This window comes from Microtus pennsylvanicus, chromosome 13 (genome assembly GCF_037038515.1).
Source record: "Microtus pennsylvanicus isolate mMicPen1 chromosome 13, mMicPen1.hap1, whole genome shotgun sequence".
Taxonomy (NCBI): domain Eukaryota; kingdom Metazoa; phylum Chordata; class Mammalia; order Rodentia; family Cricetidae; genus Microtus; species Microtus pennsylvanicus.
The window spans coordinates 74,493,089-74,551,708 of NC_134591.1; the positions used below are offsets into that span (position 1 = coordinate 74,493,089).

A 58,620-nucleotide genomic window follows, 5' to 3' on the forward strand; every position below is an offset into this window, starting at 1 on the left:
GCTTACATCTTCTGGTGACTTCTCACCCCAATACCATGTATCTGATCCAGGGTTGGTTAAGGCTTACGTGCATGCAGAACTCAATAGATGCTTGGTTCTCGCACACACACAATTAGCTCACTGGCTGCATCGATTTCTTTCTTTGAATGGTCTTTGGTTTTTTTGCTCTCATTCACCTTCCCTTCTGCCATCTCTCTTTCCTTCATTCAAACTCAGCAGCACCTCATCTTGCTGGGACAGAGAGAACAAGGGTGGTCTGAGTTTAGGGAGAGAGCAAAGCTTGGTTTAGCTCGGTCTTCTTGCTAACGTTTGGCTAGAGTTTGTACCCCCACGGGTTCTTGGGCTGGAAGCTGGGTGTCCAGTGTGGCAGTGCTGGATTGGTAGGAACTTTAAGACGAGACCTGTTGGTAGGTAATTAGGTCGCCAGGGGCTCCATTCTTAAAGGGCAATGAATGCTTGCCTCCGGTTTAAGTCTCTTGTTTCCTTGCTTACACACGGTGATGATTCGCTAGAATTGTCAACTTGACACAAGTTATAACCACCTGGGAACTCACTCTCCGTGAGGGACTATCTACATCAGGTTGGCCTGTGGGTATGACTGGCAGATTTTTCAGTCAATTGATGTGGAAAAACCCAGCCTACTGTGGGCACCATCATTCTCTAGACAGGGAGTCCTCAACTCTGTAAGATGAGAGAAACTGAGCTGACCACAGCAGTGGCTGTACACTCACCTCTCTCTCTCCTCTCCTCTCCTCTCCTCTCCTCTCCTCTCCTCTCCTCTCCTCTCCTCTCCTCTCCTCTCCTCTCCTCTCCTCTCCTCTCCTCTCCTCTCCTCTTCTCTCTCTCTCTCTCTCCCTCTCCCTCTCCCTCTCCCTCTCCTGTGGAAGTGACGTGACTAGCTGTTTGAAGTTCTTGCTTTGATTTCTGCACACAGACAGACTGTACTCCCAGAACTGTAAGTTATAAGCAACCCCTTCTCTTCTAATTTGCAATTTGTCAGGCTATTTTATCGGGGCAACAGTAATACAGCGAGGACACGCAAACCATGGCAACGTTTCTGTTTGCTTCTCTCCGTGTTGTGTCACCGCCAGACAGTGGCATGCTGCTAAAATGATCACCCGGTTATCATTGGGAATTACGATTCCTATTGTTTTCTGAGTTAACACTGCTTTGTGAATTTTACTGTAGCAACACGGACCAAAGCCAGTATCATTAGTGCCTCTTTGAGGAATATCCTGTCCCCTTTGTACCCTTAGGAGGCTGCTTTTGCCCAGGTCACATGACTGGGAGGTCTATGGAGAAGAGGAAGCAGAAGTGGAGGTGCCTCCTGGGCCATCCTTGAATTCGATTTCCAGCATCACAGGCAGAGGGTGAACTCTTGTTCCTTCCCCCACTTCTCCACTCGCTTGATTTTACTCTGAATTGGAAGTTAACGAGGGGGAGGATTGTAATGAGCCCTTTTCTCTAGCCCTTGTCTTTTTTTTTTCCACCACCAGCTGGGTGCCTAATTCCATGACTTTACCTGGGAGTGGAGTCAAATCCCACAGGTGAAGGACTTAGTCTCAAACGCCAGGTGTGACTCTCAGGCCACTTGTACTTCTGATCCCCTGGCTATAAATCTGGGGTTCCTGTTTCCTCATGAGACGCTGTGACAAGAAGGCCCTCACCAGATGCGGGTCCTTCAACTATGGGTTTCCCAGCCTTCAGCAGAGTAAGGGAAAAAAACCTCTCCACCTTTTTTTTTTTATCTTGGCTTTTTTAAAAAACTATTTATTTATTATGTTTACAATATTCTGTCTACATGTATGCCTGCCGGCCACAAGAGGGCACCAGACCCCACTACAGATGGTTGTGAGTCACCATGTGGTTGCTGGGAATTGAACTCAGTACCTTTGGAAGAGCAGGCGAAGCTCTTAACCTCTGAGCCATCTCTCCAGCCCTTATCTTGGTTTTTTGAGACAGGGTTTCTCTGTGCAACAACCTTAGCTGTCCTGGAATTATATCTGTAGGCCAGGCTGACCTCAAACTCACAGAGATCCGCCTGCCTCTGCCTCTGCCTCCTGAGTGCTGGGATTAAAGGTGTGTGCCACCACAGCCCGTATTCAAACCTCTGTTCTTCATAAATTACCCAGTCTCAGGTATTCTGTTAGAGTAACACAGTACACTAGCTAGCATCAAGAGTTGACGTGTGTTGGTCCATCTGTTGGCCCAGCACTATCTGGCACTGTTTCCAGGGGATCTGACACCCCTTTCTGGTTTCTGTGGCATGCAAATGGCCCATAGATATAAATGTAGGCAGAACACCCGTACAGTCAAGTGGTGGTGGTGCACGCCTTTGATCCAAGCACTTGGGAGGCAGAGATAGGAGGACTCTGTAAGTTTGAGGCCCACCTGGTCTAAACAGTAAGTCCCAGGACAGCCAGAGCTGTTACACAGAGAATCCCTGTCTCAAAAACCCAAAAACAAAGCAGTCAAAGAAACAGAAAAACTCATACATATAAAATAAAATTTAAAATAAATAAAAATTAAAAATTTGCCATATGGATGGTACTTGAGTACTGATTTTGTTAAGACAAGGCTGAATAGCAGCTGTAGGTTGTTCCCTGGTCATGACTTCAGCAAAAAATTAAATAAATGCATTCTTTGAGGGATAGTTCAGAATATTCAGAATGTACAATAAGGAACATTATGCAAGTTACAGTTATATTCAAACCATGTTATATATCTTATCAGAAAAGCCAAATCTTATTTATGTATATGTACATATCATAGTCCCCACCTCCCCCTAAAAAGTCAAGAAACACTTATCTGCCCACTGCTGGTTCTGACCAGGGTTCAACCTAGTGGGTGACATGCTTCCAAAATGCCGCCCTAATATGACAATGTCACTAGAACAGCCATAAATCAACATAGGAACGGAATCAGGGTGCTGCAGTATTAAGAGGCAAGAGGAGCTGGCAGCTCATGGGAAAAGTAGGTCCCGCTTATTTCCATCTGCCGGTGGAAATGGATTCATTTTCCCCGCTCAGAGGCCCAGCCCGCCATGGAGTCCTTCTTAGATCTCCTTGCCTCTCAGAGATCAGTCTGGGAGCCCAGATGTTGGAGGTTTAAATGAATAAACAAAATAACCGCTGTTTCTCGGTCAGAACAGGTTGCTATTAATTCAAAGTAAAATAACTCGATCCCCAAAATAGTCCACCAGTCATTTCTCAGAGCAGTACTTCATCTCCGAGGTAAGCAATCTTACTGCAATGTCATAAAAGCATTAGTGTAGTGTCCTCTCCTGATCCCACAAAGCAAATTCCCCTTAGAATAGTTTGTCATGGTGGTGGTGGTGGTGGCGCACACCTTTAATCCCAACACTTGGGAGGCAGAAGCAGGAAGATCTCTGTGGGTGGATTTTTCTGTCCTGCTAGCTGCTCCCCCAAATAACCCAGAGACTTAATATTAATTATAAATGCTCAGCCAACAGCTTAGGCGTAATTTTAGCTAGCTCTTATAACTTAACTTGACCCTGTCTATTAAGCTATGTGCTGCCTGAGGCTCACTTACCTCATGTCCATATTTCCCATTCTGCTCGCTCATGGCGTCTCTCAACGTCTCCCCTCAGAGTCCTCCTCCTTCTTCCCAGTATTCTCTTAGTCTGATCCTCCCACCTAACCTTTCCTGCCCAGCTATCGGTCTATCAGCTTTTTGTTAGCAATGAGAGCAACGCAGCTTACAGGGTACAGAAGCATGATTCCACAGCGGAGCTCTGTGAGTTCAAGGCCAGCCTGGTCTACAGAGTGAGTTCCAGTACAGCCGGGTCTGCACAGAGAAACCCTCTCTCAAGAACCAGAAGAATTGTTTTCATATTCACTTATTTATTGTGAATGTGTGTATGTAGTCACGGGTACGTGTGCCATGTGTACGTGTGGAGGTCCGAGCACAACTCACTGGGGTTGGTTGGTTCTCTCCTACCATGTGAGTTCCAGGTATCAGAGTTAGGTTTCCAATCGTAGTAACGAGTACCTTTACTCGCTGCGCCATCTCACTGGGCCTGGATTTTTAAAAAGGTTTATTTATTTAATGTGTGCATTTGCATGCTCTGTGGCATGAGCGTGGGGGTCAGAGGACAAGTTGTGGGAATGGGCTCTTGCCTTCTACCATGTGGGTTCTGGAGATCAAATACAGATAGTCCGGGTTGGAGGCATGTGCCTTTAACCACTGAGTCATCTCACTGGCCAATCACCTATTCTTTCTGAGGCAGAATCTTTCCTGGATGTCTCCATCTCCTTCAGAGCTGAGGTTACAGGCATTTGCAGGAATACCTGGCTTGTTACATGCTGGGCATTCAGGAGGCAGAGGCAGGCAGATCCCTGTGAGTTCAGTTCAGCCTGGTCCACATAGTGAATTCTAGAGTAGTCAGGGCTACACAGTGAGGCTGTAACTGAAAAACAACAAGCTCTTATGGAATAGAGAAGAGGGCCTGCGTGGGACAAACTCAGTTTTTCCAAGTTGCTCTTCTTTCTTTTGGAGAAGTAGATTGAAAGGTTATAGGCAGCCTCTCCATGTGGCAGGAAAAGTCCCAAGAACCCAAACAGCTGCTTTTGGCAGGTGTGTCCAGCTGTGGCCATGACCCTGGCTGCTGTTGCATGTGTCTGACTTAGGATATAAGGAATCTTCTGGAACTGGACCCAGAGAGAAAAAGTGCCCTTTCACGACCACAGCCTGGAGGCTCTAGTGTGATTAAGTCTTCACCAGCCCAGCTGAGCTGTCTCTTTCGCCTTTGAAGGAGAGCTCTGCTTTTTGTAGCCTGAATTCTGGCCTTGGGAGAGATCAAACTGGGACAATGAGAAGCCAGGGAACAGGTCAGGGAAGGACAGAGAAGGTGAGAGAGCTGATGTTTTGGAGAGTGTCGGAGGTGGGACCTGGAATCACTAGCAGATGCGGGGAGCCTACAGGGATGGGTGATGGGGACCGGTTACTTGGGTCTAATGTTATTCAAGTGTTAGTGAAAAATTGAATATATTTTAATGAATTTTAAGCTACAGGAGGCTATTTCTGGAGTTTGACACTATAACGACTCCCTGCCTGTATTCCTGGCTTCTGATCATGAGTTCTCTGATTCTAAGACAAGGGTCTTCACTGAGCATGTGTAGGGTACCTTACTGGGCTCATGGCTTGGGGCTGGGGATGGACATGGGAGCAAACACGCAACTCTGTGAGGCCAGAACACCAAGCCTTTGGAGAAGGATGGTGAGGAGCCGAGCAGGCAGGAGGAGGAACTAAGATGGGAACAGTACACACACACACACACACACACACACACACACACACACACGTACCCAAGGAAGCCAGAAGAACCCACCTGATGTGAGTGATGGAACCAAACTTGAGTCTCCTCAGAGAATAGCAAACGCTTTCAGCTGTGACCCCATGACCATGATCTGAAGGTTGTGCTGAAGCACAAACAAACGGAGAATCTGTTCCCGACAGAGCTATGCTAAGAGGCCCAGCAACACGACACAAATCTACCTGAGTGCTTCAGTAACCTATCAAATCAGGTTAACGAGAAATGGCCCAGGCCCCCCCTCCCCCGCCCCATTTCACTTCTGTGGATTTATAGGGACGAGTGCCATGGAGAGAAAGAGCTCTCCCAATAATAAATTGCTGTAAAAGAACAAACCTGATTCCTGACCCCCTCTGGCTCTACTCTGTCATCGCTCCCTGTTACCCGTGATCCTGATATGACGCCATTTGCCATAGGTACAGCCAAGGGGACCCTGTCACCAGTAGCTGAACCACTGGGGCTGCCCAGCTCCACTGAGAAGTAGATATGGCCACAGAGAACTTGGGGAAAGGAGAGAAATGGCAGGGTGGGCTTTGACGCATGCTGCAGCCCCTTCAATTGCTCCCGTCTCTTCTTACCACTGAGCCATTGCTCCAGCCCGAAGCTGCCTTTCCCCTGGTCCCCACCCCACAGAAGCTCAGTAAATCGTATCTTTTTTTTTCTTGGTAGACCAAGCTGGCCTTGAACTGGATGATCTGCCTGCCTCTGCCTCCCAAGTGCTGGGTTTAACGGCGTGTGCCACCACTGCCTGGCTAAATTCTGTCTTCTAATTAGACCAGATATTTTCAGCTCTTGAATCCTTTTCTCAACAAAAGGAAATGACAGGGCCTGGAGGACTCACGTTTGATTCACAGCACCTCATGGCATCTTAGAACTTTACTCTGCTCCATTTCCAGGATATCCACTGCCCTCTTCTGGCCTCTGTGAACATTGCATGAATGTGTTCCACAGATATACCTGCAGGCAAAACATGCATACACATAAAATAAAAATGAATAAATCTCACTGGGTGGTGGTGGTGCATGCCTTTAATCCCAGCATTTGGGAGGCAGAGGCAGGCAGATCTCAGTGAGTTTGAGGTCAGCCTGGTTTACAAAATAGTTCTGGGACAGCAAGGGGTGTTACACAGAGAACCCCTGTCTCAAAGATAAACCACCACCACCAACAACAAAACAAAACAAAAACAAAGAATAAATCTCAAGAAAAAATTGAAAATAAGATGATAATGATTTAACTAGGTACCTTAAAGTATTTTAAAAATAAAAACAAAAACAGAACTTGGTGGCACATGCCTTTAGGCCTAGCCCTCAGAGGCAGAGGCAGGTGGATCTCTTCCAGTTAGTTGGGGGCCAGCCTGGTTACACGATGAGTTCCAGGCCAATCAGAGCTACATAGTGAGACCCTGAGTCAAAAATAAGATAAAACAATAAACTAAAACAAAACAAAAGGATGGATATACAATCTATCACTAAAAGGCTGTAGAGGCTCAGTCAGGGCCAGGAAAGCCTTGTTTGGACAGATCACCTGCTGCTTGGCTGGATGTAAGGTGACCTCACTGAGTTCAGGAAGTGCAGACACTCTCTTAAGCCTTGGGCATCTTCACAGTATATATGAATGTGACCAGGTCACGTAAGGACAGTGACAAGAGCTGAGGACTTTGTCTACAAATTTGACCCCATGTCATCTCCAGTCCTTCCCTGTTCCTTTTCCTCACTGTGTGGTTCGCCCTGGACGCCATTCCTTGAACATTATCCACTCACCTCAAACCTGTCATCTCTGTCATCTGCCCACCCAAATCCACGATGCCTCCCTTGTCAGACCCTCGGCATGATCCTTTCCCCCTAGTTCCCTTAACGTTAGATATGGCCACAGGACACTTGGAAAAAGGGTAGAGATGGCGGACTACTGGGCTTTGGTGCCCTGGGTGTGACCTCTTCCTCTCTCGGCTCTTCTCCCCGTTCTATCAGGAGGTGCGGCCCAGCCTCATGCAGCAGATGGAGACAGCATCTGAGGGCTTCGCAGAGATGAGGTGGGGTGCTCCTGAGTGTTCTGTGTGCCTGTGTGGAAGAGGCGAGGTTGCCCAAGTCTGGAACTTACATCCAGGAACCTCTTAAGAGCAATCAGTTTCTGAGTTTGCTGTTTCTCTGGCTCTGTGTGTGTGAGAGAGAAAGGGAGACAGACAGACAGACAGACAGACAGACAGACAGACACACACACACACACACACACAGAGAGAGAGAGAGAGAGAGAGAGAGAGAGAGAGAGAGAGAGAGAGAGAGAGAGAGACAGAGACTGAGATCAGAGAACAAGCTCAGCTGGCTTTCTTCAGGAGTTTTCCAGCAGGCCAGAAAGCTTCAGACACCCCCCCCCCCCCCGCCGTCTCTACTCCCCATCACGGAGACTGAAAGTGTTTCCACCATGTTTGACTTCCCCTCCCTCACGTGAGCCAGGGTCCCTCTGTGTAGGTAGCCCTGGTTGGCCTGCAACTCAATATGTAGACCATGCTGGCTTCAAACTGAGAGATCGACTTGCCTTTGCCTTCTGGGGTCTGGGATTAAAATCATGCGCACGCACACCCCCATGCCCAGCCGAGGCTTGTTATCCTTTTTAAACACGTGTTTGGCAATCAAACCTTATCATCACCGAGTAAGACATCTCCCCAGCCTCCGTTCCTGACTTCTCTAATCAACCTGGGCTCTCTTTGTTATAGCAGCCCAGTGCTCAGTGACAATCCTGGCTTTGTCTTCTTTATCCACTGCAGCGTACCCAGCCCCTGAGGGAATAGATGATCCCTGGCCTGTGCTCAGACAGTAATACCCACTGTGCCAATGAACGGAGTCAGGATTCCTTTATTTGGACAACATGACAAGCTGTGCAGCCTTGACCACAAGGCTCTCGGTTTCTTCACCTGTAAAGTGGGGAGAACAACTGAGCTGTTTTGAGATGGCTGCACGTAAAGTATTATATATTGAAAACTCAGAGCCACACCTAACGCTTAAAAAGTGCTTCGTTAAGCGATGGATGATTTCCTGATCACGATGACTGTTTTCTTTAAGTTGCATCTTTATTTCATGTGTATGGGTGTTTTGCCTGCATGTATGTTTACCATGTGTGTGCAGTGCCAGCAGAGGTCAGAAGAGGGCATCCGAACCCCTGGAATTGAAGTTACAGCTACTTGTGAGCATCATGTGGGTGCTGGGTATTGAACCTGGGTCCTCCGGAGGAGCAGCCAGTGCTCTTAATGGCTGAACCATCTCTCTAGTTGCACGATGACTATTTTTACCAAGGAAGCATTGTGTTTTCTGCACCCTCTGGGGTCTTCACGGATGCAGAGAGGGTGTCATATGAATCAAAGCTTCGGTGAAGGTGTCCTTTGCCGGATAATTTTCTGTTCTGTGAACGCAGTGGGATGGCTGTGGGGAAAACATGCAAATGTATGCAAATCACATGCAGATTCACCTAAAGTAAGTCTGTGGGTACCACCTCCGCGTTTACTAGAAAGAAGTCTGGTGGCTTTGTTCCGTGCCACTCCGTCCTGTCAGGTTTCTAATCTGTCCTCTCTGAAAGGCACACCTGGTGGGGAGAGGCATGCACGTGGATGCGCATGTGTCTGAGCGTGGGTCTCTGGGGAGAGGGGTCGGTGGTGGCAACTTCAGAACTGCTCAGCCGCGAGAAAGGAGTGGCAGGTCCAAGACGGTGAACTTCAGTATGAGTGCCGGCAAGAGGGCTCCGCGGGGTAAGGTGCCTGAAGACTTGAGTTCAGGAAGACTTGAGTTTCAGTCTTTGGGATCCAATGGTAGAAGGAGAGGACCGACTGCCCCAGACTTTCTTCTGACAGTGTGTCCACGTGCTGGCACATACACACGTTCATGCCAGATAAATACATGAACTGCAATTTTTTAAAAAAATCCCTTGGGATGTGAGAGTGGTCTTTTAAACTCCAGGATTGGCTTGGCTGATCTGGGTGACTAGGTGAGCATCAGGGCTCCATGCAAGTCCACCCCACCCCACCCCCAGCCCTCCTCAGTAAAGGTGGCTTGCTGGCATATAGGTAGCCATGCTCCCCAGCTACAGCCTACATACAAGCTCTCAAGAGCCAATATTTGAAACTTTCAGCCAGACAGGATGGCACATGCTTTTAATCCCAACACTCAAGAGGCAGAATCTGGTGGATCTCTGTGAGTTCGAGGACGGCCTAGTCTATAGAGACAAACCCTGTCTTGAAAAACCAAAAAAAGAAAGAAAGAAAGAAAATGAAAAAAATTATAACTAATTATTGTATGTTAATGTGCATCTCAAATATGTGTCTGTGTGTACCTTCATATGTGTGTTGCAAGCATGTATGGAAGCCAGAGGTCAGCAGCAAGTGCCTTCCTCTGTGTTTTTACCACCTTATTTTCTAAAATGTAATTTATTTTTATTTTATTTGCATTGGTGTTTTGCTACATGTATGTCCGTGTGAGGATGTCAGATTTTGGAGTTACAGACAGCTATCAGCTGCCATGTGGGTGCTAGGACTTGAACCCAGGTCCTCTAGGAAGAGCAGTCAGGGCTCTTAACCCCTGAGCCATTTCTCCAGCCCCATATCACCTTATTTTTTTGAGGCAGGGTCTCTCACTGAACCTGAAGCTCACCAATTGGCTAGGCCAGTGAACTCCAAGGACCTGTCTGTCTCTTCACCTCCATTACAGTTACAAGCACCTGCCGCCATGCCTGACTTTGAAGTGGGTGCTAAGGATTCGAACTCAGGTCTTCCTGCTTGCATGGGCAGGCACTTTACCCACTGGAACATTTTCTCAGCCCCGACTGGACAGTATTAAACAAGGTGACGGGAGGCAGTGAGGAAGGAGGGTTAGCACAAGGCCGTGCAGCAGTCCGGGCGGTAGGAGCTTTCCAAAGTAATTCAGTCTTCGAGTCCTCTGTCCAATTATTATTCTGGACAGCAGGCTCGTTTGTCCCTACAAGCAAGCACCCGTTCATTCATTTGACAAAAATGCAGAGAGCACGGGCTCTGGGATCAGCTCTCCGCAGGGTTCCAGGACGTAAGGACAGAGAGGACACTGTCGCTTTTGTTCACAGAAAAAGAAATCGTTTCTCGCTGTCCTTGCTCACAGGGACCTCTTTTCTTCTCCAGAGCTCTGCAACCACCCAGAACAGGAGACAAATGTATCACCTAGAAACACCACGCATGGGACAGGCCTGGCAGGAGATAGAGGGGAGGAAAGGTCTGGCTGTACCTGGGAAGGTCAAAGTCACACAGGAACGCACCGTGTCTCAAGAATAGGCAGGAGCCTGCCAGGTGGACTGACAGAAGGGTTGCTGTGGGCCAGGGCACAGAAGCATGAAGCCACACAACGGTGCGTTCCAATTGGGAAATACGGTCAACGGTGTCAAGATGTACCTTTCCCTGGCACCCCTGGCTCCTGAAAATGCCGGTGACATTTTTGGGCCTCAGGTGCTTGCTCCTCAATTAAGGTAAACAGCGAGTCTGTGTGGTTTGTCCTCTGCTGTTGCCTGGGCTTTGTCCCTTCCAGGAGACTGAGTCACTGAGAAATGGGGCTATGTCTGCCTCTTTGTTTTCCCTAGGAATCCTGCTTCAGCGCCTTGCTCTGAACTCTCAAGCAGGTAAGAAACTGAGTTCCCTGAAATTGTGGGAATGGCTGGAAATGTTCCCACCTGCATGATGCCCCTCTTCACCCAGCACCAAATGGCTGGAGATGTTTCTGCCTTTGTGAGACCCTCTTCACTGAGCAGCCCCTCCAGTGACCAGCGTGGGTCCCTCCTTTACAGATGAATCTACTAGGGTCTGGAGGTGTGACCTTTCTTGTAGAATGGAAGCAGCCCAGAAATGCTGACTTTGGTACTGAAAAGATGGCTCAGTGGAAAGCGCTTGCTCTGCAAACACCGGTACCCAAATTTGTGTTTAAGGCACTTACATCAAACCAGATATGGCGAGCATCCCTGTAACCCCAGCACTGGGACATAGAGGGAGACATGGAGAGAGAAGGATCCCAGGGTCTTAGTGGTTAGCTAGTCTAGCCAAATGATGAGCTTCAGCTTCAGTAGGAGACCGTGTCTCAACCCGATGGAGGCATGCATGGGTGAAAGTATATTTATACACAGGGAGCACAGATGCAGAGAAATGCTGGCTTTGAATGCAGACAAACAGGTACGACAGTCAAAGCTTTGCGCTCCAACTTAATCCATGCTTACCATTCCCATTTCGCTACGCCTGGTAAACCAGTGCGGAGCCGGGCGATGGTGGCGCACGCCTTTAATCCCAGCACTCGGGAGGCAGAGGCAGGCGGATCTCTGTGAGTTCGAGACCAGCCTGGTCTACAGAGCTAGTTCCAGGACAGGCTCCAAAGCCACAGAGAAACCCTGTCTCGAAAAACCAAAAACCAAAAAACAAAAAAAAAAAAAAACAGTGCGGACTTGATTTACTTTGTTTGACTTTGTTTGATGTGTGTGGTGTTTTGCCTGCATGTGTACCTATGCACCATGTGCATTTAGTGTCTGTGGAGTCATGTGTGGGTATTGGATTTCCTGGAACCAGAGTTAGAGGGGATTGTGAGCCACCACGTGGGTGCTGGGAATTGAACCCGGGTCCTGTGCTAGAGTAGTCAAAGTTCTTAACTGCTGAGCCATCCCTCCAGCCTCTGGACTTGAGTTTTGCAGATGAATGTGAAAGTCCTGAGTTCCAGCAAAAATTCTGTTAGCTTTTGTGGCTCCTTCTGAAGCCTGGGACCCCTGTAGGATGGGGTTGTGCCAACTCCATCTTTGATTCCCACTCCTAATACAACACTTATTCGCCCGAGAAGGAGAACCAAAGGGGTCTGGGTAAATTTGGAAAGTCAAGTTCCCTTAAATAAGTGTGAATCTCAGTGGGAGACAACTAGGGAGGAGGGTTTGATGAAGGCTTTTTGGGGGGGGAGTAGAATAAAGCAGTGGGGTGCTGCCTGCTTTTGATAGTCTAGAGGGATTATAAGTAATGTTTGGAGGGACCCTGCATTCCAAGGTTGCTGCAAGGGTACAACTGGAGTGTTCTGTGATTCCCACACACTCCTGACTTCTCATAGGACCAGAGCTGAGGCTGTCTTGGAGGGACAAGTGAGCATCTGTCTCCACATGGGACACTAGGGAAGTAACTGTGAACCTTGACTGAGAAGCATCATTTGCAGATGACAATTAGTTCATTATTTAAACATTCCTTGAGAGCCTACTGCATGCTGAGGTGGATTCTGGGAACTAGAACAAAGCACCCGTGATGGTTAATAGCAATAGTTAACTGATGGGATTTGGAGTCAACATAGAGGCACCCCCTTTCTGGGTGTGTTCTTGAGGACATTTCCAGAAGGGTTAACTGAAAGGAGGAGCCCCGCCCCAAGAGTGGGCAGCCCTTTCTAGTGGCCAAGATATAAAAATGTCCCAGGAGAAAGCAATGCTTGGCACTTGACTTGGCTTCTTGCTAGTTGGTGAGTGAGTCTGTACCCTTGTGGCTGCCACCACCACCCTCCGCGGCCATCAGAATCCGGCTTCTTTGGCTTTCTGACCTGGACTGATGCCAGTGGCTCTCCAGGAATCCTCCAGACTTTCAGCACCAGCCTGGGGATGCTAAGGCATCCAGCCACCAAAGTTAGCCATCAGCTACCACGAGCGCAGTCTTTCCCGTGAGCAGACAGCCACTATTGGACTACCCAGGCTGTGTTATGTAAGGCAGCCCAGTAAATCCCCTTTGTAACACACATCCGTTCCAGTGGTTCTGTTCCTCTAGAGAACCCTGACTAATACAGCGTCCCATTTCCATTTTAATGAGGGACAATAGAGTGGGCAAGTAAAGAAATAGGCAAGTGAGGCCTCGTCTGGTGATACTGAACATCTTGACTAGGGTGATGGGGAAGCTGGGAAGTTGAGGCAGGCCTCAGAGGAGATGATGTTTGGACTGAGAAAACTCAAAGGATAGAATGGCACCAATCACGCCAGAACCTGGTGTGTGGGGGGTGGGGGGTGGGGGGATGGGGGGTGTCTATACAGAGGATATAACTAGAACAATGACTTTGCAGTAGAAATCAATAAAAAGAAAAAAGAACAAGACCAGAGGTTGTGACCTATAGGCAAAGAAAGGGTCACAAGCCTTGTGGAAAAGACACATAGAGCTAGGCAGGGTAGGTTTTATTCCAAGTGACTGTACTCATTAGTTACTGCTGTACGACAAATTTCACCCCTATTCCCATTTAATTGCTCAAAACTAAACGTGGTTTTATGTCAGTTTCTCTGGGTGAGAAACTGTTTTGGGTTGGCCCGCAGACAGCTTCAAGTTCAACTGGGAAGGCTTCACTTAAAGTTCCTGTGGATGTTGACCAGGCTCCGTTCCTCATGGGCTCTTGTTCTGAGGTCACCCTCCAATCCTTGCCATGTGGGCCACTCTATGCTGGCAGCTTGCTCCATCAAACCGTGCAAGCCAAGAAGGTGACAGTCTGCTGGCAACGTGGAAGGAAGCAGCTCTTTGTCACCCAATCTCAGATGCGACATCTTTCACCGTTGCCTTAATGTGTTTTGAGGAAGTAAGCCACAGACTTCACCCTCACTCAAAGGAACGCCTGGAGGTTGGCGCCTGAGATGATCTTAGGAATCTTACAGTCACACACAGGGTCCCATCAGTAGCATCTGAGCACAGGGTGACATAATCGGATACATATTTTCATTGGCCACTTTGGCTTTCTTGAGTACTGGAAGCATGAGTTGGGAGTTGGGCAGGAGTAGACGACAGATGGCAATTGGAGCGTTACATGGCTTGGGTAAGGATCTTGCGGGTGGATAGAAGATGAAGATGGATGGAAAGGAAGTGAGGATGGGTGGCACCAGGGCTGGCTGGACTATATCTTGCCTATGGGACGAGGATGCCTGGGACTCTTGCTTTTCCCTGGAACAGATAGGATGCCCATAACTCCATTCTTCTCCAGCCCTGCCTGTGGCCACACATTAGATGGATGGTTGGCTGGCATTAGGGGCACTAGCCCCAAGTGGAGAACACACATCTCCTTGTGCCAGGCCAATGGACTGCCCCCATGTCCTGAGTCTCGCTAACTTGCTCATAGTCAGAATAACCAAGCTACTGAGCAAAGTGGGGGAATACTGCACACCGACTTCACAAGCCAGCCAGAGCTGGAAAAGTGGCGTGTGTGTGTGTGTGTGTGTGTGTGTGTGTGTGTGTGTGTGTGTGTGACATAGCACCCCCTGGTGGTGGTGGTGCAGAAGAGTGGGGAGTTGAGATCAGCCCTTTAGTAGGGGACACAGACACAGAGTAGAGTATGTTCCGCATCCACCTGCTTCAGGGAAAGGGTTAGAGTATGTTCTCATCCCTGGGGGACAAGGGGATGTCCTCCTGCCTCCTGCCGAGGCAGCCAGGCACTGATTAAAAAGCAATTCACACCACTAATCCAGATGACATCACCAAATGCCGGCCACATTTTTTATGATTCCAACATAGCCTTTGACATATTGGCATCATCTTGCTTAGGGAGTCAAGGCCTGGGACTTTGGCTAATTAAGACATCAGTGTGGCAACAAAAGGGGAAAGCCTGGATGCTGGATTGGTTTTGCTCTCAGGACCCTGGCCCTACTTAGGGCCTTTCCAGGGGACTTCCATGTATACAGCCCTCCGAGGCCTCGCCTCCTGGATAATTGACAAGGATGGGAAAAGGACCAGACAGGAAGATCTCTGAATGAAGATCGGAAAGCACGGGGAGTCCTGAGGATTTTCGAAGTGGAGCAAGGGAGGATGGGCAGGCAGAATAGGACCTTAAAATTCATATTTATTTGGAGCTGGAGAGATGACTCGGGAGTTAAGAGCACTGGCTGCTCTTCTGGAGGACCTACGTTCGATCCCTAGCACCCACATGATGGCTCACAACCATCTGTAACTCTAGTTCCAGGGGATGCAACCATTCTTTCGACGTTTTGTGTGCCAGTGTGTATGAGTAGAGGTAAGTGTGAGGGCACAGCCGGGCCACATCACACCTGTGGAGGTCAAAAGATAACTTGTAGCAGTTGTCTCTCTCCTTCCACTATCGAACTCAGTTCATCGGAAGCACCTTTACCCACTGAGCCATCTCAACGACCTGAACTTCAGGTTTTTAAAAAAACAGCCATCGGGATACGTTGGATATTTTATACCCCATCTAGAGTCTCTTGAATAGGAATCAGGACATGTTGCCTTTGAGAATAAACACAGGAGCATTTCTGGCAGGCAGATGCTCTGGAAGCTTCTCCAGGCCTTTGACCTACCTGCACTTTGACCTCTCCCTAAGAGGTTTCGTCCCAAGTGGGCGCAGCGAGCATGGGTGAGTGGCACAGGTGTGGACCCACAGTGCCCGTATTCTATTTCCAGCTCGTATCTCTGACTCACGGAACGACCTTGCTGAGGTCACGGCTTTGTGTTTCTTCTAAGGGGGAGAAATTGCAGGGGTGGCAAAGCTTTCCTTTCCCTAAGGAACGAGAGTCCTGGAGCTGGGGGGCCTCCTGGTCCTCAGCCATGCCGTGCTGATATTAATTCAAAAACACAAACAAAACATCATTTAGATTCAGATCCCAGGGACTTTGGGAGACAGTCAAAGCAGGAAGCAAGGAGTTCCCGACAGGGAGATTTGTGGCCACTTTTCCATGCATGACTTCTGCAACATTTTCCAAGTCACGTTGCGTGCAAATAATTCCCCTCATGCCCTCGTGCTGTCTGCACAAGGGTAGAGGAAGCATTTCCTCTTCATTTCAGGACCCGGGGCCACAGCTATGGAGAGGCCTTTCTCAGCTGTTTTGTTTCCGGAAACCCCCTTGCATTATCTCGCTATCAAGCCTGGCCTGTTTTGTGGGCATGTATTGGCTAAATACTGTACATGTATTAGGTAGAAAGTACTGTTTTTGTTGATCGAAGTCACCCGTGAGTGAGTGCTATGTTTATTTACCCTTGGTGTCCTTTTTCTAGATAAGAGCCCACTTCTCACCAGGCTAAATTTTAACAGAAAAGGTCTGGGAAGGTTTCAGAAAGACAAAGGAACCTGCCCTATAACTCTGTGGTCAGTGGTAGATCCAGGATCAGACGGGGGTGGGGGGTGGGGAGAGATGGCAGGAAGATACCTGTGCATACCTAGACCCTCATTTACAAGGGAGGGCAAAATGACTTCCCAGTCAATCAGGTGTCCTGAGACAAAAAAGCTCAGAGCTCCAACAGGGACCGCGGTATTGCTCAGCCCTGGTGAGAACAGTCGAAACAGACTCTGGTGCTGAAGGGGGCAGCATCTCTCTTTTCAGGGGGCTCTTGCAGACTAGCCAGTAGTGGCATGCGCTTACTCTGGCCGCCTGCTCGCATCTTCAACAGCACACCACCAGTGTGGCTAAGGCACCTTCATCTACCCAGATCTTTCCCATCCCAAAAGAGGCAGAGCCCCCTGAACCAAGGGATTGTAAGGGCATTCTGGGACCTCCGGAGAGAGTGGGGATACAAGACTGTAGGTCTGGCTTGGTGGCATGGGTTTGTGCAGGGGGAGGAGCTACTGAGGGGACCCAATACTCAGCCCCTCCTGGGACTCAAGCAAGCATTATCCTCTTGGGCCCTTGGCTCCATCCCAAAGACTTGATTGCCTGATCCCTGGCTCAGAGGGACCAACTGGATTCCAAACTGGAAAAAGAGGTCATCCAACTCCCTTCCAAACTGGGAAAAATATATCCAGACTTAGCTCTGGTGCTTCGGAATAACTGGCTCCACCAATCCCCTGCAGAGCTAGGGCTGGGGCAGAGGCCATGGGGGGCATGTAGTGGACAGCTGTTCCCTGAGTTATTTTTGGGCCAGGGGCTGAGCTTTTCAGTCACAGGGCATTGGGATTAAAATAGCCACCTGCGGGGCAATTCCCTTGTAGCTCCGTGGGGGCTTTCCAAAGGAAAAGAGTCAAAGCCGGGGTGGGGAGGGTGACTTGAGGAATGGCAAGGAAGGAATTCTACCACGGTCTAAGACCAACCTCACCTTTGTGCAGCTCGAAGCCTTGGCATCTCTCTGACCAGATCACTTTTCTCGGGTATCAAAATGATGGGGAACGGAAAGAGTTGGTAACTCCCGAATTCTGCTTCTGACCTTCCTCAGCTACCCTCCCCATTTCACAGATAGTTCCACAGGAGTTCAGGGGGCCTAGGAGGCTCTGGCCCCCAGGTCATCCACCTCCCAACTCCCTTCCAAACTGCCCCAAATGCCTCTTGCTTGAGCCTTGCTCAGAGCCCCAGTAGATCCACGCTGGGAGGATAATCAGTTCCATCCCCAAGCTCAGGACCAGCATGGAAAACGCTGACTGGCCCGGGTCATCTTTCCAGTCACAGCAGAACTGGCAGCTACCCGCCAGGCTCACACCCTTCTCCAGAAGGAGGTGGGCCAAAGGCAGGTGGGTGGAAGGAGGGAAGCCCAGCCGTCCTGGAGCCTAGCCCGTACCTCAGATTCGCAACCCCAGACGGGGACTTGACAGCCTGCGGGCATTGTCCCGGACTTGGAGCTAAAGTGACAAGGGCCCCTTTGGCAGAGACTAGGGTGGCGCTGCGGGCGCATGCCCCAGACACGCCCTATGAAAATCGCTCCAGGGATCGGTCACCGAACTTAGTCTTGAACACCGCTGGCCAGGTCCGTGCGACAGGTTCTACTTCCCAGCCCGAGTGGGGTCTCGCTGGGCTCCCTCCGTGATCACCACCTATGCCTTGGAATGTTCCAGAGGGTCAATTTCCTGTGCGGGTGAATTCGGCGCCCAGCGCCTCTCCTCTGCCTCCTCCCTCCCCGCTGCCCGGACACCCCAGGTCGCTCTGTCCCCGCCACACTCTCATCGCCCCCGCGCGCCCGGGAGCATTTTCCCCGCCCCGCGCCGCTGCCCTAGGGCTCCCGGCGCCCCGCAGCCAGGGCCCCGCTACGCCTGCTTCGCCCCACGAACCGTGTCCTCCGGAGCCCCCGGGGCCATGAGTCTCTGCTCTGTCCCCTGCCGCCCCACCGGCGCCGCTGCGGCGCTGGGGCTCGGTAGCCTCTTGATGCTGCTCGGGCCGGGACGCGCGTGCCCCACGGGCTGTGCCTGCACCGACCCCCACACCGTGGACTGCCGTGATCGCGGGCTGCCCAGCGTGCCCGATCCCTTCCCCCTGGACGTGCGCAAACTGCTTGTGGCCGGCAACCGAATCCAGCAGATCCCCGAGGACTTCTTTATCTTCCACGGAGACCTGGTCTATCTGGATTTCAGGAACAACTCCCTGCGCTCGCTGGAGGAGGGCACATTCAGTGGCTCGGCGAAGCTGGCCTTCCTGGACCTGAGCTACAACAACCTCACTCAGCTGGGCGCCGGCGCCTTCCGCTCGGCGGGACGACTGGTCAAGCTGAGCCTGGCCAACAACCACCTGGCCGGTGTGCACGAGGCCGCCTTCGAGAGCCTGGAGTCGCTGCAGGTGCTGGAACTCAACGACAATAACCTGCGCAGCCTCAACGTGGCGGCTCTGGATGCACTGCCGGCGCTGCGCACTGTGCGCCTGGATGGGAATCCCTGGCTATGCGACTGTGACTTCGCCCACCTCTTCTCTTGGATTCAAGAGAACGCATCCAAACTGCCCAAAGGTGAGCCAGAGGGTGGCTGGAAGCCAGGGCAGGGTGGTGTAGGGAAGGAGATGGGAGAGTTCAGCATGCTCCGGATGTTCGTGACCTCGCTTTGGGGACTCAGTAACAAGTGCCCTGAATGAGAATCGCTATAGGTGTAACTCCACAATATCAGAGGCCTGAACGTCTCCCGGATATGTTGACATAGAAAATGTCAACGAACCCATCTGGAACTCTCCCAAGTGTCTACCTTTCTTCTTCACCTCCTACCCAGATTCAGGTTCCGCCTTTTCTTCATCTTTGTGGTCCACATCCTCTTTGGGTCCTAGGAGAGGTGGGTGTGAGCCACGTACAGGCCCCTCCTAATGGGAAAACCCCGTGCTGTGTGGGACGCCATACCATTCCCAGAACCCAGAGATGGAGAGGAGCTGGTCAGTCCTGAACGTGGTCTAGCTGCACAGATTCTAACCTGGTCCTTTTGTTCCCGGATCCCCTTGACTCTTCAGAACATCTCTGGGGAAGAAAATTTCTGGCTAGGACAAAGGCAGCCTAGATGTGGAATTGTGGGACAGAAACCTTTTGGGTGGGTACCTCCCCTGCTTTCCTGCTTGCTGCCCCTCCTGCTTTCTCACTTACACCCAAATGGCTGATGGGAACACCAGGGCTCTAGGAACACAGAATGAAGGAGGTAAAGGCAGAGTTGAGATGTCAGGGACCCCAGCATTTGTCGGAGTGCACGCCAGGACTGATAGCAGGTGATAGCCATGCCTTGGGTAGAGTTCACCCTTCTACTCATGAGCCTGTGAGCACTGGCCCAAATTGACCTCTCAGTCCAGAACCAACCTCCGGAGAGCCTCTAAATTTTGGTGACATTGTCTGCAGTCCTGAGCACACGTTACAAAAGGCGGCCTAGCTGTGAGCTTCCCTTTAGTCTTCGGACTAAAGTCGAGAACTCAGAAACACTGTTCCTTGGTGTATGGGACTCCCGTGTCTACTTGTCCACCCCACAGGGTCATAAGCACACACCCTGAGGCCCTGCGGTTACTCCTGTGATAAGAGGACACTTTCTCTCCCTAATACCTCTCCTCTGTGAACAGTTCATAAAAGATCTAGCCTGCAAGCTGCAGAGTCCCCCAGGTTTGAGTGATGCCCTTCTCCTGCCTGGCTCCCTAGATCTGCCAGGATATTCTGAATGACAGGAATGTCCTGTCAAAGCCTTCTCTGGGGAGAGGGTCACTTTTCTGTGGTTGTTCCCCTCTTGGTGGACTGCTTCTCAGTTATCTGAGTGTGTGTTTACTATGGGGCTCTCATTGTCTTCCAGTTGGGGGCAGGAGCTTGGGTTCTGTTTCCAGGGTTGCCTTGGGTAGCTGGGGCCTTGAGTGGGCTTTAAATGCTTCTGTGCCTTGGCTCCGTTGTCCCTTAACTACTTGGGTTGACCTCTGAGACCTCCACAGTGCCTTGGGTCAGAGTCTGAAGTTGTGGGTTTTGCTTTAAGGTCTTGGGGACTCTGAGGAGGTAAGTCACTTAAGGTTTTCCCTTCTTCATGTGTTGTCAAAACCAAAACACAGTAATGAGGGTGTAGCCCCAGAGCAAGGGGAGCTGTATCTCTTCCACCATCCATCATCCATGGGAGAAAGTGGGCAGCAGGTGGACACAGAAGGCTGGAAAGAATGGACAGGCACTGAAGACCGTGTAAGGGTCCTGGGGATAGGGCAGGGGGGAGAGGAAGACCAGTCTCATCCAGCCAGGAGAGGAGGGTGCCAGCTGGAAGACACCTCCTGGGCCCAGAGCCAAGGGCAGCTCCAGTCTCTCAGGACAGCTGCCTACAGAATGTGGCCAGAACAGTGTCCCCAAAGTGAACCAGAAGCAAGGGGGTGAGGGACCTGGCGAGTGCAAGACTCAAGCTCTGATCTGGACTCAGGTTTACGATTTTGGATGAGTCCCTGACCTCCCCCAGCCTCAGCTTCCCTGCTTCTGAAATCAAGATATGGACATTGTCCTCCTACCTGCTGGGAGGGCACAATGATACCCAGTGTGTTGTGGATGCTTAAGAGGGGTTAATATCCACTCCCTCCTTTATCATACTTCACAGCTCTTCAAACTTTAAATGGCACATGGTAATTGTGTACATTAATGGGGCACATCATGTGATAATTTAATTCATGTACGTGATATATAGCTATCAAATAAGAGGAGCTTACCATTTCTATCCTATTAACCATTGATCATTTCTTTGCTCTGGCCTCGTGCAGACTCCTCCTGGTCTTAATTAAATATAAGTATGTTGATATGGGGACTAGACATGGCTCGGTTTATAAAGTGCTGCCACACAAGCCTGAGGACCTGAGCTCCGATCCCCAGGCATACGTGTGAAAACCAGGCATGATAGTGTGTGTCTACGGTCGGATGGGCAGAGACAAATAGATGCCAGGAGCTCATTGAGCAGCCAATCGAGCTGTATCAGGAACCTCCAGGCTCAGTGGGAGATACTCTCAAAAAGGAAAAGAAAAAGATGGTGGAGGAGGCTAGAGAGATGGCTCAGTGGTTAAGAGAACTTACTGCTCTTATATCTTATAGAGGATCAGAGTTCAGGTCCCAGCACCCAGGGTGATTCCGCCTCCAGGAGATCCAACAACCTCTTCTTGTTGGTACTACGCTCATACCGCACGCATAGCCTCTCCATTGCAGACCTGTAGAAACATAATTAAAAATAGAAACAAAATTTTCAAAGGATACTTAAAAAGAGATGGAGAGCACTTGAGGAAAACACATGACCTCTGGCCTCCATCCATCGGCACACTTCACATGTACATGTGTACCTGGATACACATGTACACTGCACATACACACACAATAAATAATAAGTAATTAAATAAGAAAAGCTGCCTGTACTGTAGAACACTGGGGTTTATTCCTCCTTGGGATCCATTATGTGGTCTCCCTCTGGTCTCCACCCCCACCTCCTTCTCAGTCTACATCTATCATGAAGGCCAAGGTCAAATCTCCAAGGCCCAGGTGGGGGCACTGAAGTTTGTGTGTGTGTGTGTGTTTGCAGTGCCAAGGGCTCTACCACTGAGTGACACCCCCAATCTTTGTAAGACACTTATCTCATCTGTAAATAATGATAAAGTACCCCGCTAGGCTCAGAACGGTAACTTTTTTTTTTTTTTTTTGATTTTCGAGACAGGGTTTCTCCGTAGCTTTTGGTTCCTGTCCCGGAACTAGCTCTTGTAGACCAGGCTGGACTCGAACTCACAGAGATCTGCCTGCCTCTGCCTCCCGAGTGCCGGGATTAAAGGCGTGCGCCACCACCGCCCTGCTAGAACGGTGACTTTTTAAATGGTGGTGTTGTCTAGACTGCCTCACTGCAGCAGAGGCATGTGTGCAGAAAGGCCACACTCACACGAAAACAAGGCTGGAAGATGCTTCCTCCTGACTCCCAGTTTCTTAGCCATCCTGACCACCAACTTTCTCCAATGAAAATCAGGCTGGACTAGGGTACAAGCGTCAAGCCTTCTAAGAACAAACGTTGCCTCTTCCCAGAGAGGGAACCCCCAGACCTGAGCAGAGGGCGTCCTCTAGTATTGCTCCCTGTACCTCTGCCCCCTCCTCCAACAGGACGAGTTTTCTCCTTGTGACTTTGACTGCCTCAGACAGTAGTAAAAATGTGTTGTCTGCCAGTGAACCTCCCCTGGTGGCCACACAGGGATGGGGAGTTTGGAGCCTCAAAGCAAGTTCCCAGGAGAGGAGTGGGGAGGGGAGACAGGGACAGGCCAGGCTCTTTCACTGGGCCTAAGGTCAGAGAAGAACCTGCCCTGCTGAAGGGAGAGGGCAAGGGATGCCAGCAGCACCCGTGGCCAGGTAACAGAAAGCAAAACAAACTAGCAAATGACAAGCCAAGCAGAAATTCTAGGATGCCCAATTAGTGTTGAATTTCAAATCAATGATAAAGCACTTCTTAATATAAGTATGTTATTCCTAAAGATATGAAGACCAAGTATGCTATACCTATTTAATGAAATATGACATATTTAGTATTTATATGGAATGTTATTTGTCCTTTATATGAATCCAGGCCTAATTGGGCATCCTATATTTGTGTTTTCATTTAATTTTATTTATTTAGTCGGGAGTGGTGACATATGTGTATTAAAGTGTGAATGTGGAGGTCAATGGACCACTTTTCAGAGTTTGCTGTCTCCTTCCACTGTGTGGGACACGGGGGTAAAACTCAGGTTGTCAAGCACTAGGACTAGACAGAAGAAGCAGCCTGGTGTCACCCAGGAATTGGGGACTGAACGGGGAAAGACAGTGTCCCTTTCCCATGTCTCTCAGGTGTCCATTGGTGTCCACGAAGCCACCTTGCCATCTCCCGTGCTCCCTTTGATTTGCTTGTGTTTGCAGGAGGGTCTTGCTGTGCAGCCTAGGCTGGCCTGGAACTCATGATTCTCCTGCCTGAGCCCCTCGAGTTCTAGGATCCCCAGCATTCATCTCCATGCCCAGCTCTCTGGCATCCCGACCGTGCTGCCGACAGTTATAAACCTCTTTGTCGTTTCTAAGTCTCTTTTGACTTAACATCTGTGTCCGATGGACACCTCCCCAACAACTTTCCCACCAAGAAACAAAGCAGTTACCAGGATGGATTGGCCGGCATAGGGCTGAATAGTTAGTGACAAGCTGGCACTCTGGGGTACCCCACCGCATGCCCCATCCTGAGAGACATGGGAAGGGACACTGTCTTTCCCTGTTCAGTCCCCAAATCCTGGGTGACAGCAGGCTGCTTCTTCTGTCTAGTCCTAGATTCTGTACCTGTTCTGGTGGTTCCCCACGAGATACCTGGCTCACAGGTAGGGAGGGACAGTGGGAGGCCGGGGCACAGGTCTCATATTTCTTTAAATAGAAAGTACCCCAGACCTGGAAGCCAGAGAGACTTTGGAAATCACTCAGGTGGCCAGCCAGGGTAGTGAGGCCAGGAAACATCTGGTAATGACACCTTTGTCACAAATGCTATGCTTTCCCTTGCGTCAGAGCTTCCTTCTCATAGGCCTGGCAAGTAGACAGCCTAATCTGAGAGCGAGCCACCTGGGAACTTCCTGCGGATCCCTAGGTCCCCAGGCTTCTTGAATAAGTGCCAGGGGAGAAGGTCATGATCTGTTCTGTATGAGCCCCCTTTGAGGCTTCCCTATGCACAGAAGCCTAATAACTGCTTCGGGGAAGCCTTGGCTCTCTGGCTCTGTAGTTTGCAGCTGGGTGGCTGTCTTAAGTTACTATTGCTCTGTTGAAACACCATGGCCAGAAGCAACTTAGGGAGGAATGATCTGGTTTACATTTCCACATCCCTACTTATCATCAAAGGAAGCTAGTGCAGAGCCTGTCGAAGGTGCTGCTAACTGGCTTCTTCCCCAGGGCTTGCTCAGCCTGCTTTCTTATAGAACCAAGGACCAGCCCATGGATGGCACCCCCTGTAATGATTCCACATCAATGCCCTTCAGGTTTACTGACAGTCTGATCTTTTTTTTTTTTTTGAAACTTTTCAGTGAATTTTTATTAGGCGTTGCATCATGATTCAGGGTCTCAGGGTAGGGACCATCATATACCCAGGCCCCCTCCCTTTTCTGTATGAGGAAAGGACAGTGAACAGAAGAGAGGAGGGTGGAGCCAGGCCAGATCTTCCCAGAAAATGTGCCTTCTGCTCTGCCATCATCCCAAGCTGAGACCCATGATACGGGGCAGAGGGACTTGTATACAAGTTGGTACCACTCACACAAGGAGACATCAACCCCCCTCCCCCCATGGGGAACTCTGTTAACCAATCACAGCTAATTGGGGCGTGGCGATCTGGACCCCAGGAAGAAAAACTGGGAGATCCAGGTGCTTGCTCTCTCTCTCTCTCTGTGGTGCCTGCCGGACAGGCCAATTGTAAGTCGGACCTCCCACTCTTATAGTGTGAGTTTGCCCTCTTTAACCATTAAAGTATAACTGTTATTCTTGAGCTAGCCTGGTTATTTATCGTACCGTCTTAATTCTCTACACCGCCCCCCCCCCCTTGTGGTCATTGCCTTCTCGCAGTGGTGGAAGTCCAGATAGTTCAGCCAGCAGTGCCTGGTCTGGTTCTGGTTTGGGAAGTGGCTGTCAAAGAGGACAGTTTCGTAGTTCTTGATTTTAGTCTTGATGTCCTCAGCCCTGGTGCTGACTCCTGAAGACTGCCTTGGAGCAGTGGTAGTTCAAGGTGACCCTTAGCCAAGGTGCCAACCCACAGTCTGATCTTATGAAGGCATTGTCGTCTTCTTTTTCCTTTCTTTTATTAAGAATTTTTAAAATACAATCTTTTCTCATTTTACATAGCTATCCCTGTTCCCACTCCCTTTCCTCCTCCCTCTTCTCCACCTTCCCCCCTACCCCACCTCTCCATCTACTCCTCAGAAAGGGTAAGGCTTCCCATGGGGAGTCAACAAAGTCTGACACTTCCCTTCCAGGCAAGACCAAGCCCCTCCCCCCATTACCTAGGCTGAGCAAAGTATCCCTCCAAAAAGAGTGGGCTCCAAGATGCAGAGGCATTTTCTTAATTGAGGTTCCCTCCTCTCTGATGACTTTAGTGTGTGTCAAGTTGACATAAAAACTCTTCAGTATAGCAATGTGACCTAAATCGCTTACTGTCTCTAGGCCTAAGAAATTTCTTCTGCAATCAAGTGTATCAGTGTTAGACCTGGAGAGCCATTTCCAAATGAAAGTCTGTGGGTTAAAAAAAAAGGTGTGTATTCATAAATGTTTCTTTTCCATTCTATTTACTTATTTGTTTATTTGTTTAGTTGGTTGGTTGGTTTTGCAACAAAGTCTCCCCATGTAACTCTGGCTAGCTTGGAACTTGCTGTGTAGACCAGGCTAGCCTTGAATTCACAGAGATCCACGCGTCTATGCCTCTTCGTATACCACTCTGCCTGGCTATGCAAATATTTTCATGAGGTTGGGCACGCCCTATGTGGACGTGTGCACAGCAGCCTGAGATGCCATCACAGAAGGCCTGCTCACATGTGCTCCCTCGCCTTGGTCCTGGAGCCATGGTGGAAGGATGGTCGCTGGATTGAGAGATAGAAGCTGGCAGATGCAGGACTGTATGCCTGGGTTTGGAGGTGCACAGAGCAGGTGGCACAGTCTACATCAGGCCTGAGAGAGCAGATGTTGGGAAAGGAGCCAATGGATCTCATTACAGAGGCTGATTTAGCTAGGCCTCTTCTTGGACCTTCTCTTTCTAGCCACGGTCCTGTGTCCTCAAAGGTCACAACTCTCAGTACCAGACAGGGGATGCTTGAGTCTAATTGTCTTATGACCTTGACACTAGGAGAAGTAGGGTGTGGGCTGGGAGGAGGGTAGCTGTGGCAGAGCTAGGCAGAAGTGCCTTGACTCTGCCTAGCCCTGGTCTCCACCGGGAAAGCCTACTAGAGAGAACCCAGTAGAAAGGCCTGGAATGTCCCGGCTCTCGCTGGCTGGGAACCCCAGTGGGCACTTCTGTGGGCAGAATCCTTCCGTGCGAGGGTGCTATGGCAGACAGGGTGCTTAGTCAGCCCCTGTACCATATCACTTAACCCAGTTTGCTACCTGGCTCAACTCAGGACCAGTGGGGGAGCCTATCCTGAGCCCCAGAAACTCCTTCGATTTTCTGACGTCAAGCAGTCTCGCCTAGGGCAAGTGAATGGAGATTACTGTCATCCAGATGGAGAAAGAGCCAAAGCTTGCCTGAAAGTCACAGGATACTTCCTCTTAGACAGCTCCAAGGTGACTCTTCTTCTAAAAATAAAATAAAAGCAGTTTTCTTCTCCTGATTATAAAAGTAATAAGCTTCACTTAGCAGTCAGGGGTGGGGGAGTGGATACACATTACATAATGAAGATAAAACTTAAAGACAACCCCCCCCCCCAAAGCAAACAAGCAAACAAACAAAAATCCCCAGAGGTCTGAGAGGTGGCTCAGCAGTTAAAAGCTCTGGCTGCTCTTGCAGAGGACCTGAGTCTAGTTCCCAGCACTCACATGGTGGCTCGCACCATCTGTAATTCCAGTAGCTCCAATGTCTTCTTCTGGCCCCCAAGTACATTACACACTCATGACGCACTTAGCATACGTGTAGGCAAAAACTCATACACATAAAATATAAGTTAAACAACCAAAATATTTTTATATTTATTTATTTATTTATTTCATGGTTTCTCTGTATAACAGTCCTAGCTATCCTGGAACTCACTTTGCAGACCAGGCTGGCCTCGAACTCCCAGAGATCCAGCTGCCTCTGCTGGGATTAAAGGTGTGCGCTACCACCACCAGGCTGAAATCCTTTTACTATTAAAGTTCTAGGCTAATATTTTTTTTTAAGATGGCATTATGGTGTACACCTTTAATCCCAGCCCAGCCTGGTCTACAAGAGCTAATTCTGGGACAGGTTCCAAAGTCACAGAGAAACCCTATCTCAGAAAAAAAAAAAGTGAAAGAAAACAGACCATTATGTTAAAAAACCAAAGCGACCAAACAAACAAAAAAGGAAATAAATTAGTCACAAAACAATCAGTCCTGTGCTGGGTGTTTTTATGTCAATTTGACACAAGCTAGAGATATCTGAAAGGAGGGAGCCTCGGTGGAGGAAATGCCTCCTTAAGGGCCAGGCTCTAAGGCATTTTCTTATCAGCGGAACAAGGTGGGAGGGCCCCGCCCATTGTGGGTGGGGCCATCTCTGGGCTGGTGGACCTGGGCACTATAAGAAAGGCTGAGCAGGCCACGGAGAGTGAGCCAGTAAGCAGCACCCCTCCATGGCTTCTGCATTGGCTCCTGCTTCCAGTTTCCTGCCCTGCTCGAGTTCCCGCCCACAGTGCTTTTGATGATGAACTGTTATATGGAACCATGAATAAAATAAACCCTTTCCTCCCCTAGCTGCTTTTGGTCATGGTGTTTCATCACAGCAATAGGAACCCTAACTAAGACAAGTCCTATACAATTAGCTCCATATTTGTGGAGGAACAAGGTGGTGAAATTCACAGAAGAGGGAGGAGAATGGGGGTGGCCAGGGGCTGGGCAGTGGGCATTTCACGGGTACAGTTTCTGTTTGAGAGAGATAGGAGCGCTGGCTACACGATGCCAGGATGCTCCAGTGTGAGCCCTTGACCCGAAGTTGCCCTACATCCTTCTCGCCACGAAACCAGCTTATTTAATCAGACGGAGTGTCTGCCGGCCGAGACAGTAAGGATAATTGGAAACTGTCCCCCGTGCGATAGTGGATATTTAATGAAAGTGGCGGTAGAAAACAAAAGTTAGCACTATGGGAAATTGGAGCCCGTGCTCCTTGGCACCCCAGAGCAAGAACGAGCCCCACAGGGCTCCTTGCAGGCCTCCTTAGGCAGCATTCCTCTGTGGCCCGGAATAACTCCAGCTGAGGCCACAGCACATATACCTTCTTCAGATGTTCAGGGTGACAGAGAATAGGTGTCTGGAAAGACACTAAACAGGCCATCAGGAGACTTGGGATCCAGGCCAGAGTCTGGGTGACTGCCCTATTTAGCTTTCTATTGCCGTGATAAATACTATGAAGCCAACTTGGGGAGAAGGTCAAAGGCAGGGGGAAATGAGAGCTGGAACTCATCTCACAGGCCACAGCCCATCGTTGAAGGAATTCAGAGTAGTAACCCAAGCAGGCCAGGACTTGATGCAGAAACCACGGAGGAATACTACTGACTGGCTGGTTTCCAGGCCCACCAGCCTAGGGACAGTACTGAGCAGAGTGGCTGGGTCCTCTTTCACCAGTAGCAATCAAGAAAATGCCCCTACACACATGCCCACACGTGACCAGTCTGATGGAGCCAATTCTTTAACTGCACTGTCCGCCCTCAAGATTAGCCATCATCACAGTGACCTTAGGCAAGTTGTCTGATTTCCCCGGACCCTTCATCTATAATATAAGTGAGGGCAGGGGAAGGAGGGAAGTTCAGGCATCAAAAAAGGTATCTTCTCACACATCTGACCTTCCACTATGTGATGCTTGAGAAGACACAGCTGCTGAAAGCCTGGCTGGAGATTTGGAAGGCCCCAAACTGCTATTTCCCTATTTCCTGAGCATTTTATTTGTTGTTTGTTTGTTTTTGAGGTGTTTTGTTTTTTCCTTCCTTCCTTCCTTCCTTCCTTCCTTCCTTCCTTCCTTCCTCTCTCCCTTTCTATTTCTTTCTTTCTCTCTCTCTCTCTTTCTTTCTTTCTTCCTTTCTTTCTAAGTTCTATGAGGCAGGCAGGGTAAAGCGAAGGTGGGGGTTTTTCCAGCACCCCCTTTAGCCTTGTCCCTAAGGCCTCTGACACTCCCAGAAGATGGACAAGAGCTGTGTCACACAGGTCTTGGCTCCTGATTGCACAATACAGCATGCAGCTCAACTGGTGACCAGAGTAATACCAAATCTCTCGGTGACATTCTTTTCTACAGCCTGTCAGGTTGATGATGATGCATAGGTGACTAGCCAGAGCTGGAGAGATGGCTCAGCTGGTAAGGACAATTGCTGCCGGGCCTGGTGACCTGAGTTTGCTATGTGGGAAATGGTGAAAGGAGAAACGGACTCCTGTTCTTGTCCTCTGACCTGCACAAGTGTGTTGTTTTAAGCACCCTCCACGCCAAACACAAAAATAAAGTGTAATGAAATTTTAATAGGAGAAAAAAACCAATCCTAGAATCATCTGAGAAGAGAAGATCATGACTCCTCTACCATAAATAGCCTGCAGCCATTAAGTGTGTATTTTTGTGTGTCTCTCCATGTGATATATGTGAGCGTGTGTTATACACTCGCAGTGCATGCACCCTTGCTAAAAAGTATATTCAGAGGCCAGAGTACATCTGATGTCATGCTCCGCCTATTTCCTTTAGACAGGGTCTCTCACAGAGCCTAGGGCTAGCCTGGCAGCCAGCAAACCCTAGCCATTTGCCTGTCTCTGTCTCGTATAGCACTGGTCTTACAGGTATGCATGTGGCCGTGCCTGCCTCAAAAAAATGTTGATGTTGGGATTACAGGTGCATGAACAGTTTCACCTACCTTTTGAAAAAAAAAATATAGACCCTGGAAATTCGAACCCAGCTCGGTGTACTTGCATGGCAAGCTCATTTAACCATTCTCTAACTTCCAAAGTGTATTTTAGTCTATAGTCCAAGATTCAGGAGGCTGAAGTCGGAGGATCTCTTGAGGCCAGGAGTTTGAAACCAGCCTGGGAGACAGTGAGACAAATGCCCAGAAGTGGCATGTTGTATTTGGTAAATGGAAAGATTTTCCCAATATGGTCACCAAACACGGCGCTGAGGATATTTCTTCCAGACAGATCTGTGTGTGCTTACACCTAGAAGAGGACCTAGGAACAGCTAAACCATTGTGCAAATCGGATTTGTGAGTTCTTGCCTCTGCCTTTTGCTCATTTATTGCTGGCGTCTCGGTGTGTATGTCAGTTTTGCCTAATAAGCGGAATCGGGAAAGCTGAAACCTATCTTTAACAACAGAAGTGCTTAGGAGAGCCTGTAGCCAATTGGACTGAGAAGCTCTCAGGAGGCCAGAGCTGGAGAAAGGCCCCCTGAGAGATCTCAGCCCAGCCTGGTCTTTGGCAAGGGGCCGGGCCAGGCTTGCGAGATTAATCTCAATCCACCATCTGCTGTGTCACTGTCTATTTCGAGGATGGCAGTTTGTCACCCTCGCCACTCAGGTATCAGCTGTGGGGAGAAGTCATCATTCAAGGGGGTGGAGCCTGGGATGTGGGTGGGAGGAGGACCCCAGCCCCTCGCAGGAGTGCCACAGCTATTCCTAGAGAGAAGATAGGCAGGAACAAGATTGAGCTGCCTGGTGGGTGAATGAGCAGAGGAAGAGCCACTACAAGGCAGAGGTCAGGAGGTCACATAAGCTGCCCACTGGGAAGTCACCCCAGGAGAGGTGATCTGCACGGGCACCTTTCCTATGGCCCTCCCGCCTGCATGGGCCTCCGAGCTGGCGGTTTTGCAGGACATCTGGGCAGCCGTAGATAATAAGGGGTTGTGAGGCAGTAGCTGTCAGAACAGGGGCTAACTCATCCTTGAATTCCATTTCCCATAACCCATCCCGGGACTAGTGAGCATAAGCAAGAGAAACCAGCCCTGACTGAGCAAAGGGAAGGTTATTAACGGAAGGATGCCAGCCGATCCTTAGCGCTGAAGAAGCGGGCTCAGGACAGGGATGCAGCTCAGCTGCCAGCGTGCTTGCATGGCGTGCAGGAAGCCCTGGGTTCCACCGCTGGCACCGTAAACTGGATGTGGTGGATAAATGCCATGGAGGTAGAGGTAGGAGGATTGCCTGGGAAGCCAACATTGGCTACATAGTGAGACCCTGTCTCAAAAATAACCAAAACCTCAAACCATAGTGAGGGGAAGATGGCTCTGGGGGTTTGGAGAGTCGAACCCCACTGGTAGGGGCAGCAGGAGGGGCGGCTGGACTAAGCGGGCTCCACTTTCTTTTGAGCTATTGAGTTTAAGTGTTGTCCTGGCACAGAGACAATTATCCTTGTGGGAGAGAGGCCAAGAGATATCTGAAAGACAACGACGCAGAGCAGAAGATCCCGGGAAGACAGGTTAGAGTAGGAAGCGACGAGCCAAGGACAGGCAGCCTCTCTCCTAGGGTCTTCAGAGGTAGCCCTGATTCTGACCTCCATAGCTGTGAGAACATACCCGCTCCCTCTCTGTGTGGAGACAAGTTCTTATATCTTGTAGCTCAGGCTAGCCTCAGTCTTGACCTTTCCTGCCTCACCTCAGCCTCCAGAGTGTGGTGATTTCATGCGTGTGTCATGATGCTCAGTGTTCACCTCTGCCCCAGAGTGAACCTTTTTTATTTGTTATGCGTGTGGCCCTGGGAATTGAACACAGGCCTTGTGAGTGCCAGGCAATAAGAGTTCGGCTTCTAAGCTATACCCCCAGCCTTTTTTTTTTTTATGTTGTTTTGAGACGTGATCTCTCCACGTAGCTCAGGCTAGCTTCTAACTTTTGATTCTCCTGCCTCAGTTTCCTAAGTACCCTGGGATTACAGGTGTGAGCCACCACAATCAACTGCAATTAGTCTGGGTGCCCCTGTTTGTGGGTAGTTACTGGGGCAGCTATGAGGAAATGATGCAGGTCCACGCCCTGTGGAATTGTCAGTTGGGGTGCAGGAGACACAGTCCCCCATTGTCACTCTCAGGTACTAGAAGAACTTCTCCCAGACTTTTAGGGGTCCCCAGTCAGGCAAAGCCAGGATTTTTGAGTCAACACAGGAAAGAATTTAGGACTGGCCAGTTTATGAGGTTGATTTGGAGATTTTATTAAAGATACATTTTTTTAAAGATTTATTTATTTATTATGTATACAACATTCTGCCTCGATGTATGCCCACTCGCCAGAGGAGGGTGCCACATACAGGTGGTTGTGAGCCACCATGTGGTTGACTGGGAATTGAACTCAGGACCTCTGGAGAAGCAGCCAGTGCTCTTAACCTCTGAGCCATCTCTCCAGCCCCCCAAAGATATTTTAATATAGGTTCAGGTGTGGGGGTTAGAAGAGAAGGCAGCTCAGGACAGACAGACACACCTGAGAGCATGTGCTCAAAGAGTCACAGGGAGCCAGACATACCCACGTGTGGGCTCTTAGGGGAGAGTGGCTCGTCTAAAGTTATTTGTCTTGGTTAAGTGTCTGTCAAGCTAGAGTCAGTTGGGGGAAAAAAAATCTCATTAGGAAATGCCTCCAGTCACTGAGCAGGCAGAGGCAGGCAGAATTCTGTAAGTTCGAGGCCAGCCTGGTCTACAGAGCTAGTTCCAAGACAGGCTCCAAAGTTACAAAAAAACCCTGTCTCAAAAAACCAAAAAGGAAAAAAAAAAGAAAAGAAAAGAAAGAAAGAGAAAATGCCTCTATCAGATTAACCTGTGGGCATGACTTTAGGGTATTTTCTTGGTTGATGAATGTTTGGGGCCCAGTCTACTGTAGACAGTGCCAGCCCTAAACTGGTGGTCCTAGGCTATATGAGAAAACAGGCTGAGGAAGCCATGGGAAGCAAGCCAGTAAGCAGTGCTCCTCCATGGCCTCTGCTTTAGTTCCTGCCTTTATGCTCCTGCCTTGAGTTCCTGTCCTGACTCCTCCGATGATGGACTATAACCTGGAAGCCAAATAAACCTTTTTCTCCCCAAGATGTTCCTGGTTAGTGTTTCAGAAATCATACGAGGTGACGCTGGAGAGATGATTTAGAGGTTAAGAGCACTGACTGTCCTGGCAGAGGACCTGGGTCTAGTTCCCAGCACCCATGTGTTAGCTCAACCATCCATCGCTCCAGTTCCAGGAGATTTGATGCCCTCTTATGACCTCCAAAGGCATGGCTTGGTGTACAGATATACATGCAGGAAAAACACATAAAATAAAAACAAATAAAAACCTAAAAAAAGAAATCAAAGACATTATTTATAATTACTATTTTCAAACGGTTGCAAAGACACTTAGATGAGGTACTTTTCTGTTTATTTACTTGCTTCAGACAGGATTTCAAATAATCCTTAGTGTACAGCTGAGATTGCATTAAACTTCTAATCCTCGTGTCTTCGCTTCCCAAGTGCTGACAATGTAAATACACCTGGCTTCTGGGGACACTTTGATTTGCCCCCCTGGCTGGGTGCTGCTGGCATCTCCTATAAATAGGATGGGATGTTAGATAGCCTAAAGCGCATGCGGCTCAAGCCAAGGACAAGAGTCCCGTCCCGCATGTCAATAGTCCTGGGGTTAGGATGCAGCTCAGTTGCTAGAGTCCTTGTCTAGCATGCAGCAAGTTCTGGGTTCAATCCTCAGTACCAGATAAACCAGGCATGGTGGGGCGTGCCTGTAACCGTGCCTGTAATCTTAGCACTTCCTGAGGTGGAGGCAGGTGAATTGGAAGTTCAAGGTCATTCTTGGCTGCCGGGGTGTTCAAGGCTAGTCTGGGCTACGTGAGACTGTCTCAAAAACAAAACCCAAGATGCCTGAAAGACAGTTCACTGGGTAAGAGAGTGTATTGCTCTTCCAGGGGACCAGAGTTCAATTCCCAGCCCTCACATCAGACAATTCACAACTGCCTGTGACTCCAGCTCCAGGAGATCTGATCTCTCGATCTCTCTCTCTCTCTCTCTCTCTCTCTCTCTCTCTCTCTCTCCTCACGCACACACACACCTCATGACTTTAAATCAATCAGTCCATCAGTCAGTCAGTCAATCAATCAATCCGCCACAGCCCTAATTAACAGAGTGGTCCACACACCAAAAAGAAGACATGGTAATAGGTGGGGCACTTGCTGAGAAGAAAGGATCTGGAGGTGGTGGGGGAAGCGATGGGAAAGGGTATGTGTGTGAAAACAACTAAATGTGTTCTATACATGTATAAAACTATCAAACAAACAAGAGCAATCAAACCCAAGCAAAACAGTGCCAGGTTGAGAAACCAGTTTATGGCAGAATACTATTAAAAAAGAAAGGGAACCCTGAAGTCACAGACCCCAACATCAAAGCCCTGCACCAGTCACGGGTACTTCAGCAGACGGCCCTAGGGTCAGATCTTCACCCTCTTCTGCCTGGCTCTGTCCATCCAGCCGACCGTCTTTGTCCAGCTCCTCTTGTTTGTCTGCCCTCTGTGAACTTGGGAAAGCCATTAAGTCAAGGTGTCTTATCACAGCTGAGCGCAGGCCCAGCCTCCACGCCTGGTGGGTTAGGTGGTGTTTTCCCAAACAAGTCCTTTTCTTGCAGCCACAGAGAAATGTGAAATGACATTTTCTAAAACCGTTGCTTTGTAAAAATGCCAAGGCTAATCTCCAGGCACAAAGAACAGTGTGGAGATCAGAACTGACTCGGGGAGCTGCAGCCCGGGAAGAATGGGCTCAGAGGTGCCTGCGTGATGGGTGTGTATGGCTGGGCCACTGACTAGCTGAACTGTGACCTGCGGTGAGCTGGAGAGCTGCACGTCCTGTGGCTGTTAGAGCCCGTGCTCAGGCCTCAGGCAGGACTCTTTCTTCCTGGTTTTCAGGGTATCTTGATAGCTAGTGAGTAGCTATCAAGAGGAGGCAGGCTGACTGATTTTTAGCCCTGAAAGATAGATGTCTGCAAGGGAGCCCTGCTATGGCCATCTTAAAGCTTTCCTAATTTGGCCCAAATGCTTTTCAAATGCTCAGAATAAGTAGGGAGAAGTTTTTTTTTTAAGTATGCTTAATTTTGAAATTTCAGGTGTGTGTGTGTGTGTGTGTGTGTGTGTGTGTGTGTGCGTGTGCATGCGCACATGTGTGTGAAAAGGCCAGAAGTGGGCATCAGTTACCCTGGAGCTGGAATTATAGGACCTGGGAGTAATCTGATACACATGCTAGGAACCTAACTCTTCCTCCGGAAGAGTAGCAAGTACCCTTAATCACTGAGCTATCTCTTCAGCCCATGTTTTATTTTGCTTTGTTTTTCAGACGAGATTCCATGTGGCCAATGCTGGCTTAGCTAGTTTAGTGTTATAGGCATGCACCATGTCATGCCGGAATAGAAACCAAACCAAACCACTCTGCCTACTGCGCTACATCCCAGCCCTGAAGTTTTAGCTTAAGAAACAGTCAAGGGCTTGGGATGTAGCTCAAAGGTACTGTGCTTGCCTGGGATGAGCAAGGCCTGGCTTCTATCCTCAGCAGGAGAGGAGAGAGAGAGAGAGAGAGAGAGAGAGAGAGAGAGAGAGAGAGAGAGAGAGAGAGAGAGAGAAGGTGAAAGGGAAGAAAAGGCAGAGAGGTAGGAAAGGAGGGAGGGTAAAAGAAAGAAAAGAGTAAAAAATTCCATTGTGAAGATGGACAAGGTGGCTCATTCCTATATTTCCAGAACTTGGGGGCCTTACATAATGAGTTCTAGATCAGTCTCAAGTACATAATGAATCTCTGTCTCAAAAGCTAGCTAACTAGGAGCTGGAGAGATGCCTCAGCAGTTCCAAGCACACACTGCTTACTCTCTCAGAAGACCTGAGTTCTGGTCCCAGCACCTGTGTCTAGCAGTTGTAGATGATCCAATGCCTTGGCCTCCAAGGGCATCACATGTAAACACACACACACACACACACACACACACACACACACACACACACACCCTGTGAATTGAAGCAGTGGGGTAGAATCATTGTATAGTAAGTATATGTGTATATAGGAATGGCAAGTCAATTCCATTAATTTATATAATTTATGTGTCAGCAATTATATTATACATGTGCCTTTAATCCCAGCATTTAGGAAGCAGAGGCAGGTGGATCTCTGCGAGACTGAAGACAACCTTGTCTACAAAGTGAGTTCTAGGCCATCAGGGGCTATGCAGTGAAACCTTGCCTAAAAAAGCAAACAAACAAACAACAAAGAGTTCTGGGTCATCTAAATCCTTGAGGCTCCCAAGCAGCTACATCAATTTAGGGAGAGGAGAGAGAATTCAGTATAGTTGCTAGGCAACTGTTCCCATGGAGGAATGAATGGGTGGGGTGGCTGTAGATGAGTAAAGGATGGGCCCAGACTGAGGGAGGGAGGAAGCTCAAATATTCTTTCTCCATTTTCTGTTCTGAGCTGGAGAAGAGGGGGTCACTGGTAAGAACCCCGAGGCTAGTTTGGGGCACTGGACAATGAGTGAGGTTGCTCTTTTCTGGACCCAAGAGGGCTAACTAACAAAGTTGGAAGACAGCTGACTCTCAGACGATGTTGGGAAAGGGCTGAGGGTGAGCTCTGCTGCTTGGAAACACTGAAACAGAGAATGAGAGAGGCTTTCCTGAGAATGTGAAGACACCAAAAGTAAGCAAGGATTGATGGTCACTCAGTTTCCTGTCAAAATGATGTCTCCCATTTTCTCCCCAGAAAAAGCACACCTTCCAAACCTATCCACAGATAAGAGGAAGTCCCCAGAGCTGAATGCCTGGGCTCTTGACCCTAGGTGTGAACCTGTGAAGTTAAGTTACCAAAGGAAGTGCTATGATGACGTAGGAGGGTCTTCTATCTATCTGTTGCTTTCATTGGTTAATTAATAAAGAAAACTGCTTGGCCTGATAGGTCAGAACATAGGTAGGCAGGGAAGACAGAACAGAATGGTGGGAGGAAGAAAGCAGAGACAGGCCGATGCCATGAAGCTCCGGCCTGAGATGGATGTGGGTTAAAATCTTGCCAGTAAGCCACGACCCAGTGGTGATACACAGCTTATTAGATATGGGTTAAAGCAAGATGGGAGAGTTAGCCAAGAAGAGGCTAGATAGAATGGGCCAGGCAGTGTTAAATGAATACAGTTTCCGTGTAATTATTTCAGGTGAGGCTAGCCAGGCGGCTGAGAGCTGGGCAGGACAAAAAGCAGCCCGCTCCCCTTTTACTACACACTATGAGATTTCTGGGAGGGACTACAGTTGGGGGCTGCAGCCTAACCCTCTCTCTCTCATTTTGTCTCTCCTCAGGCCTCGATGCCATCCAGTGCTCACTGCCCATGGAGGACCGGAGGGTGGCCCTGCGCGAGCTGTCAGAAGCCAGTTTTAGCGAGTGTAAGTTCAGCCTGTCCCTCACAGACCTATTCATCATCATCTTCTCTGGCGTGGCCGTATCCATCGCCGCCATCATCTCCAGCTTCTTCCTGGCCACTGTGGTGCAGTGTTTCCAGAGGTGCACCCCTAACAAGGACGCGGAGGATGAGGATGACGACGAGGATGACTGAGCCACCTCTTCCTGCCCTTTGCTTCCCCACACCCAAGCTAGTGGTACCTCTCCAAGGGAGACCGAGATGCTGAAGGCAGAAGCATCGCATCACTCCAGGCAGTGAAAGGGCGGGTGCTTGCCTAGACGCACCTGCTGGGACAGCCGATCCCAGAGCATAGAATCAGCAGAGTAGAGATGCAGGAAGGATGGAGAGATTCATTCCTGAGCGAGCCCACCTCCCAGGCTGGGGCATTCATGTGTGTGAAGATAATCAAGTCAGGCTTCATGGCTTACAGCTTTACAACTTCCCCAAGCTGAAGTGAGAGCTTACAGCTTCTGACCTCAGAGGCGTTTGGACCATTCTTATTACGCGCTGCACTCTGGACCGTGAATCATCTTCCTCCTAAAAGACAGCGGAGCTCTCGGTGGAGATTCAAGCTCAGCTCATTCTCCACGGGAGCAGGAATTCTTTTCCTCTGTAAAAGGACCCGGCAGCTTTGGGAGGTTAGACCAAGAATAAACAAACGTACGCGCAATAGACAATGTCTGTGTCTCCCCTCCATTGCTGCGTTGACACCCAATACCCAGCGTGATGACGCAGGATGACTTGAGCCAGCAACACTGAGCTGGGCTAAGATCCCCGAGGCAGAGGTTCACAAGAAGTGGCTGGGGGTGTTTTCGGGATCCACTTCTTCAGGGTGTTTTGAAGAGGGCCCTGGATATGACAGGGTCATGAGGATGGATTCATACTGAGTGCAGTTAGTGTCCTTATAACACAAACTCTGAAGACCTCCCTGCTCCTTCATTCATACTGAGTGCAGTCAGTGTCCTTATAACACAAACTCTGAAGACCTCCCTGCTCCTTCTTCCAGGTGAGGACCCGATGAGAGGACAGCCATCTGTGAACCAGGAAGTGGTCTCTCCCAGGAACTCAACCCTATTGGCACCCTGGCCTCCAACCTCTAGCCTCCAGAACTGTGAGAAATAAATGTTAGTTATTTATAGACCCTCGTGCCTGTGGTTTTTTTTTTTGATAATAACAGCTCAAGGAGACTAAGACACCAGATTTAGATGAAATGTTAGCAAGAAATAAAAGCTTGAACTCTGTCAAAGGGTGTTTGTTGTCCGTTGGTAAATAGGTTGGGAAAATGTGTGTTGGTATCGCCTGGACTCCAATCATTATCCTAAGAGGTAACACCTTGCAGAGGACAATCACTGTGTCAAGTTGTGATGGCTGCTTTGTTGTTTCCTTCTTTCTTCTGTAGTACTGTCAGGGTGTTTGTTCTCTCTCCAGAGTCCCACCTTAGCCAATAGCTGAGTCATTTTCTCTGTTGGTATGGTCTTAGACCTGTCCGCTGAAGAAATTTTGGGGAACTCTCCCAGAAACCAGGAGGTCAATAAGCAGGTTGCCTTGGACCAACAAAGTGTTCCTTAAACAAAATAAAACAACAACAAAATAGATGTGAGGCCACACGCCTCCAATCCCAGCACTCAAGAGGCAGAAACAGGCAAAACTCCAAGTCTAAGGAAGTAGATAGGGCTCCGTGCACCCCAAAGAGAGTGTTGCAGGCCAGCCAGGGGGCACGCACTACATAGTGAAACCCTGTCTTTAAAAAAGTGTTGGCATGATAACACATGCCTCTCAGCCTGGCCAGCACTCAGGAGGTGGCAGCAGGAGGATTACCTCAAGTTGGAGGCTAGGCTGGGCTACGTAGTGCAAGTGAGACCCTGTCTCAAAAGCAAAACAAATGAACAAAAACCTACCACAGGGCCAGGCGGTGGTGGTGCATGCCTTTAATCCCAGCACTTGGGAGGCAGAGGCAGGCGGATCTCTGTGAGTTTGAGACCAGCCTGGTCTACAAGAGCTAGTTCCAGGACAGGCTCCAAAAACCACAGAGAAACCCTGTCTCGAAAAACCAAAAAAAAAAAAAAAAACAAAAAAACAAAAAAACAAAAAACCTACCACAGGGACTTGGCCTCTGAACAACCTCCATCTGTGGCATTAGTGGCCTCGGGGTGTGCATGACATTTCCTTAGAAGATGGGCTGTGACAGACTGTTTTCTGGGGTGAGGGAGACAGCACTTTGCTTCAGAGACAGAAGCAACCACGTCATGAGTCCACGCAGGCTAATGCAAAATGACTTGCGCTGGCAACACTGAGTGTGGCTGGGGCCGAGACCGGGACCAGAAGAAGCTCATGAGAAACGGCCAGGGTATTTTAAGGAACCACTAATTCATCGTTTATAATGTCCATCTTAGGAGCCAGATGTGGTGGTATAATCCCAGCATTTGGGAGGCAGAGGCAAGGAGGGTCAGGAGTTTACAGCCAGTCTGGACTTCATGAGATCCTGACTCAAAAAGACAAAAAGTCGGGGGCTGGAGAGATGGCTTGGCAGTTGAGATCATTTGTTTCTCCTGTAGAGGACCCTGGTTTGGTTCCCAGAACCTACATGACACCTCACAATCACCTGTAATTCTAGTCCTAGAAGATCCAATGCCCCCTTTTGGCTTCCAGGGGCTCCTACATGTACACAGTTCACGTTAGCTCACCACATGCAAAAGAAAGAAAGAAAAGAAAGAAAGAGAGAGAGAGAGAGAGAGAGAGAGAAAGAAAGAGGGAGGGAGGGAGGGAGGGAGGGAAGGAAGGAAGGAAGGAAGGAAGGAAGGAAGGAAGGAAGGAAGGAAGGAAGGAAGGAAGTCCCTTTGTTTCCACGATCATCCTGAGTGCTGAGTGCCAGGTTCTGGTTTGTACTGGACCACAGGTGCACATCACATTAGAAAGGAAACACAACTATCACTGAAAAGCAGTAGCAAACTCCAAGAAGGGAATAAATGAAGTCCCAGGACAGACAGTAACTCATAGGAGACATCCCAGAGTGGCTAGAGGTTGTATGCATGGGGATCTCCTGAGAAACACGGTGTGCAAGAGACCTGTATCAAGAGATGAAGTGGCTCCCATAATGGGTGACAAGAAGTACCACGTACTTCTGTAGTTGGCAGGCTGGAGACAGGAGAATTGATGCGGCAACTCAAGGCTGGGGCGGTAGAAGGCCCAGTTCAGCAGTCAGAGTGGATTTCTCTTCTGCTGCTGCTTTTGTGAATTACTTGGGCCCTGAATGGATTGGGTGATACATCATGCTACTCAAACACTCCGTTCAAGTGTTGATTTGGGCGGGAAACAGCTGCAATAGATACACTTAGTCCTAAGTCTTTAGGACCAAGCAAATATCTGAGCGCCTTGTAGCCCAGTCAGCTGTACACACGAAGCTAACCACCACCTCCTAGAATGCTTCCGATTGGCTGGCTTCAAGCTGAATCCTGTTTTCCCTGTTCGGTTACTATAGCCTCCCTTCCCACTTCCTTTCCTTCTAGTCTCTCTCACTATACTTCTCTATGCTCAGGAACCTTGGTGAGACTCCCAGTCACCCCTCTGCTTTCCAGCTCTATGGTCTTAGGCAGAGGAATGACTTCTCACAGTGGCTGGGTAGGTGCATTAAGTAGGTACAGAAGTCATCTATCTGGTTTCCAAGGCAACCTTGGTGGGCTCTGACCCTTGAAGCAGGTGGGCTTCTGCTGAGTGGACCATAGAGGCAAACTGAAGTTGATCGCTGCATGCCATTAGGCATTGCTTGAATTCTTGTTTGTACATCACAGACATGGGTGAGCCCTTTAACTGGGGAGCGCAAACAGGAAGGGGCTTTGCTGCATTCAGGAATAATATTGTAATAGTCTTCTCCACTTTGGTGTCTAGGGCACATCCTGCTGGTCCTTAAACTGCGGTGCCTCCCTGAGGGAAGATTCCCTCCTCTAGGCGATAAGGAAACACCTACCCAACGACAAACTGAGGAGGGAAGTACAATTCCTCCGAGTTCACCCAGGTCAATCAAAGAGTTCACTAGGCTTCTTTACAGAGTAATGGGTGGGTGCTTACTGGTGGGAGCATGGGTGACCACAGAGCAGCCACACTGGAAAGTCTGCACCCAGCAGGGATGATAGTTTCCCCGTGGCTGCGTAGATGGAATTCTGTGCCTCATCCTTCCCCAGCTGTAGCCTCTAGTACCTCTCCCAAGACCTTGAGGCCACGTGCAGTAAAAGCAGAATTGGAGCAGCATATAACTGGTTGGGAGGGTGGCCGTGTACTCAGAGGAGGATCCCATGACCCTCCCTGTCTGCTCCTTCTGTGAGAAAATGTCAACAGTCAGCTAAGCCCAACTGTGATTTTCTTTTGCAAGAACTGATGTGGGGACTGGAGAGATGGCTTGGCGGTTAAGAGCACTGACTGCTCTTCCAGAGGACCTGGGTTCAATTCCCAGCACCCACATGGCAGCTCACAACTGTCTGTAAATCTAGTTCCAGGGGATCTGACCCCTTCACACCATTGCACATAAAATAAAGTTAAATAAATCATAAAAAAATATCTTAAAATAACAAGAACTCCTGAAGATGGCAGCAGTTTGGCTCAGATGACAACTCTGTACAACTGGGGTCTCAGACTTGCCCAGCCTCCTTCCATCTCTCTACAGTCACTCACATCCTTCGGCCCTCCACCTCCTCAGGTTCCTTGCATAAGCCCAGCTTGTCCCAGCAGTAGATGGGAGGTTTCTACCTGAGTCCTCTCTGTCTCCTCTCTCCCTAGGTCACTGTTCCCTCTTAGCATCCGGGTCTCACCTCAATATTGCCATCTCAGAGAGGCCTCTCCTGCCCTGCTCAGCCCAGAAAAGTATCTTGACTTCAAAATTTGGGTCTAAGGATATGTTACTTTGGAAAAGAAGTTCTGCTTTTGTTTCCAAAGAGGATGAGAACCTGTGGATTCCTTTCAGACTAATGTGGTTTGATGGAACAAGACCAGCCCTAGAGGTCTCCATGAACTCTACAAATACTTTGCCCCATAAACAGCAGGAAGTAGTTTGGAGAGAACTACACCCAGATTCCCAAATATTGTTTATAAATTGTAGTAATATGGAGCGGCGGCGGGGCTGCGTCCCCAATACCCCAGCCGCCCGGCTCCGGCTAGCTTATGCCCCGAAATAATTACACAGATACTGTATTCTTTTAAACACTGCTTTGGCCCATTTCTAATCATCTGTGTAGCGCCCCTAGGTGCGCTTACCGGGAAGATTCTAGCCTAAGTCCATCCTGGGTCGGAGCTTCATAGCGTGCGTCTTCCCTGGAGCAGGTAGCATGGCGTCTCTCTAAAGCGTCTGCTCCGGAGAGGAGAGCTGCGGAGTCTGACCTCACTTCCTCTTCCTCCCGGCATTCTGTTCTGTTTACTCCACCCACCTAAGGGTGGGCCTATCCAATGGGCCTAGCAGTTTCTTTATTGCTTAGCCAATGAAATCAACAGATTGATATATGACACTCCCACATCAATAAATGTTTGTTTACATTTAAAGGAGGATATGCTATAGATATGGATACTTTGATTTGGTATGGGTCTTGGTTTATTGAATCAAATTTAAGATCAATTTTGTAATATATATATACATATATATATATAGTTCTGCTCTTGAATAAAGTATTATGTCTGTGCAGCTCATTTAAAAATGTAATATATAATTAAGAAATATAAGTTAATAGCTAGTCATCTATAATAGTCAATCTTGTAGTCATGTTAGATTTTCTAGATATACAGAGATATATTTCAGTTAGATAGATAATCTTCAAATCTTTCAAAGACCTACAGAATATGGCTTTTAAAATGTTTTAAGAACTTAGGATTTTTCATGACAATGAGACACATCTGCTCCTGGCAGTCAAGAGGATGATAGGCATCAAAGAGGCTCCTTATGGAGTTTGTTAGCCATTTTGGCAAGAAACTGTTCTTGCCTGGACTGCTTCATGTTATGCTGTATGAACTGGACATTGCCCTTAGGCCATGACCTCATGCTGATGCCCAGAAATAATAGAAATTGGTTAGTTTAGGATATAAGAGCTAGCTAGACAATATGCTTAAGCTATTGGTCAAACAGTATTGCAAATAATATAGTTTCTCTGTGATTATTTCGGGTCTGAGCAGCCAGGAACGAACAAATAGCCTGTTCCAATAGGTGGGTGAATGGAGAGGTGTTCCATACGGATGGATGAGTAGGTGGGAGGATAGACAAATGGGTGGGGTTCACATGGCTGGATGAACAGATGTGCAGGTACATGGCCAGGTGGATGGATGGGTAGATGGGAGGGCTATGGGGGAATGTGTGGACAGGTGAGAAACCGGTGGGCTGTATAGGAATGGTGACTAGTTAGCTGAGTGAATGGACAAGAGGGGAGATAGTAGACAGGAAGATGGTGGGAAGGTGGGTGGGTTAAGTGGATAGGAGCGTGAGTGGGAGATACGTGACTGAACAGATAGATGACTTACGACGTTCCTTTCCTTTTCAAGGATTTGAAAGCTACCCAGACGCTGCCAGGAATATAGCCAAGAAGACCAGCACACATTAAAGGAAAAGCCCTCTTCGCCTTGCAGAAGACAAGGGACACAGCTCTGAGCGTGGCACTACCGTGAGGTTAGGAACTATATGAGTGCCCCGTCCTGAGAATCTGCCCATCTCTATTGTGGCTCAGACTGCTGACTATGGATGTGCCTTCAGACTTCGCTAGGGACAAGGTCCTGGGTCACACGGTTAGGACACATCAGGCCAGCCCCGTCTGCCTGGCACAAACAGTCTTGGCATCGTGACTGTGTGCTGAGTGATTTTCGTTCATGACCATCTGACCCCTAATTACTTCTGCTAATTACTTGGACAGATTTTCTTCGCAAAAAGAGCTTAAAACCCAGGGAAGTAGGAAGGGATGTCCTTCATCTGTCCTCGTCCACCACCTGCTCCCGAAGGAGACTGTGGGTTCAGGTTATTCGGTTTCCCAGGGATTTATTCCCTCATTGACTCTGCCAAGACCAAAGTCCACCTGTCATTTTGATGGGTCCCCTTAAGAGTTAATTCCTTAGCTAATCCCATGTCTTCTAAAGTGACTGATTGCTCACGGTGTGGGGGGTAGGGAGGACAGGGACAAGGCTCCTTGTTATCTGTCCAACATGGCACTAACCTCTAGTTCCTTGTGCTCCCCTCTCTGTTCGTCATCCAAAGAAAGGCCAATAAGGAGCAGCCCTGTCCAGGGACAGCTCAGCAGGGAATAAAACCTTCACTGGGGAGGGGGGCAGGCCTGCAATCCCAGCTTGTGGGACAATGAAGAGCTACAGAGTGATGTCCTGTCTTGAAAACAACAAAACGTCTCAAATAACAATATACATATAAAAGGGTCTGTCAAGATGGCTCAGCAGGTAAAGACAGTTGCCGCTAAAATTGACAACCTGAGTCCAATCCCTAGAACCCGCCCAGTGAGAGAATTGACTCCTGAAATTTGTCCTCTAATTTCCACATGAGTGGGGACACACACACACCACACACACACACACACACACACACACACACACACACACACACACACTAGTCAGTCTGAGCTGCTATTCAACCAGTGTTAGCAGTTCAAAACCATCCTGGACAAGACTGAGAAGATGGCTCAGCAGTTAAGAACACTTGTTGCTCTTGCAGAAGACCTGGGTTCAACTCCCACCATTCATATGGCTGCCCAGCCACCTGTAACCCCATTTTCAGGGGAACTGATGCCCTCTTCTGGCTTTAGGGCACCAGTGGTGGCATGTGCTTTTAGTGCTAGCAATGACTCAGGTGGCAGAGGCCAATAGGTCACTGTGAGTTTGAGGCTAGCCTGATCTACATAGCAAATTCCAGGTCAGCCAGGGCTTTATAAAGAAATCCTGTTGGGGGCTGGAGAGATGGCTCAGCAATTAAGAGCACTGTCTGTTCTTCCAGAGGACCCAGGTTCAACTCCCAGCACCCACACGACAGTTCGCAATGGTCTCTGACTCCGGTTCCAGAGGTACCCTCACACAGACATCCAGGCAAAACACCAATGCACATAAAATAAAAATAAAGTTTAATATAAAAAATTTAAAAAAATAAAGAAACTTTGCAGTGGTGGCACACGCTTTTAATCCCAACTCGGAAGGCAGAGGCAGGCAGATCTCTGTGAGTTTGAGGCCAGCCTGGTCTACAAGAGCTCATTCCAGGACAGGCTTCAAAGTTACAAAGAAACCCTGTTTTGAAAAAAACCACAAAATAAAAAGAGACCCTGTCTCAAAAACAACAGCAAAACACACAACCACAACAAGTCATCCTGGACAAGAGTGAAATCCTAACATAGAAATAAATAAATACATAAAAATAAAATCAGAATATTATCTTTATCTTAATGAACTTCAACTTTTGCTTCATAATAAATAGGCATCAGCCAGGTAACTGTGAGGCCACAGAAGTGAGAAAAGTAACTAGTACAAGTCAGAAACTATGCCAGAGTCTGGCTCCCTCCTTATACAGACACTGGGAGGACTCCTTAGTCCTGAGTGCTCTGCAGATCCTTCCAGGAACCCTTCCCAGGAGCTGGCTCCAGCTCTGGGCTCCCTGTGCTAATTTTTTTCATTATCCTGAATGGTTGTCTGGTCTTCCTCTGTTGGAAAACTACTATCGAGTGAATGAATAGATGGGTGGATATATGGATGAGTGGATGGGTAGATGGGAGGATGGATGGATAGATGGGAGGATGGATGGATGGGTTAGGTGGATGGTGGGTGGATGGGAGGATGGATGGATAGATGGATGGGTGGGAAGGTAGATGGGTGGGTGGATGGATGGGTGATTGGTTGGGTGGGTGGATGATGGGTTGGTGGATGGATGGGTAAATAAAGTTCTTCCAAGGCCTCTGCAATCCCACAGTGCTTGCTGGGAACCTGTCTCTCAACGGGTACTTGCAGGGCAATTGTAGAGAGTCAGTCACCAAGAGTAATTTATTTGTTCCTTGGGAGAGTCTGGTGTGGAGGACTTGAAGACGGGCCCATTTCCCCCCTCAGAGATACCCTGGAACTGTACCTTGTGCCTCAGGAGTGTGTCATTTGTACCCAGGCTCTATCCAGGCGAGGGCAAGGGGGACTGACAGAGTGGTGCTGCCCTGTCTAATAGAACACAGGGGACGGATGGATGAAGGAGTGAACGGATGCTGTGGTTTGCCTGTGCTGGTCCTCTGGGCTTAGCATCCTCTCCTACAACCCACACCGTGGCAATAGCAAAGGCTCTTAGACTGTCACAGTGAGTAGGCGCCTTAGCTCTCACTGTGCAGCTCAGGTCAAGTCACTTACTCTCCTCAGACTTTGTTTTTCTCTTCTATCTAATGGGGATAAATCCAGCACTAACCACATTGGACTGGTATGACGATTCAATGGGACCACAAATGGCAGGGTATGAGGCAGGCTTTCTGAGATTTCATTATAATTTCGGATGGAGAGGACTGGAGAAATGGCTCAGTGATTAAGAGCACTGGCTGCTCTTCCAGAGGTCCTGAGTTCAATTCCCAGCACCCACATGGCTCACAGACACACGTAAGGAGATCTGGAGCCCTCCTCTGGCCTGTAGGCAGACATGCAGGCAGATCATTGCATACATAATAAATACATCTTTAAAAAACGATTTCCGATGGAGGACTGTGGAGGATACCTGGGACCTGCGAGTCCTGGTCTTCCTTCCACTCTGCAGAGGGTGCTCAACATTCTTCAGGCAAATCCCACCTGCTAACCCCTTGTGGTCTCCTTCCCCCCCCCCCCCCTCCTTTGAATTCCACTGGGATTCTTTTGCTAATTCCCTCTGTACCCATAGAGGAGAGAGGGCCATGCCCCTCCCCAAGGCTGACACAAGCTCCTCCCTCCCTCCGACTGGTTCAGAAATAGAAAGCTGCTGGGTCTTTTGGGTTTTGTTTGTTTTGAGACAGGGTTTTATGGAGCCCAGGCTAGGAGACCTCGAACGCTTGTTCCTCTTGTTCACACACCCCGTCTCCTGGGATGACAGGCACTGTCACCACTCCCGACTCCGGAGCTATTGAACCGAAAACCCATAAAGGATCACATGTTTGGTCATTTAGTCAGAGTTGCCTGGGGGTGGACTTGAAGAAAAGCAGGGGTTCACCTGCCCCCCTACTCCCCAGATGCACTAGAGGACATTGGAACCCCCAGTCCTACCCATCCTTTTCTTGTTTCTTTCCCCTCTCCTTCTTAACCTCTGCCCTCTCACTCTCAAAGCCTGGATGGGGATATCAGTGGAGAAGGAGACTTAGCAATTCTGTTCGGCGGCAGGTGCATCCACATCCCCGTCCTGTTGTCATGACGATAAGGATGTGGGGAATCTACCCTTGCTGGACCCCTGTTTCCTGTCCACAGAAGTGACAGTCAGTGCTCACTGTGGCACCAAGACAGAAGCCCTGGCCACAGAGCCACTTTAGCGCCTGCTCAGATGAAGGTGATTGGGCTCTGCCTCCTCGAGCTGGCCACCTGCCAAGAAACCAGACCATTCAGTGTGATTCTTTCACCCTCTGCTGCAGATGAAACCCACATCATGAGTGAGGGGAACAGTGGTCAGGCGTTCCGAGGTCACCGGCGTGGAAGGGCTTCTGAGAAAATAAGACCAGGTGGAAACCTAGTCACAGGGGACTTGGAGGTGGCCACGGCACAACAGAGAGGAGCCCCTCCACGTCCCCACCCACCCCAGGACCTTTGCTTGTCTCCCCATCCACCCAGAACCAAACTCAAGGCAGCTAGCTGCTGTTTCCAGAATCAAGCCTGAGCAGTAAGTGACTTTCAATCCGGACGCCCCCTCTGTCTGGCCTGGAGGCAACTCAATGTCCCCTGCAACGTGCAGCTGGGATTTATCTATCCCTGACATTCCTCCCAGTCGGCTAGGAGGCTGCAGCTTCAATAGACCTGGAGCGCACTGGAACGAAACAGAATTCATTCAGGAGACAGAAGCTACTCAGAGAGGCAAGAGCTGTTGATACCAGAAAAGAATGGCTGAGCTGCTGAAAGAGTTAGAACAGCATCGGGGTGCTGGGGGGAGGGGAGCTGCCTGAATAATGAACTTACTTATCGCTCTGACCAGACAGTCTCAAGGCAGTCAAGGGCACGGGGACATCCTGGAGAATTCAATTTGAGGTCCCCAGAACAAAAACCAAACTTTTAGATCATGCTCCTTGATGAAGCCACAGTGTAGATTTCAACTTCCAAGGGCATCCGAAGAAAGCCAAAGAAAGTTAAGGAGTGAGGGGGCTGGAGAAATGGCTCAGAGGTTAAAGGGTTTATTGCTCTCTCAGAGGATCCAAGTTCAGTTCCTAGCACCCATGACAGGCGGCTGAGAGCTGCCTGTAACTCCAGTTCCAGTACTGACATCTTCCTCTGACCTCTGTGGGCACCAGGACTCACAAAAACACATATAATAATAATAATAATAGGGGGCTGGAGAGATGGCTCAGCGGTTAAGAGCATTGCGTGCTCTTCCAAAGGACCCGAGTTCGATTCCCAGCGACCACATGGTGGCTCACAACCATCTGTAATGAGGTCTGGTGTCCTCTTCTAGCAGGCATATATGCAACAGAATATTGTATACATAATAAATAAATAAATATTTAAAATAATAATAATAATAATAAAGTTAAGGCGAGAGAGGGCGAGAGAGAGCGAGAGCGCCCACGTGTGGCTGTATAGAGCACTGAATTCTGAGGGGTCTGACCTTGGAAATGGTTTTGTTTGTTTGATTGTTTTTCAGAATTAGCTTTTACTTTCTGTTTCCCCCACACAGGCCCAGCAAGTGAGACCATCCTATTCTGCCTGCCATGACTGTCTTGGGCTCTCAGGTTTGCTAAAATCATGTCAAACAAAAACCTAAGATAGTGAGAATCATGTCAAACAAAAACCTAAGACAGTGAGATAGCTCAGCTGGCAGAATGCTTGCTTAACACGCACGAGGCCCTGGGTTCCATCCCCAGCAGTGCAGAAAACCTGGCGAGGTTGGCAGGGAAGATTTGCTTAGTAGGTAAAGGTTGGAGCCACAAAGCCTGATGACCTGAGATTGATCCCTGAGACCTACAAGGTGGAAGGAGACTCCAGAATAACTGGGAAAGTGGTCCTCTGTTTTCACACCTACTGTGTGTGTGCATGCACACACATACAATATAGTAATAAAATGATAACAACAACAAAAATAATAAAAGCAAGCAAGCAAGCAAACAAAAACCCAGCCTGCTTGCCTGGAGGTGGTGGCACACACCTTTGATCCCAGTTCTCGGAAGGCTGAGGCCAGTGAATTGAAGCCAGTCTTATTTTCATAGAGAGCTCTGAGCCAGTAAGCCCCTGTCACAACTAACCAACCAAACAAACAAACAAACAGCCTGCCCTCAAACCTGGCCTATTCCTATAGCCCCAGCACCGGGGAGGAGAAGATGGGCAAATGAGGATGGAACTCAAGGTCACCCTGGAGTCTCCCTGTGCCACCTCAAAGGATTCAGAGCCGACAGGGTGGATAGATGCGCAGATTATGCTGCCTGCTTCTCCGGGGTGAATGATAATGCATGCTTCCTTTGCTGACAGAAGGAATGCAGGGAAAAAACAAGGCTTCGGGTTTTGAAGATTTGTTTTAATTGGACTGGACAGGTGGCTCATTGGTTAAGAGCACTGGCTGCTCTTCTAGAGGTCCTGGGTCCACATGGCAGCTCACGACTGTCCGTGACTCCAGTTCTAGGGGATCCAGTGTTCTCTTAAGCCCTCCGTGGACACATGGGTACATACATACATGCAGGAAAAATGCCCACACACATAAAATTAAAATAATTAAGATTTACTTTTTTAGCCAGGTGGTGGGTGGCGGCGCACGCTTTTAATCCCAGCACTCAGGAGGCAGAGACAGGTGGATCTCTGTGAGTTTTGAGGCCAGCCTGGTCTGCAGAGTGAGTTCCAGGACAGGCTCTAAAGCTACAGAGAAACCCTGTCTTGAAACCCCCGCCTCCCAAAAAAAAAATCTTTTTCCATGTACATGTGTATGTCTATGGGAGCGTGTGCCATACGTATATGCATGGGTGCCCATGGAGACTGCAGCCAATCCCCCTTCTTTGTAATTGGTCTCCCTCTTACCCTCATGCCTCCTCCTTTCTTCCTTCATTCCCCCCTTTTTTCCATAGAATAAAAACCCAACTAATTTTATTTTATATTTTGTGGAACTGGGGATAGAGTCCAGGAGCTTGCAACTGCTCTTATCCCTATCCCCAAAGCCTCTTTGTTTTTTTTTTTGTTGTTGTTGTTTTTTGTTTTTGTTTTTATTTTGGTTTTTCGAGACAGGGTTTCTCTGTGGCTTTGGAGCCTGTCCTGGAACTAGCTCTGTAGACCAGACCAGGCTGGTCTCGAACTCGCAGAGATCCGCCTGCCTCTGCCTCCCGAGTGCTGGGATTAAAGGCGTGCGCCACCACCGCCCGGCTAAAAAAAAAAAAAAAAACAAAGCCTCTTTGTTTAGTCTTTCTTTCTTTTCCTTCCTTTTTTTCCCTCCTTTTCTTTCTTTTTCCTTCTTTCTGGGCAGTGAGATGCTGAGAACTATTCAGGATAACAAAGTGGGCGAGAACCACTGTACCAGGGCAGCATCTATGTTCTCTCTCCAGACGAAAGACAGATTTGAATTTCCAACCAGGTTGAGCTTTCTTTCTCCGGCCACATCAAAGTAGGTCATGAATCTGCTCCCACAGATTTCCCTGTTAGAAAGGGAGCTGGCGCCCAGCCCAGCCCTTGATGGGAAGTTAATAGATTATTTCTCACCCAGAAGCCTTTGGACTGTGTGGACATGCAGGGGACGGGGAGTCAGATCACAATGTTAAGGGGCAGGGGGAAAATACCCTGTTTTGACAGCAATTTAACTTTCAGACAAACTCGCGGGTGTCCTCTCATGAATATGTATATGTTTAAAGACCGGTTACTTTGAAAAGCGATTACTGCACAGGGCACAGCTTTCTTTATGTGGCTCTTCCTGGTGGTGGTGGTGGGGGGGAATGGAAGCTGGGGCCTTGTGCACGCTAGGCAAGTGTTCTACAGCTGAGCTACAGTCTCAGCCTCAAAGGTCATCTTTAGTGTTTCGGTTTTTAAATTAGTTGATTTTATTTATGTATATGTGTGTGTGCCTGCTTCTCTGTGATCTACATGTGATCACTTCAGAAGACATAAGATGGTGGCGGATCCCCCGGGACTGGAGTTGCAAGAGATTGTGAGCTACCCAACATAGGTGCTGAGAATTGAACCCAAGTCTTCTGCAAGAGGAGCAAGTGCTCTTTGGTTCTGGGCCATCTCTCCAGTCAGTCCCTAGTTTTGTTTTGTTTTTTTCCCCCCAATATCTCAGAAAGAGCTCAAACCTAGTGTGTAGCTATAAATGACCTTTGAATCCTGATCTTTCGGTTTCTACCTCCCCATCCTAGGATGACAGACACACACTGGAGTTTCTTCTGGGGACTGAACCCCGCACTTACACTGCATACTAGGCGATCCCTCTGCCAGTCGGGCTGCGGGCCCAGCACAAATGTCAGCCCCACAGTCGTACTTCAGAGCTTTGTTCCCTGAGACAGGTACCCAGGACCTACATCTGGAGTCACCTAGTCTCTTAGCACTTCCGTCTTTGCCCTGAAGGTCTGGCATTCTGGTTATGCCGCAGGACCCACAGAACCTTCCCCGCGTTTTGATGAATTCACTGGACTGCCATGGTCTCATGGAAATCCTCATTGTGCGCATCCGGCTAGTGTGGCGCCTCACGGGCGCTGGACAAGAGCTCTACCACCGAGCCGCGGGCCTCCGTCTCAATTTTTCTCACTTCTAGGGAAGAGGAGCAGCCCCAGCAGGCAGAGGACTACCTGTCCAAGCCGTGGCGCTGCCCTGATTCCTATTCAGGAACACAACAGCGCTGATGTGGCCTGCTGTGAAACAGATTTTGATAGCAAGGTTCATGCTCCAAAGATTGCTGTGGGTCTGGCGGAAGCTGGCTGTGTTCTGCTGGAGCTTCTTATGATTGGGCTCTTTCCAGGGCCCTCATCTTCCAGGACTAGAACACTATTACAGAGTTCAGTTTCCAGAATCCACTTAGCTGCTCACAGCCACCTCTAACTGCTGATCCCAGGGATCTGGTGCCCTCATCTGGCTGCAGTAGGCACTGCATGACCATGGTGCACTTAACATGCCCGTCAGCAAAACACTCATACATAATAATATAAAAATACATTTTAAAAATTACCTTTTAGCTGGGTGGTGGTGAAGCATGCTTTAAATTCCAGTGCTTGGGAGGCAAAGGCAGGTGGGTCTCTGTGAGTTCGAGGCCAGCCTGCTCTACAGAGCAAGTTCCTGGGCAGGCACCAAAACTACTGTCTCAAAAGACCAAAGGAAAAAAAAAATTACCTTTTAAATTATTTTTTGTTTATTATGTATTTGTGGCGATGTAGATGGAACCAAGGGATGCAGGGACACATTGAATGCACTTGGCAATTCATATCTTTCTTACTCCTAAAAAATGGCAGCATGAATATTTATTTTTTATTTATTTTTAAACTTCATTTTTGAATCGCTGGAGTTTCACATCATGCACCCCAATTCTGTTCACCTCCTGGCCCCCCAGATCTCCCCTCATCCCTGTTGCATCCCCCCATGAAAGGAAACAAAAAACCAAGCAAGCAAGCAAACAAACAAAAGCAACAACAACAACAAAACCCTAATAAATCAAAATAGAACAAAAACCACACAAGAAAAATCTCTGCTTCTCCTCTCCTGACTCTCCATCACCTCTTCATCTATGCTGATGGCACTGGGGGCTCTGGTGTGCCATATAGTGTACCCCTTTGTCCTATCATGCTTTCTCCCAGGCTAGGTTCATTCTCGCCTGTTGTGAGGAGTGAGGGCCCTCTCTCCTGAGTGCAGGGGGCAGCTCTCTTGCTATAGTGGCCAGCAAGAGGCAAGGCCAGCTTTCCCAGGGCAGGAAAGGGTGGGACTGACTCAGTATATCCCTCTGTTTTCATCTTGCACGATTTGAAGGTCTCCTGAGGTGACACTGGCCACAGACATCAACACAGCCCCCATTTGTGGTTGGACCATTCTAGAAGGAAGTTTCTATCCCACCTGGTCCTTCGGCTATTCAGTCCCAAAGACACATACAGAGGCTTATATTAATTATAAACTGTTTGACCTATTACCTCAGGCTTATTAGTAACTAGCTCTTACAACTTAAATTAACCCATAATTTTTATCTATGTTTAGCCATGTGGCTTGTTACCTTTTTTCAGTAAGGCATTCTCATCTTGCTTCCTCTGCATCTTGCTGGTGACTGTGTCTCTGCCTTTCCTCTTCCCAGAATTCTTCTAGTCTGGTTGCCCTGCCTATACTTCCTGCCTGGCTACTGGCGAATCAATCAACATGAATGACAAATCTTTCCAGTGTTCAAGAGCACGATCCCACAGTAGACCACTGACGCAGACATGGCCCTTGGCAACAACTTAGGCCCAAATGACATCCTGGCTCTGGATGGAGGAAATGGCCGCTCAGGTGGCAATGGGTCCGGCAGCCACATCACCAAGACCTCAAGTTGTGGCCGCAACCTTGGGCCTCTAGGTGACCATTAGTGGCAATGCAGGACCCGGACTTCAGGTGAGACCTCAAGCTGCAGTCAGACAATGGACCCCCAACAAGGTCCTTATCAGCAGCTGGGTCTGGATGTCTCCACTGTCCCCAGTGGTGGTTTGTCCCTGAGACACTAACTTGGACCTTGATCTTGGATGTCTGTGCAGTCTTTGATAGACATTAGCACAGATCCTGGCTGCATTGAGGCCATGGACCCTGACATGGCCCTTAGCTGCAACTTGGGTCCAGACATTGCCATGTCATTGAGTAGCAGTGCAGGCCACTCAGACATGGATGTATCTGGTCCTCGGACACCAACCCATCTCAGGTGGCTGTTTTAACCCGGAGCTTCTTCATGGTGCTCGGTGGCAACCGGAGGGAGCTACATATGTCAATCTGGACCCTGGCCTCTACAAGGCCATGGACCCAGACATGGCCCTAAGTCCAGATAACATCCTGGCCCAAGGTGGTAGCCCCTGCTGTGGCTCCACCCAAGCCACAGGCTCCAGCTCAGATCCCAGGCTTCTATATGGACTCCAGTGGCAACCTGTGCAGCAGAGTTCAATGCAGACCCTGGCTGCAGCTGGGCCAGGGACCCAGACATGGCCTCAGGCAGCAGCTTAACCTGGCTGACTTCCTGTTCTCAGAGGTAGCTCCTGGTACTCAGATCAGGATGGCTCTTGTTAGTATTCAGCTATCTGTACGTACTGGCCTGATCTTGGAACTCTGACAGGTTACATTCTCAGCTGTAGCCACTAAGAGCACCTCCTGTGAACATTCACTATGTTCCCTTTCTTTTAAAAGGGCCTTGCCTACCTCCATCTCTCTGTCGGTCTATCTGTCTCTCTGCCTCTCTTCTCTTCTGCTGCTTCTGTCTCAAGGTCTTCCCTCTCCTTCCCTCCCCTCTTTTTACGTTCCCTTTTCCTTCATAAAAACCCTCATGTGAACTCTGTTGTATGGTGTCTTTCTCTCTCTCGCTGCCTTTTTTTTTTAAGATTTATTTATTTATTATGTATACAACATTCTGCCTCGATGTATGCCCACACACCAGAGGAGGGTGCCAGATCTCAGTACAGATGGTTGTCAGCCACCATGTGGTTGCTGGGAATTGAACTCAGGACCTCTGGAAGAACAGCCAGTGCTCTTAACCTCTGAGCCATCTCTCCAGCCCTCTCGCTGCCTTTTCTAAATTATAACATTGGCAGCTGGGCAGTGGTGGCACACACCTTTAATCCCAGGACTCAAGAGGCAGAGACAGGCAGATCTCTGTGAGTTCGAGTCCAGCCTGGTCTACAGAGCTAGTTCCAGGACAGACTCCAAAGCTACAGAGAAGCCCTGTCTCGAAAAACCAAAACCAAACCAAAACAACAAAAACCAAAAAACAAAACATTGGTTCCCTGATCAGGAAAGGTTCTCTTGGCAGGAAAGTTTCCCTGATCAGGAAAGGTTCTCCTGGCAGGACTACCAGCTGTCGGCCACAGAGCTGGAGTTGCAAGACCATCAAACATACCTGGGCAATGCTGTGGTGATAGAAAAGGATCAGGTGCTCTAAGCCATAGGGAGTCGACTTGGATCCACCCCGAACAGCATTTTGCCAGGTCCAAGTGGCACCTGATGGATGGTTCCACAGAGCCTGGACAGTGAAGTGAAACAGCCAGTTACTCCAGAACATGACCAGCATTCTCAGGTCCCTCAAAGATGAATGACACTCCCCAGGTCCGCAGGAAGTACTCTTGAGAACACAGCGTCCTCATCCCCACCTCACCTGCTATCTCTTTCTATCTCCTCACCTTTTTATAATAAACGAAAGGGAGGAATGCTATTTTCCAGGCATCTGAACTGGCCTGACCTTGGGGCTTGACAGGATTCGCCCTCAGCTGCAGCCACTAAGAGCATCGCCTGCCCGTATTCACTACGTTCCCTTTTAAAAGGGCCCTGCCCACTTCTCATTTCTCTTTCTCTCTGTTTTTCTGTTCTCTCTCTCTCTCTCTCTCTCTCTCTCTCTCTCTCTCTCTCTCTCTCTCTCTGTCTCTCTTTCTGCCTGCATCTCTGTTTGTGTCTCTGTCTCTTTCTTCTCTTATGCTGCTCCTATCTCCAGAGGCCAGTCTCTCTCTCTTCCCTTCCCTCTTTTTATGTTCCCTTTTCCTTCATAAAAAACCCTCCCTGCTGTTTGGATGCTCACCTTACTAGACCTGGAAGGAGGTGGGAGGTCCTTGGACTCCCCACAGGGCAGGGAACCCTGACTGCTCTTTGGGCTGATGAGAGAGGGGGAGTTGATTGGGGGAGGGGGAGGGAAATGGGAGGCAGTGATGGGGAGAAGACAGAAATCTTTAATAAATAAATAAATAAATAATAAAAAACACATTATACTTAGCAAAAAAAAAAAAAAACAAAACCAAACCCTCCCTGTGAACTCTGTTGTACGGTGCCTTTCTCTCTTCTGCTGCTTCTTTCCTAAATTATAAAAGCTCTGGGCAGCATGGCCCCTGTACACCAACAAGGCCTCAGGATGTGGGTTAGACCCCAGACTTCATGTGGCCTTTGGTGGTACCATGAGGACATGGGCATCAACATAAATCTCAGCTGTAGGATCAAGGGCATGGACATGGTCCTCAGCAGCATCCTGGGCCTGGCTCTCACCATGGCCCCAGGTGACAGCTCAAACCACCCATGGCCCCAGTGGTGGCATGGCTCATGAACCCAAACTCGGTCCCAGGAGGCAGCCCAGCCCACTGGAGTCACCATGGCACTCAACGGCAACAGAGGTCATGGATCTCAACACAGACCCTGGTTCCTATAGGACCTGCACACAGCCCTTGGTGGTCACCTGATCTGGACATCACCGTGGTCCTGGGTGGCAAACAGACCTCCCTCCTCAGTCTGCTCCTCACCACCATCACCATGGACCCAGGTGGCAAGCTGTTTTCCAACATCTGCCCAGTCCTCTCTGTCTGCCTTTCTTCCTCTATGTGTCTTCCCATGGCGTATGAACCATTCCACTTTTCTAACCCTCCCAATTTTCTCCCCTCTTATTTACTTAAAATGAGGGGCTCCTGTCTGTCTTCTCACCACTCAAGGACCAAGGACCCAGGCTGGCTTTCTTCTCACCTACTGGGAAGGTCCCAGTTAGGCCCGTCTGTGAGAACCTTCTTTAAGCAGGTGTGGCTGGCTTCCCAAGGGCCCTGGCTGGTTTTCTGAATGAATATGTTCAAACATTTCCTAATAGTGATTGTTAAAAACTGGATGTGAAGTCGGGCTGTGGTGGTGTATGCCTTTGATCCCAGCACTTGGGAGGCAGGGGGATCTCTGTGAGTTTGAGGCCAGTCTGGTCTACAGACTGAGTTCCTGGACAATCAAGGCTGCACAGAGAAACCCTGTTTCAAAAAACAACAACAAAAACAACAGCAACAGCAACAAAAAACTGAATGTGGAGGCACACGCCTTTAATCTCAGCATTTGGGACGCTGAGGCAGATGGATCTCTGTGAGTTCAAGTATACATAGCGTGTTCCAGGCCAGCCAGGACTACGCAAAGGGTTTCTTCCTTCCTTCCTTCCCTCCTTCCTTCCTTGCTTCCTTCCTTCCTCCTTCCCTCCCTCCCTCCCTCCCTCCCTCCCTCCCTCCCTCCCTCCCTCTCTCCCTCCCTCCCTCTCTCTCCCTCTCCCCTCCCTTTCTCCCCCTTTTCCTTCCCTTCCCCTTCCTTCCTTCCTTCCTTCCTTCCTTCCTTCCTTCCTTCCTTCCTCCTCCTCCCCTCTTCCTCCTCCTCCTCCTCCTCCTCCTCCTCCTCCTCCTCCTCTCCTCCTCTTCTTTTTGAGACAGGGTTTCTCTGTGTAGCTTTGGAATATGTCCTGGAACTCTTTCTATAGACCAGGCTGGCCTCAAACTCACAGAGATCCACCTGCCTCTGCCTCTGGGGTGCTGGGATTAAAGGTGTGCACCACCATGCCTGGCAAGATTCCTTCTTAAAGAAACAAACAAAACAATCTGTCATGCAGCAGTAGTCACAGGTCTCAGCGTGGCAGCTTCACAAGTAGGCTTGTTTTTCTGGTTTACCCAGCACAGACTGGCTTCTCTTATGTCACCTCTGTTCTAAGCACGCTTTCCACAGGTTTCCTTACCTTTTCCTAAAGCCCCTCTTCCCACCATACAGATGCCTGTTGTCCTGTGGCTGAATTCATATGGCATGGGTTTCTCTCTTCTCCCTGCCACTCTTCTTCTCCAGGAAACTGCTGAGGTTTTTACAGCTTGTCTGCCTTTGGGTTTTTCTTTAAAACACTAAGAAAACTGTCTCTGAGCTTAAAAACTCAACCCCCAAACAAAGCAAAAACTATCACTCAAAATATTGGTGCCCGTAAAAACCCAGGCCCTGTACTCTGAATGTCCAGCAGGTGGCGAGCAAAGCCTACAGCTTAGAATGTTTATCTTGGCCTTGCTGGAGGTGAGTGCAGAGTTGAGCCCTCTTAGGGCTGGTGAAGCCTGGCTTTGTGGGT

At 49.1% G+C, this 58,620-nt stretch overlaps 2 protein-coding genes across 2 annotated transcripts; one reads left to right on the forward strand and one right to left on the reverse strand.

Moving 5' to 3' along the window:
* Positions 1 to 17,834: 17,834 nt before the first annotated feature.
* Positions 17,835 to 38,621, forward strand: Lrrc38 (leucine rich repeat containing 38). The gene is made up of 2 exons (XM_075946373.1): positions 17,835 to 18,959; positions 37,381 to 38,621. The coding sequence occupies exons 1-2, from the start codon at positions 18,317 to 18,319 to the stop codon at positions 37,632 to 37,634; spliced, it is 897 nt and encodes a 298-aa protein (XP_075802488.1). The 5' UTR covers positions 17,835 to 18,316; the 3' UTR covers positions 37,635 to 38,621.
* On the reverse strand, positions 20,559 to 28,579 carry LOC142834250 (cytochrome c oxidase subunit 6B1-like). Its single transcript, XM_075946536.1, has 4 exons — positions 28,566 to 28,579; positions 24,972 to 25,145; positions 24,536 to 24,722; positions 20,559 to 20,639 (listed from the first exon to the last, which is right to left on the reverse strand). The coding sequence occupies exons 1-4, from the start codon at positions 28,577 to 28,579 to the stop codon at positions 20,559 to 20,561; spliced, it is 456 nt and encodes a 151-aa protein (XP_075802651.1).
* Positions 38,622 to 58,620: the final 19,999 nt, after the last annotated feature.

What these genes read in the sequence shown, in the direction of transcription:
- Lrrc38 (XM_075946373.1), top strand. Translation starts at nt 18,317, where the DNA reads ATGAGTCTCTGCTCTGTCCCCTGCCGCCCCACCGGCGCCGCTGCGGCG. An exon ending in CGCATCCAAACTGCCCAAAG is followed by an intron (nt 18,960 to 37,380) that starts GTGAGCCAGAGG and finishes GTCTCTCCTCAG; the next exon opens with GCCTCGATGCCATCCAGTGC.
- LOC142834250 (XM_075946536.1), bottom strand. An exon ending in ACCACAAGGGGGGGGGGGCG is followed by an intron (nt 24,723 to 24,971) that starts GTGTAGAGAATT and finishes CCATGGGGGGAG; the next exon opens with GGGGGTTGATGTCTCCTTGT. An exon ending in AGAAAAGGGAGGGGGCCTGG is followed by an intron (nt 20,640 to 24,535) that starts GTATATGATGGT and finishes CCCTATCCCCAG; the next exon opens with GACCCTTACACGGTCTTCAG.